We start from the raw sequence: 60,629 nt of genomic DNA, 5'->3' as shown, positions 1-60,629 counted from the left end.
TTGCATTGTGAACATGTACATTTGTGTATCAGGTGAACAGAAATAAATTAAATGCTATTCTGTATCTACATTGTTGTGTAGACTGGCACTTAATAGCTGCAAGAACAGTTGTAAAAATATTGAAAAATTAGATATAACTTTTTTTTTTTTTTACACAAATAATACTGTTAATATTCCACTTCAGCATTCTGAAAACACACAATAACTGTGTGCACTTGCAGATTGACTACATACAACTGTTTTGCAGTACCCTAGTGCTCTGCAATCAGAAAAGTCAACACAACTGGGATATTTGCATGAGCTGTACATGCAAGAGTGACTAAGACTGAAGCCTGTCACAAAATGGACGAGTTCTACTAAAGAATGAACAAAGTCAATATTCTTTCAAGTATCCTCTGTGAGCATTTTACAAGTTTCACAGCTATGAAAGTTTTCGCTTTAGTAATAGAACCAAGCTTCATTGCTAAACATCTTTGAGGTTTTGTGCTTCATTGGCGGGGCAATATTTGCACTAACATGAACAATAAATGGAATAACTTTGTTCACAATGTTCAGAAAGCACAGAGGTGCATGGAGAGGTCCCAGTAGAGTCATGGCCTTGTGCATGTAGCACTCTGTGGTTTATCTGAATGACTGTCTTTGAAAGGACTGTGGCTGAATGGAAATAGCTTCATTGAGAGCCTGGAAGCATGTTAAATACAAAGCTTGAACATGAACAAATATTTTGTGTGTCAGTGTAAATGGGCGAACACCAGTTAATTTCACATTTACATGGAAAACAGTATACATCCTGCTCTTTGTTTGAATGGCAACTTTTCAAAGCGCTCTTGACTTGCATCAGGTGTTTTTGGTTGGTCGGTTTGTGCGGTGAAACCGAGTTAGCACGTTTTAAAGGTGTAGACATTAACAAGGAGGCAAAAGAGCAGGAAACAAAATAAGCAGGACTTTGTAAAGAACATACTTTATGGTCTTATGTGTAATTTGTAATTAGTGTGCTTTGTTGCAAACATCACTGATGTAATGCAAGTACTGGTCCACTAAGAAAGGAAACTTAATGTGTTTAACAAAATGTGCTCAGTACAATGCAAAAAGTCTGTAAGCAGAAAAACACGCTGCAGAATAAGTCAGCAGCGCATAATGCTACATCGAGATGAGCAAACAATAGGCACGTGCTGATTTGGAGTCAACAATGCAACACTGCACCTTAATGTGTCTGGGCCAAACAATGCAAAAGCCGATTATGCAAATTGGGGTTATCGAGGGCACCACAATGTAACAATGGCACCAAGTTGATTGGGCTGTGCGCGTGCACACTACCCATTCCCCATGGGTTTATTTTTTTCCCCATAGATGCCCTTCCTAAAACCCCCTACCCTGTGGTCTCTTTTGTGAGGCCTCATTAGAGACCGCTGTCAATTGGAAGGACAAGGGTCATGGCACAGGATCAGATTGATCGATACCCCCCAGCATGATCAATCAAGTTGTCTTTTGGTTTCCACCAATAGGATACCAGCTTCTACCAAAACAAAGGGGAGAGAGGGGAAAAAGAATGCCAGAAAGAATTAGGAGCATTAAGAATAGGCAGAATGTAAACAAGCCTGCCTGGCTGAACAGAATCCAGAAGCCTCCTTTTTCCCCCCTCAATTTAGAATGACATTGTCGAGGACAATGTCATTAATGAGTGGCGCTACTCATTGATGAGTGGCCTGCGTCATCGTGATGCACCTGTAATGCCCTTGGGTCTTTCTGTGTTTGCTCTAGATTTGCAACACTTTGTTGGAGATTTAGATCAGTAACTGCACAGTGATCCATTTCCTATGAAATAACAATCGCGCGCACACAGACAATGGCTGTCTTCATCTTCTTTAGTGGTCATTTTTTGAGCTAATATTAGGTTAATAGTGGTACACATTTGTCTTTAATCATTACTATGGAAAAATTCCACTTTTTTTCTACTTCCATTTAATTATAAATCACCTCATTTCACATTTCTAAATTACAAGTCGCAAGCAAGCTTTTAGCATTTGCAGAGTTAAGAAAATTGAAATGATCCATTAGCTTTGATTATCAAACAGTCTTAACAAATGGGCCAGGTTTTTTTTAAGGATCCTTTCAAATTAAAATTGCCCAGTGTGTATTTTCAGTAGAGTGCTGCTTACGAGCCAAGGAATTATTCTCCCTAAGGAATAATTCCAGCCACCAAGGAGTTACAAATCATGGAAATGCGATGATGGAATATAGAAAGGAAAGGTGATTAGTGCCAAATCATCAAAAACATACTTTCTTTACCTCATTTCCCGAGCAACACTTTGCATGACATTAGCTGGCCAAGAGCCAGACATAAAGGGCGTGCCGTAATGGGCGATTCTGAGGTGAAAGATAATTCTTTTAAAGCTAGCAGCTATACAACACAGTCATGACATGCAGCATCAAAATGGATTTGGGTTTGCGCGAACAGACTACAGCTTAAAAACAAGAAAAACAAAAGAAGTCTTGAGTCACATGTCGTTTCTTTATATTTTACTGGGAAATGAGATTTAGGTAAGCAGATGCAGTGATTTATTGAAATGTGTTTAAACATACATGGAAATAGACTACATGGGGTAAAAACAAAGATTATACAACTCTAAAAACATTTTTTTTTTTAAAAACCCCACAATTTTCAACATAGCCTGAACTCTGTTTGGGAAGCTTTCTTCAGGAATACAGTACAGCGTTCCTGATTTTTATTTTATTTCATATATATTTTCCTTCCAGACTTAATTGTATTTTTTTTAAGTGCTCTTTAGCAATATTTCTCCGGGCTCTTTGAAGGTCCTAAAGTTTTTCTTTGTCTTTTTGCCTTTTTTCCCCACTCATTTTCAGTCCAGTCCTTGTACCTGACCATTTTTAGAGAAATATTTCTTTGTTCGTTTAATCACTTAATTCTGACCTATAAATCACTTAAACATAGAAAAGGCACTGAACTCAAGACATGAACCAGTGTTGTGTCCACACATAATGGAAATCTGAGAAAGCAACCAATTTAAATTGTATCTTTAGACCCTTTGGTACTGGTAGCCTGCCACAGAAAAACACAATGTTCCAATTTCTTTAGGTGAATCTACAAAAAACGCCCAAGATAACAGTTCACTGGGCTCAAAATAGTATTTTTGCACCAACAAGATGATTCCCAAAGAGCTATTTCCTGAAAACGTTGTCATATCTCACCATGGTATGTAGTGTGTCATTAAAAAAAGCGGAGAAAACTGGACAAGTCGAGGGCAAAAAGGGAAGGAGGACGGAAATACTATTCCATGTTTGGATATATTTTGATATTGCTAGGGATGATGCAATGATCGGGGACCATTCTTAATTTCGTTGTACCTGTGACAATGACAATAAAGTTTCTGATTCTGATAGATACATACTGAAGATATCAAATATATGAAGCAAGATATATGTAGCAAAAAAACTGATAAATAATTCTAAATGTGTCTTATATTTTAGATTCCTGGAAGTAGCCACTCTTTGCTTTGTGTACAGCACTGCAAACCCCTGACCTTCTCAATGAATTTCATGATGTGGTCACCTGAAATGGTTTTCACTTCACAGGTGAGCCTAGTCAGGGTTCATTTGCGGAATTTTTTTGCCTTCTTAATGGGGTTGGGACCATCAGTTGTGTTGTGCAGAAGTCAGGTTGACAGTCTCATTCGACAACTGTTAGAATTCATATTATGGCAAGGACCACTCAGTTAAATAAAGAGAAACGACAGTACGCCATTACTTCAAGAACTTTGAATGTGTCCCAAAGTGCAGTCACAAAACCCAAAAAGCATTACGAAGAAACTGGCTCACATGAGAACCGACCCAGGAAGAGTCATCTCTGCTGCTGAGGATAAAGTCATCTGAGTCACCAGCCTCAGAAATCGCAAAGTTAACAGTACCACAGATTAGAGCCCACATCAATGCCACACAGTTCCAGTAGCAGACACATCTCTACATCAACTGTTCAGAGGGGACTGCGCAAATCAGGCCTTTAGGTAAAGGTAAACGGATGGTCTCTACCCACCATGAAGCATGGAGGAGAACGTGTGATGGTGTGGAGGTTCTTTGCTATTGACACCGTTGGAGATTTATTCAAAACTCAAGGCACACCGAACCAGCATGGCTATCACAGCATCCTGCAGCGAGATGCCGTCCCATCTGGTTTGTGTTTCGTTGGACCAAAAATCATTTAATGAGGTGTGTCCAAACTTTTGACTGGTAGTGTAGTACACGTTTTGCCAAGAAGCTCTGCTTTTATCTCATCATTCCACTTGCTAATTTTTCACAGTGGTTATATTTGCAGTACCCTTCTTTTAGAAATATCATTCACTCTTTTTTTCTTATAGCGGACACAAAGATTTTAGCAAGTTGTTCTGCATACAATTCCTGCTGTTACCCATGATCCTCTTGTGTTGGATTACGAACATTCAGGTCTTAAAAAGTTGTTCTCCAGGCTTTACAGGCTTCATGAATTTCTCTGATGCTTTTTATGAAGTTGCTGCAATTTCGGCACACTTCACACAAACCAGTCTTTCTTGAGAGGAGCAGGTTTTACCAATAACCACCCTGTATGCATTTATTTATAGGGATGGGTACCTCTTCAGCCCACACTTCCAGTCTCATCTCATTGATTGGAGCACCTCAAGAGGTAGTTTTTAGACCACAGAGGTTCACATAGGTTTACTTCCAGCCTAGACTGTGAAAGTTTAATCAAAGTGTTCAATGAAAGGCATAGAAAGTACAATTTATTTCTCCATTATTAGTTTAGTGAGACTGTGTCTGACTGTCATTGTGATTCAGATGACGCTCACTAGTTTCACCTCACTACTGTGACAATACTGCAAATTGCAAATGGATCTGAACACCAGACAGAATGATCTTGATCAACTCCGTTTCGATTCCCATTTCCTCCTGATTCAGCTGCTGATTACTGTTTCAGCAGTTTCATTTTTAAGACGTTTAAATGGCGCAGCAGACAGAGGAATTACAAACCGAAGGTGTGAGAATAAGACATAGTAAGCCAAGGCAGAAGAGTCCATTTTTCCCCCCGACTTCTCACATTTTGTAATAACTCTCAGACGATATAATATCTTATTTCAATATACTGCTACTTGTCAAACCTGAGGAGCTCTTGGTGAAGATATACAAGATCATTAATAACAGCATGTGAAGACCAGTGTGAGAAATCCTGAATATAAAAGTTCAGCAAAAGGGTAATGATGTCTTTACTCAAGACAAATAGGGCGGATTCACTGATCCCCAAAATATATGGTCTTCATTAAAAGGGTCTAAAATTCAGATTAGATAATTGTCTGCCTCTTGTCATTGTCTACAGCTCTCTGAGCCTGCATGGAGAGGCTGGAAGTGCTCCCTGAGATCATGAAAACCATTAATAAATAATAATGGTGAGATCAGGGAGACATCACTGGAGGGCTAAATCTATTCCTTAGAGCAAATTTAACCTTGACCTTCTTATCCCAGTGACCAAGCTTCCCTTCCTTAAGCCAAAGGTCAAGAATCATATTTTCAGCCTAATGTGTCCCTTCAAAGCAGACTCGGATCTAAAATATTGAAATGCTACCATTTCTACTGTTATAGGCAGGGAAAGGCCTTATTGTCAGACTCTTTTTGTGCTCCTTCAGAAATAATATTATCTACTCCAACAACACACCGCAGACACATGCAAGGAACACAGACACTCCTTGATGTTTATCATGTGTGCCAGTAAAGGCATCTAGTTTTCAGTATTTATACCATATTATATCTCACATGGCTTTGGGGAGGGCACAGATGCTCTGAGAGCATCGTGAGAAACCACATCATCCTTTGGACAACTACAGGAAGACTGGGAGCTTGTATATGCCGTGCGTGCCTGTGTGCACATGTGTGCCTGCACAGGTGTGCAGAGGGAGTGAAGCAGGCAGGCGAGCGGACAGGCGCACTGGGTGCCTGTGAGGTCAGGGGCTAGGTGGAGTGTTAGCGGGAACGACACCTGACAGCAACTCGGTGGATGTGCCCTGGCAGTTCTGTACATTCATGTCACTACTGATAAAAGTCAGCACCCGCTGAGCAGGAGAAACTACAGTGGTGGTGCCACCGGGTCCTCCATACAGGACAAGGAGAGGAGGATGAGAACACTTCCTTCCGCCTGTCCTTCCCTGTCCCTCCAGCGCTCACTGAGCAGACGAGTTGCGACAGCTGTGATAGGTATTGGTTGGGCAGGGGTGAAGATGCCAACCTTGTCAGTGCCAGAGGTTGGGAGCAAAGCTACATGCACCACCTGATTCGGACTGGGAAAATGAAACCTGGATGCTTCTCTTGTTGTTGTGTAACAGCCAAGGGCAAAAGGAAGTCTACAGAACTTTCTCTGTTACTAGAAATGTTGCTGGATGGCTGCGTGTGTGTTACCGCCTAAAGTACAGTTATCAACTTAATGAGCTCGTTTTTTTTAAGGGTCTGTGAGAAGAAGTTCAAATAAAAACGGGCCCAAAAAAGTCAAAGCAGTGAAGGTGGTAAACGTAAGTGGGATATAATGATGTTAATTGTTTTCCTGGAGTCAGGGAATTTTTTTAAGGTTCTCTGGAATCCTCTCACTGTCCAAAATTGCTCACATAGAAGGTTCCAAATTGCCCATATTTAGCAATATAAATATCAGCTAAAACTTTATAATACCCACTGTAAATAACCAGGTAGGTGAATAGTTGATTACATTTTAATCTTTCTTATTTAACAGTGCAATAGTAATTATTCTGTAATGCACATGTGATGACCACAGTGAGACCGACTCTCAAATGGTCATATTTATGATGCCTAAACCTAACTGCTAGAAAAAGCAATCAAAGTAAACAAAGGGAACAGGGCACAAACCACAGTCTCTAGGTTCACAGTCTTTAGTGACACCTGCCAGCAATCAGAACTTTATAGGAGCCTGCTACATCTAATATCCAAAGAATGTTTACAGATGCACTACCCAGCATTAAGCAGCATTATGCAGTCATACAGCACTTTCATTCCACTTTGGGTGGAAAAAAGTAGTTAATTTAACAAAAAGTGCATGTCTTTGGGAGGAATTAGGGTAGGTGGAGGAAACTGCCACAGACGCGGCGAGCATTCACACACTCCAACAACAGACAGGCCTTAGCTGACCAACCAGGTGTTTTGAATCAGGAACCTTTTCGCTGTGAGGTGACAGTGCTAACCGCTGCACCACTGTGCTCTCAGTCGGTTATTTAGTGCTTGTTAACAGTGCTGGGAAAACTCACAGTTTAATGCAAAGTCAGTTAAACTTCAAGGGATACCAGTGGGCCAAGTTAGGATAATCTACACCTATGACAATCCTGCCTTAGTGCAAATCAAATCGACAACAGGTGCACAAAAGAGGTGACAAGAAGACCATCCTCAACAGGGAATGGTTTTGCCCATGGTGGCCACTGCGCTCTCCTTATCACTCCACTACTGATTTTTCTCTACTTTTGCTTTTTTGTCAGTGTCCTTGTCACTGCTGGTAGCTTGAGATGGTACATTAAGCCTATTGAGGTTTCAGAGGTAAACGAGTTTCTCCACAATGGCACATCTGTGCGTGCTGTCACAGGAATGTTTGCTGTATCTTCCAGCAGTATCACAACTATGGAAGAAAACACCAGGAGATGAGCCATTATATAGGAGAGACTACTTAAGTTTACCTAGTTCTCCATTAATTAATGGTTATTACCATTCCAGTTTTAACATGACAACCTGCAACATAGATGCAATATAACAAATGCTAACCTTAACCTTTGAAGGAAATAATGGTTGCTGCAACAGAGCAGTAAGTGAGTGGCTCAAGAGTGCGTAAGTAGAGATATTGCTTACCTCTTTAAACTTGAATGAAACAAGTAAGCAAGTTTAAAAGAAACATAACTTTTTCTCTCATTATTTCAGTATGTAGAATATATACACACCTATATAAAACCAGGCAAATGGGCATTTGGGCATCGTGCGTAGAAATGTGCAGCTCTTCTGAAATCGTAGGAAATGAAATGCAGTTTTAGCAAATGTTTGACTTTTGGTTCAAATGCATGGCCATTCCTGAGCCCTGTGTTTGTAGTTCAATTCAACTGAATGTTATAGCACCAAATCACAACAGTCAGATCGAGATGCTTTATATCGTAAAGATCCTACAATAATATGCTGTGCCCAGGGCTAAGTTTTTAATGTTTGTTCATGTTTGTAACATTAAATGCTGGTTTGCACTGTATTGTTCATTATTTAATTCAAACACTCTGCAGTTGATAAAAAGCCACATTCTGCCACCTAGTGTTCACATTCAGGGGGACAGGGGGAAAGACCCCTTTACATTCATCTGCTGCCACATTTGTCATATTCACATTACAACGTTTAAATTCACAATTTTAGAACTTGGCAGCAGTGAATAAACAAGTCGTTTTCTCTCTATATGACTTTTGTGCGTGCGTGCTGACCGCAGAGCAGCCCCCACGCACTCCTCCTTACTTCAGAAAGAGCTGATCTGCAACTTCTCTGTAACCCAGAACAAAACGGAAGCAATTGTCCAGTGGGCGGGTTGTTTTCTACATTTTTCTTCTCCAAATGACTGAAAATGAGGGGCCGGCTATAGAGCAATTGGTGCCGTAAGCAAAAACAAACTTTGCAAGTCAAAGTAGTAATAGCTTGTGGAAAAATATCACCTTCAGCAGAGGGGTGTTGAAGAGAGGAGGTTAGGTTGCAGAGAGTGTGTGTGTGTGTGTGTGTGTGTGTGTGTGTGTGTGTGTGTGTGTGTGTGTGTGTGAGTGAGTGTGAGGGGGTTGGTGAGGCACTGGAGGAAGAGTGGGGGAGGCCAACTTGGATGCATGTGCTGCAAATTAGGCAGGCAGCCCCTCATGTTGGTAGCAGCGGAGGAGGCAAGAGCGCGGGAGTTTCTGCATGGCTGCAGACTGCTGCTTGCACCTTGGGGGATGACTGACCTGGGTGCGAAAAGAGGGAAGCCAACACAGAAGGCTATGACGAACACTTGCTTGCCAGTGGCCCCCCCACCCCCTCTCTCTTTAGCCCTATACGCAGCCCCTGGGGAACCCTTGCACGCAGTTAAGCAGCCTCTGCATATCCACTCCCCATGTGAGTCTTCAGTCGCTCTTTTCTTTAAACAAGACCTCCTTTCCCCTCTACATGTGTTTGAGGCCTGCCGTCCCCTCCTCCCCTCCCTCGGCCACCGGGAAAAGACTGTGCTTCATTTCGTTCTGGATGGGAGTCTACATTTGTTCTGAAAATAAGCAGGCAGCCTCATTTTGCAGGAATATGCACAAACGTCTTCAAGGTTTCACGCCTGATAAACACAGAAGCAGAGTTCTATTTCACTGCAACACTTGAATACACACTTCCACAAGAAGTACAAACAATACTATCCAGGTAATCTCTCTCCAGTCACACTCACACGCAGATAAATAAAATTTCTGCACCACGGTTTGACACAGATTTGGAGTTTATTCACACATAACATACTACAGTGGGTAATGTATTCAAGAAACATTGAACAGCGCTGTCATATGACACAGGAAAAACAAAAAACAAAAACAACGAAAAAGACACCAAACCCTTTCTTTGCCATTATATAAAAATAGTGTTGCTACAAAAGTATAAATTAGGTTTACTAATAAGACAACTCAGATCTGACTCTACACAGGAAAATGCTGCCAAAGTGCGATAAAAAGACAAAATGAAGAGAATCAAAACATACTTTTTTTGCGTTTTAGCAGAGTATAAAAAGGAAGAAATACCTGTAAAATAGGATGAAAGCAACACTAATTTCTTAACCTGAATTGATAATACAGACTATAATCCATAGTTAAAACAGAACAGATCTCCATGTTAGCATTCTTATACCACATTTTAACAACCAAACTTTTATTATCTGAATAAGTTAAAATCCTGAAACAAAATAAAACTTACAGCTGATTTCAGTTTTCTAGTAACAGTATCTAAGTTGAGTTTTCTATTATATCAAAACCTTCTGAAATGCTACTGTAGAAAAAGAGGTATAATGTTATTGGTGCTCCCTACTTTATCTCTGAAATGAAGGTGCCCCCTTGTGGCATAAAAACAGCAGTTCTCTTGTATTTACAGAATACATCCTCTGAAAATGGATGATGTCAACCCATTAACACCAGTCCACAATCAGCACAGCTACTCCCACCTTGAAAGGTTAGAATTCAGTCCGGGGTGTCTTAAACATCAACTGAGAGCCAATATGATTCATTTCCATCTGATGACAGACACTGGCTTATAATGTTATATATCAGAACTCTTATTAAAAGCATGCATATCTTAGATATACTCGTTTAATCAACAAAAGAACGCTATTTCTACAGAAAATTAAGTTGACATCATTACGTCAACAATGGCATTTTGTCCCAGAGCATATCCTATTGAAAATACTTATTTAAAAACTCTAAGAAAAAAATCCCTTCATCATTCAGTTGAGGATAACTTGAAACCACAAATCATTGTACAGTATTTTGACTATGTCTTTGACGAGCCTAAATTTTTGTATGAACATCTGATTCCCAATCTTTAAATTACAACACTACCTTCTGAGTACTGAGGTAAAACATTGGATTGGTAATTAAAAAATTAAATACAATTTACAGCAATTTTTCTTCTTCTTCCTCTTCTTTTTTTGATTTTTTTTTTACCAAAATATATAAATATATATATTTAAAAAAACACATTAGATATATTAAGAAAACCATTATGGGGAAAAAAAGCATTTATGAAATACTAAATCAAAGCTTGGAGGTAAGGAGGGCTACAGTCTATTAAAAAACATCTTGTGTAGTTATGAACAGTTTGTAATGCAGAGCCTTTGACCTTTAATTGACATAAGGGTTTTAAAGTTTTAATGCCACTAAAACAAAGATGACAAATGTTATGACATAAGTAAAAAGGGCATTCTGGTGTAATAAAAGAATCCGATGTCCAACCATAATCTGATAATTGCTCCCTCTCTTTTCTTGCGTGTCGTTTTCTGTCATTCTTCACAAACTAAAAGGTTACAGTCACATTAACCTTATATTTAACTGTAAACTGTCCTTCACCAACCCTCGAAAAAAGGACGTGATCTTTAGGTTCAAATGCGGATGATTAGCATCGATCGCTACGAGGATGACGGGGCAGCCTTTCAGTCAATAAGCACGATATGCAGAAGCATCAGAGTAGTGACATCAGTTCCAAATACAGTGTGTCAGTGTTTCTATTGGCCGGAAAAATGAACCGATTCAAGGTCAAAAGTGACACTGAAACAGGAAATGAATGTTTGAATGGACCTGTCGTACACAAGCAGCAGCTGAAATGAACGAGACAATACTGAGAGGGAACACATGTATGTCTGTACCTGAAGTTGCCCGAGGGCTTAAAGTTGGGCAAAGTTTGTTTTTTACTCTTAATCGTGTAATAAAGTGATATTTAGGTTGGCTGTTAGCATTTAAGGGGCAGGTGATGTAGCCCGAGGCCCTAAAACAATATAAAATCAGCCAAATGACAATTTTCAAAACGAGTCTCTGATATCTACCACTGAGTCATTTCAGTGTACGTTTATACAGTGGATACTTGTTACATGTGGATACTGTGCTACTGTAAAGATTATTACTGACCTCGTGGGAATGAAAAAGATGAAAGCATACATGCTCAGTTAATCTGACATTTTGACAACAAGCACTTTAAAAGTACAGTGGTTGTCCATGAGTCGTCTGAGCACTGGGACACTGCTTTGTTTCCCTTTCTATGCAAATAAAAGAAAAAGTAAATACAATGTCTACAAGCCATTGAAAGGATGAGTGAAAAGAAGGCCATTAAACAGTAATATAAAGGCATGATGTTGGCTCTGACTGTAGGGTTTAAGGTGATTGCATGAAAGAGACTTAAGGCCCAAAAAACAGAGATAACAAACCAGTACTCGACTAATTAGTACCAGAAGCAACAAACAAGATTTACAGTATAGCTTCCATTCATCCAAGTCATTTTAGGAGGTAAAAGCTCAAGTGTATGTATACTAGGATCCATAAAAAAATAAATAACTTGACATATGCATGCGTTGACTTTAGTAAATGCACAAGCAGAATGTGTCCTGTAAAAAATAAACCCTCAGTGTTTCTTCTCTTGTTTGTTGCGATTGGCACTAACTGTATTTGGGGTGGAACGTTTCACAAAAGTCACGGTTCAGTACATACCTCGGCATTGAGGTCACAGTTTGGTTTCTTTTCGGTACAGTGAGGAAAAGTGGCGGTGCCTTCTTGGATATGGTCATTCCTGAGAAAATCCCATTGATTTTACAAACAAATAACTAAAAGAGTTTATCCTTGATAATTAACTGTAGGAGTGTGATGAGAACAGTCGGAAAAACTATGGCCTGTGGATAAAGCTTATTGCCTTAAAACGGGAAACGTGTAGCTCACAAAAGGAAGACAGCATGTATATACGAAATTATAAATGCGAAGCGCATAAGTCCCTACTGACAAGTCTTTTCAGACTGAGCTTAAAAAAAATAGATTTATAGGCGCAAACAAAGATTTATGCAAGTATCAATTAGCATTTTGCCTCCAAGCGACAGCCTTTCATCTGAGGGAAATGCAAAGGTAAAATGTCTTCAGTGTAAAAACAACTTACGCAATTCTTAATCGGCTACAGAGCTGAGTGATGTAGCCGTACTGGAAACTAACAATGAGATAGTCAAAAGGGTCACATAATGCTGTCACTGCTCGATATAATGTACGGATTAATCACGTTTTTGTAACTGCCTGTTAGGATATGGTACAGCTGATTGAAATCGAACCACAAACAGATTCTAATGTGATGTTTTCCTCTGTGTAGATGTATGAAAATCACTTGTAAAGAAATGTCCACCAAAGATAACGTTTATCATTTCGTCTCTTCTGTGCAAGTCAGTGAGTTTGACTTTTATATCTAGCAGCATAAGACTTGTATCTAGAATGAAAACGTTGGATCACTTTTCTTTACCATTGGTAACATAAAAAAAGAAAAGCATCACACTTGTTTTGTCTGTGTTTTTCTGCTACTTTTTACTTTTTTAAATGAAAAAGTTGCATGCACTGCATGCGAATCATCTGCAGCTACATTTTAGGACACTGATGCAACCATCAAAGTCAACTGCAATGATTAAGCTCTCAGTTACCTGCCCGTGGCTGAATGTGCTGAAAAATAAACATTTCTATGACTTGTGATAATAAATGATAAACCTAGTACACCTATTTGTCAGAGGTGCAATGGCAGTGAAGATCCACCGCTTGATTTTTTTTGTCATACACCAATGAATATTACTTTAGAGATTGTAAATACCTGGTCAACTTTGACAGTCAATTTTCAGAGGTCTATGACAAGAGCTTCAAGCAATGAATTCTTTACCTGAAAATGTTGTCATCCAGTGAGAATAACAGCATTGTAGCCTTGTAGTAGTTTAGTTAATAGGCTGGAGTAAATCAAATCACTGGCTGTGACAAGACTAAACTCATCCTGCTTATGTGTGCATCCCAAACCGAGGGCAGAGTACCAAACAGGACAATCTTTTGAGAGTTACTGTTCCACCCCTACATTTTGGCCACAGTACTTAACAACTCCATAAAAAATATGTAATACACCGTATTGTTTTATGGGTGTTTGCAACCTTAACAATGTGACTTTATCTTTAAATATTTGTCTCGAGAAGTATTTAATGTCCATACACATTTATGTTTACAGTTAGGCTAAACCTAAAATATATAAATAATAGTCTTGAGTCATTGGTTGGAGGTGAAGGTTTGGTTGATTAGGTTAGTTAGGTTTTCTTCTAGCCCATGTTAGAGTGAAGGAAAATTAGTTTGTTCATTTCCTCAGCAGTTACCTGCTGCCTCCTCTTCATAGCCAAGCTCTGCTCACACACAGTCACGCACTCTCTGCGTATGCCCACAGCAGGCACTGCAAGTAGCCACAGTGCCAGGCGAGCGAGCCTGGGGAACTTCTCGCCCACTGTTGAGCTCCAATACTGGAAGAGATCAGGTGCACCTTGGAGGAGAGGCTCAGCCAGGTATTGAAAAATCTCTTGTCTAACTTGGCTTTGGCTGTCATCGTTACCAGACACGGTGCAAGATGAGGAGGACCCGCGTGAGGGACCACCATTGTTTCCACTTCCCTCTACTCGGCTTATTTTAGGAGTGGGGGGGCCATCGGCGTCCCGCTCGTCACCACCTGAACCTCCACCACCAGTGATACCACCATCCCTAGTTTCAGCAGCCATTTCGCACGCACGAGAGATTATGTCTTCATGCTGGTAGGCTGGCACTGAACGCAGCTTGAGCTGTGGGTCCAGGACCATAGCAACCTGGTGAGCTCGTTCAACCTGGCAAAAAGGTAAAATGATACTGTCAGTACTTACTCATAGAAAATACTCCCTTTATCTTGTTGTTGTTAAACACTGTGTATTGTACAACCGTGGTCCCCAACCCCCGGGCCTCGGACCAGTACCGGTCCGTGAGAGTTGAGGTTGTGGCGCAAAAAAGGTTGGGGACCGCTGTTGTACAATCGAGATGCAAATATCAGGTGAAATGAATTTTATAAAATAAAAACTTGAATTGCTACACAGAACAAGCCAGTTCTAATGTAACTTATTTAAATTAAGATAAAAGAAACATTCATTTAGCAATACAGAAGTTATTAAGTGTAAGGAATACCAGTTTAATACCTTGAAGTTTTCCTTGAGTGCTTCTAGGAAATAGTGGCAGAGTTTGCTAGCTGTGCCGGTTCCAGCCTCTCCAGCTTTGGATGTGAAGAACTTCTCCAAGCGCAGGTAGACGGGCAGCACCTGCTGTAAAGTTGGTCTCCTCTGGCTGCTCAGCTCCAGAGCTGCCAGGCGCAGAGGTGCCAGCAGACAAGCCAGGGTGCCTAGCAGATGCTTGTTGAGACCTTGGAGGAGCGGGGCTGTGGCCTTACTGCGGCCATAAGCCTCACAAATCTGTTCAAAGTGGGCATGGACCTGCAGGAGAGCTTCGGCCATACGATCCCAACAAGGAGGGGTGGGGCATTGTGCAGGGTTGCCCTGTGGACCTTCCTCAGTTGTGCTTGTGGATGTGTTGGTACACTGTTCATCACGGAGAATGAGTGTGGTAGAGGAGGAGATATCTCTGCATGTGGAGAGAAGCTCAGCCAGCTCATGAAGCCCTCGAGCCTGGAGGCTTCGCTTCCCAAGAACGGCCTGAACAACCGCACCGAGTGAGCATCCTGCGCAGCGCAAACATATCCGCCCCCGGCCCCCGCCTCCCAGTGGTGACCCTCCAAATCCTGCCGCCCACACTCTGGGCTCAGAGACATACACAGTGCGGATGTCTGACATCACAAACTCAGAAAGCACGTTCTGCACCCAGTGATGAACCTGTTCTGGCCCTTCCCTCAGCTCAGCCTCCCTTACACCAAGCACGTAACGCTTTAGTCTCGAGCCCTCCACCTGGTAGGCTGTTAGAACGTAGCAAGCGTCTGGGCCAGATGTCTGGGAGTGGCAGGTGACGGCGATGCCAAGCGAAGCATTTGAGCCTAGAGCACACGTGACCTTGACTTTTACTTGGTTGTACATGCGGGGCAGCTGCCGCAGTGCCAAGGCACTCATGTTGCCAAGAGCATCACGGGTTGAGTAGGCACCATGACGAGCACCCGTATCCACTAGGGTCTGTGCCAACTTCAGGAAGTCCTTGCTGTTGAGCACATTTAGCATGCTCAGATCTGAACACATTACCCGTAATAGGCGTTCAGCCACCTGCTGGCGCTCCTTCTCAGGTAGTCCATTATTCTCTGCCAGGACAGACAGCAGATGGATGGTTAGGAAAGCAGAACAAATGATAAGAAAGACAATTAGTGTTTATGTTTCTTTGGATATTCTGGCAGAAACATTAAAATAAGAAAAAGGATATAAAAACAATCAGAGAGGGATTATGACATAGTGTGAAGTCATTGCAATCAAAGGGGAAAGCTACACAGAGCAGACACCACTGCTGCCTTTATTAATCAGAGACATAGATGGCTTCTATGTTAATGTTCCTAGTAGGCTTATTTAATAAACCAATGACATGATGAGAGCTACAGCACGAATGCAACATTACTGTACTTTCAAAGAGCTGTTGGCATAGTGCTTTAGTGCTACACAGAAAACAATCCAAATGTCCAAAATGTTTTATTTCTGTTTATTTTTACTTATTCAGTAGCGATAAAGGCAGAAAATGTTGTGAAAGAGACAGGTATGCAAGAAAACTGCCCAGTGGGATATTACATATGGGAAGCCTCTTAACCACCAGGCTTAATGAAGGTGCGGTACTTACGGGTGAGAGCATGGTTTCTCTGGGAGATACTTTGAGGCTGGATTTGTAGTTTAACTGAGGAATGGGCCTGAGCCTGAGAGCCTCTCCACAGCTGCTCCTGAGGACCCGATACTGAAGAGGTTTTGGGAGAGTCCCCTTTGGTGTGGTTCTCATTATCAGCTGTTGACAGAGAGATGGAAGAGCTGGCTGAGTTGTTAATGGAAAAAAGCACAAGTTAATTGTATTGAGTGGAAGAAAATGTAAAGATTAAAACCATGACACAAAACAATTGTCTTTAAAAGAACCAATAACTTGGCCTCCCTGTGGTTGACAAATTGCACCTTAAAAATAAATACCACAAGTTAAAGAATTATTTTCCTAGTTGTTTCTCATTATAAGATCACACAGCGTTCCATCTATGGTAATTAATTTGCCAAAGTCAATCTCGGCAATATTAAAAAAAAAAACCTCAAATCCAACTGATATATAATTTGTTTCACAGCTGAATCTGACTAATAATCATACAATTCCAGCTGAAGACAGGGAACATGATTCATACTTAACAGGATAACTACTTACAGTTGAACACTTTCAACATTAAATATTAAATAAAAAGGCTCAAAGACAGATACTTTCTTGCTTTCCTGGTGTGCATCTTTATTTATTTTTGTGTTAGTAAGTTTTGCAAGAATATTTGGCTTAATTGCTTAAAAACTGATTTTCTTCAGAACTGGAAAAAAAAAAAAAAAAATCAGCATTGACATTTTATGATTAAATGACAACATAAAAGCAGAGCAGAGAATGCAACTTTATTCTGTGCAGTCCTGGGACACGAAGCACACCCCATGATTCAGTAGCTTACAGAACCACTTTTAGCAGAAAGAACTTGAAGTCATCCTTTTCTGCATGACTTTATGTCTCTCACATCGCTGTGAAGAACCTCTGGCCCACTCTTTTTTGCAATATTGCTTTACTTCATTGAGGTTTGCAGGCATTTATCTTAAGGTCCCCCTACAACATTTCAGTTGGGTTAAGGTCTGGACTTTTTTTCAGCCGATCTGTTGCTGCTCTGATTGGTCTGTCAGTATATTGTTCTGCTGCATCATGTTGCAGTTCACAGTTAACTTTATCACACCACAAGCACACGCACAAGTCCTGTAGCTGCAAAACAAGCCAAAATGATACAGGTATATCTGTATCTACCACAGTGTTCGATTGAGGTGTTTGTGCAGATAAAGCGTGTCTGTTTTTTTTGCCAAATGTGGTTCACTTGTGCATTACGGCCAAACATCTCCTCTTTCTTCTCATCTGTCCCAAGGACATTGTGTTTTTGTGGCTTGTTTAGATGCAAATGTCTCGACCTAAGCTGTGCTGTCATGCTCTTCTAAGAGAGAAGAGGCTGTTTTCTGGCAAACCTTCCAAACAAGCCCTACTTATTCAGTCCTTTTCGAATTGTCCTGTCATAAACTTTAACATTTAACATGATAACTGAGGCCTTTATGTAAAGTCTGAGATGTAGCTTTTGGGTTAAACCTTTTCGGATTTACCCCTGGAAAGTTTGTAGATGCAGTAAAGGTGTTTCTTGCAGGACTGCACAGAGTCTAGAGAAAACTCTCTTTTCACATGGACAGACAGACAGACAGACAGACAGACAGACAGACACACACACACACACAGTGACAAATGATGCATCAAATCTTTGCAACACTATTTCCAGCAAACTCAGATCCAGATCTGCAACAACCCTCATTATTGGCAGATATAGAAATATTATGTACAGTAACACGGAATACTAATTAAACAGTGGTGATATGTGATGAATGGCAGTTTTGAATGTATTGCAGCCACTGACACTGCGTTCACGTTACGTACTTTTTCTGCTGTCGTGCTTTACATGCATTTGTAGTCGTGGACTCACCAGCATGGGACTGCATGTGCTCCAGCAGGTTGTTGTAGAACTGGAACTGGATGCCACAGGCACCACAAGTGTACGGTTCTAAAAAAATCACAAGGCCCAGAAGAGTGTTGACTCTTTGTCAGAGGCAAAAATTAAAATATGGTCTGTCCCTGACGTGCACTGGATTTCTGCAAAATACAGCAGCTCCGAAACTCAGGCACGCCAGTATGTGGTAAAAGTGACTCCTTTTGAAAAAGCATTTATGAAATCTATGATTTTTTTATAGAGATATTTAATACTTAACAATAACAGTGAGCCTAATACGGTAAAATGTTGCTGCCCATAGGAGGCAATGCTAAGTTGTCAGATGTCAGTAAGACTAACAATGGGCATCTTGGTCAGACACTTTCTTGTTATAGTCAAGCCAAAAGAAGAAAAATATATCACCACAATTACATAAAGAAAGATTTTCACTAAATAACAACAGATTTTTAAAAAAAAATCAAGGAAAACAGAGAAAATGGCAAAATAAGCAAGGTGCGTGCTTACATGCATATATTTGTTTAAGGCAGAGAGGTGTGGTTAGACTTACTCTGTGCTGTAGAGAAAGAGGTGGCCACCAGAGGGCTTGGCGTTCCTGTTAACAGGAGGACAGGAGGGGGAGGAATTTAAAACTACAGAGACAGTGGACCACCATCACTCATTTCCCTTCCTCATTTTATCACCGCATTAATATAACTTCATTTATTGTTTATTTTATTTTTATGCATTCATATTGTGTTTACTTTGAATATAATGGAACACAACAGAAAAATAAAGCAATTTACTAAACCTTGGAAAGATAGATAATATTGTATTGATTCTTTAAAAAGCAACTAAAGTGCTCCATGTCCACACCTAAACATTAAAAACATACCAGATTTACATATAGCCCTTATGTTCTTTGACATAATCTTCTTGTTTATGGATATACCACTCAAAATGCTCCTCCCACACTTATGGTACATGTCAACTGAGTGTTTTTATAAGTGAGGAATTGCTTTGCAAGCCACCAGACTGAGACAAAATAGAATAGACTGACAGGTGCCGTCCCTCTTTTCCAGCCTCGTCCAGCTGTGCAAACACTGAGCAAACGCCTGATTGGATGAAACTAACATGGCAGCTTGTTTGCCATGAAGTATTCTCTTCATAAATAAAAACAGTCCAACATATAGGAAAAAGATGTAAGGTGAGAAAGAAACTGATTGCTTAAACTGATTTTAGATTGACAATGGCTACTTTAATGCTTCTCAAGAGTTTTTAGAGCTGCTGTCTCTCACTGGAACGCTTGTATTTGCATAAAGTAGCTTAATTTAACTTAAGCAAATCATGAGTAAGCAACTCAATTTCCTGTCACTCAACACGCAACTCTGCACTGTCAGACAGCACTGCTTTCCTGTGGACATTAAGAGCATCAAGCACCACTTTTGATAACCACTGAAACTCATCCACAGTATCAAAATAACAGCCCTTCTTTTTATCTTAGAGAAGAAAAAGAAGTTTAAGGGTCCCAAATCTGAAACAGGATCAGTGAAGGATAACAATTACATTGGTAAATAATGAAAAATGTCTGCATTTTCACTGAGTTGGTACATGTTGACATGTGCCACGGTTCAGGTCATTTGTGCTTTATGTTCTTCTGACTTCTCAAGATTTTACAGGGTTATTCCATCTCAAATTAAGGTGGGCCTACTGCTCAACCATCCCCAATTTGCAGTGATTGCTGTGAAATTTTAGCTATACTTTTCAAGATCCATCTGCCTACCTATCTATCTTTTCTATCTGTCAACCACTTTCAGGCGATTTTTTCACAAATTGAAATCTGAGGCAATGTTTGAACATGATTAACTCAAAAACTATTACAGATAAAAGCCCAAAATCTGTCCCAAATTATAAATCTTGATTCATTTCTTTGGTGAGAAGTATCAGGGAAAATTTCTCCTTTTATCTTCAAGAGTTTTTGACGTGTACATATTCAAGCATTGCCTCAGATTTCAACGTGTGAAAAAAAAAAAAAAAAAAAAAAAAAAGTCAAAAAATATGTTGAGGGACCATTTTGCAAAAAGAAGAAGAAAAAAAATCTTGGGAGATTATTTGTTATATGAATCTATATGTGTTTATGTGTTACATAAAATATGTGTTTCCAAACTTTGGACCATAAAGTTTGTAGGAAAACAGAAGGTCGAGCAGAAAATGTTTTAAAACTTAGCTGCTCTGAGTTGGAACGACCCTTCAGTCTGCCCCTGGGGGATGAATTCACAGTGCACAATTCAGTGAATGTTGTAGGAAACAACAGGCTGTTTCTTGGAGGCACAGTTGACGTGATGCATCTTATTTGTGCTTGAATCATAAAGGCTCATTCACTAAAGATTTCTGTTACGGCTCTAGTCCAAATATAAAGTTAACACAGTTTAACACAAAAACCTGTATTTCTTTTTCTTCACAAGACCTTGATGTGGTCACCAATATAAGTGTAATCCAGGACCCAGTGTTGATAACAGGGCAGGGCAATATGGCCAAAAATATTTATCATGATATTTTTGAAAATTTGCAATAATGATGTAACCGACAATATAATTGACAAAATACTTTACAACTCCACAACTTTATTAGTGCAAAAAACCCCATCAATGTATTTTCACTTAAACAAGCAGCTTTTTTTAAGTGCATTAAAGTTATATAAAAATTTAACAGTGTAAATACAAATTCCTTGCTGACAGTTTAACTAAAAGGCATTTCCAGTGGAAATTGGCCGACATATCCTCAGCATAACCATGTATAATATCCACAAAACTTAAAAAGAGGTTATACATACGCATACGCTAATATTACGTTGAAGCACAGTACGTATCACTCCGCGAAGCTCCTGACTACGGTAGCTAAAATGCTCCGACACTCCATCAAGTGGTGCGGCTTCGTAGCTTAGCAAAGTCGTACTAAAACATTTTTGAGCGGTTTGGTAATAACAACGGCTCGCTTGCATGCTCTACCAAAAAATGTGCTTTGGTGTGTATCTGATGGACGAAAGCCAAACCAGTTCCACACCACTGATGTTGCACCATTTTTACAAACCAGTTCTGGTTCATCTGTTTCATTCAACGACCCGCCTTCTCATTCTCCGTCGCCACCGTGCTTTTTCCGCCAAGTGCGTATGTAAACAAAGGCACTACGCATGCGCGTTTTACCCATATTCTATCGTGATATTTCATTTTCTTATCATTGCCTAACATTATAACGGTATTACCGTGAAGGGTATGATATGGCCCAGCCCTAGTTGATAAACATGACATCACATGGAATTTTGTGTCAGGAATGTGACCACTTGTACTTTTTGTATTCGCATTACCATGCATTGCTCCTTTTGTGCACAACAAAACAGTGTAAGAACATTTTGATAACACCTCATATGAACCCAAACACAACAGGATGAAGTTAATGCTCTACAATTTAAGCTAGTATATGCAGTTAGATGAAACAAACCTCTCCATCTACATCTTCAGCCCAGGCATGGGTAGCAAAGCAATGTTTGCAGAAATGGTTTCTATTCTTCCATTAATTCATATACCTGAACTGTAGCATTACTAAAAATATTGTTTTTATTGTTTGAACAAAAATAATACATTTCCACCCCCCAAAAAAACCCACCAACAACAACAAAAAAAACCCAGTGACTTGTGCTCACCGCTCGAGTTCTGTGAACTGTTTGTGTCAACCAGACTGGACTGAATTGCACTTTCCAATTTCCGCCTGAATGGGCTGTCTGTATGTGAGAAAACAGGAAAAACGATGAGTGACATGGTCAGGCCAACGACTGTGGATAACATTTTTAATTTAAACTGAATCCGCACAACAGTTAGAGAGGGGAAGCAAAGTTAATGACGTGCAATTTACACTTGATTTTAGTTTGCAGCATGCAAATCAATCACGCTAACAGCCTTGAAAATGATCCAAACGTTCAAATGATATTTAAATATGGGTTTAATTCCTCCTCTTCATTCCATCTTTTTGACCCACTTTTAAGCTCTGTGTGTGTGTGTGTGCCATGCTTTAAATAGTTCTTTATGGCACACTGCTTCTTAGCAGAATTACTTTTTTTTTGTTAGGGGAGGAGATTTGGGGGGGCCTTTAGAAAATAAAAATTAATGTGTAATTTCTTGTGGTCAGCAGCTAATATTTAGGTGCTTTAGGCAATTAAAAAAAAAAGATGACATCAAATTTATTATTTAAATTGTTCACCCAACCATTCAGCAAAGATTCATTTCCTGCAAAGATATCACATATGCAACAGTAACCTTACACACAATTAGCAGAAACTAACAATTCCAACAATAGTGCAGTTTTTTTTTAAATCCTCAGCCAATCACAGAGCACTTAGGTTCTACATTGCCAAATCTAGAAATTATGTGTAAATGTGAATGTCCACTGGTGAACAAAAACATTATTACTTCCCAGCCTAATATGCTCCTTGTGTTTTTTGTGCAGTCAACATAGCATCAAGCACCCAGAGCATGACCTCCTCAAGCTCTGAAGGTTCCCTGTGGTATCTGGCACTGATTTGTCAGCAGCAGTCTTTTAATTGAAAGTTGTAAACCAGAGATGCCAAGCATCACACCCAAACAGCCTCTTCATGGTTTCTTCCTCCTCAGTGATCAGTGACTAGGTTCTTATCACTGCTGACATGAGACGTATTTTTTCAGAGGCAATTTAGACGAGTCTTTGGGTCATCAAAATTATGGAGGACCACAAGAGCCACACGCATCAAAATAAAGAATTCTGTGCTTAAATAATGAATTGTAGAATAAATTCAGCATTTGTAAATTCATTTTTGCATTCCACATTAAAAAAACCTGTTTTTCAAAATGTTTTTTAAAAACCTCATTTCAAAATAATTTTTTAAAATTCCACATTAAATTAGCATGAGTACTGCAAAGTTTTGTAGTACTAAAAAATAAATTAATTAATTAAAAAAAAAAAAAAAAAAAAAAAAAAAAATCACACAAGCATCACACATCTGACATATTCCAGTTCCATTTTGTGCAGTACACTGTTGAAATTATAAACTATACATTCTAGTTATTCACTTATCAGTGATTCTTGAGTAAATGGATGTCACTGATAAATCTGTGGTGATTCACCTGCAAGTGTTTTTAACAAACTTTGTTTTTTGTAGAATTCATCAGCAGCTGTGGAGAGATGCATTCAAATATCTTCTGGTTCCACTTTTCCTAACCTGGAAGCTGAGGATGGCTTAATCCTGACAAGGACACAAACCTCAGCGCTTATCATAGATGTTCCTCCGTGCAGCCATTCCGGAGAGAGAGCAACGACCACTGATTAAGATCAGCAAGAAATCTGTTCCTTTCTGGCAACTTGGGAAACTTCTAATAAGAAAGTTTGCATTCTTAGAACAATGCTGGGTCATGTGTGATGTGTTATCATATGAGGACATTACATTTGTCTTAATTCTGCTCTATTAAGTGTTTTGATCATTGATCAAATATGGCAGCTTTGTGTTGTGCTGCAAGTTAAAACCGACTGTCCTCATGAGCACAGCATCTAACAACTCTCCTTAAAGTCAATTGAATTCAACTGGGCACAATGGTTTTCAGTGGGTGAAACATTCATCACTCATCTGTTACACCGGAGAAGTCACTTGGATGAGTGATAAAACAATTTTCCACAGAAACATCCAGAGCAAGTAACCTTTTGGGCATATGCTTGCCTGTAATTCATTCATCAAGAGATTTTTTTTTAAATGTATACATTTGTTTTCAGTTGTTGTTTCTCTTGGCTTAATTTCAGCCTTAGAAGCATCTCTCAGAAGAAACCCACTGTAAACTTTTTGCCAATAATTTGACAAAAAGATTGTTGAGCCAGGTGGTGGTTTAAGACCAAAACTGAACTCAAACAGTAAATTCACACAGTGAAGTAAAGTTACTAAAGTTTTGTACCCCCCCCCCTCCATTTTATTTCTTGCAGATTTTTATTTTATTTATTAATTTTTTTTTATATTCATACAAATGTGTACAAGTTACAGACTTCCTCAGTAAATTTGCACTCTTTCAGAGTCATTTGAATTGTGTGTTAAAGGAGAAAGAGATTAGCAGGTAAAGTAGAGGATGCAGAGTCCATTTTAATTACCGTTTCAAATTATGTTTTAAAAAACATTTTGAAAATCAGCTTTTTAATGTGGAATTCGAAAATTAATTTACAAATGCAGAATTAATTCTACAATTCATTATTTAAGCACAAAAATGTTCAACATATGACCCCCATGAAAAGAATATCGAGGGAACAGTTTACCCTGCCCGGGATAGGGTTACCGGGGCCCCGCCCTGGAGCCAGGCCCGGGGAGGGTGCCCGAGGGCGAGCGTCTGGTGGCCGGGCCTTAGTCCATGGGGCCCGGCCGGGCACAGCCCGAAGAGGAGACATGGGCCCATCCTCCCGCAGGCCCACCACCCGCAGGAGGCGCCATAGGGGTCGGGTGCATTGTGAGCCGGGTGGCGGCCAGGAGCGGAGGCCCTGGCGGACCGACCCCCGGCTGCCAAGACTGGCAATAGGGACACTTTCGGACTGCCTCGAAGAGATTCTGGCAAACCGTCAGGCGTCTCAGGAGGGGAAAGCGGTGCTCTACCTGCACTGTGTATAGTGCTGGCGGAGCGCTGTTGACGTCGACTGAGAAAATTGTCGGGCGGTGGAAGGAATACTTCGAGGACCTCCTTAATCCCACTGACACGTCTTCCGGGGAGGAAGTCTGGGGATGAGGGGTGTGACCCACCGATTTCCGGGGGCGAGGTCACTGAGGCAGTTAAACAACTCCTTGGTGGCAGAGCCCCTGGTGTCGATGAGGTCCGCCCCGAGTTCCTGAAGGCTCTGGACGTTGTAGGGCTGTCTTGGTTGACACGTCTCTGCAATGTTGCGTGGAGATCAGGGGCAGTACCTGTGGACTGGCAGACCGGGGTGGTGGTCCCCATCTTCAAGAAGGGGGACCGGAGGGTGTGTTCCAACTACAGGGGGATCACACTCCTCAGCCTCCCCGGGAAAGTCTATGCCAGGGTGCTGGAGAGGAGGGTTCGTCCGCTAGTCGAACCTCGGATACAGGAGGAACAATGCGGTTTTCGTCCTGGTCGCGGAACACTGGACCAGCTCTTTGTCCTCTCGAGGATACTTGAGGGTGCATGGGAGTTTGCCCAACCAGTCTACATGTGTTTTGTGGACCTGGAGAAGGCATTCGACCGTGTCCCTCGGGGTGTCCTGTGGGAGGTGTTGCGCGAGTATGGGGTGTCTGGCCCATTGCTACGGGCCATTCAATCCCTATACAACCGTTGCAAGAGCTTGGTTCGCATTGCCGGCAATAAGTCGGACTCGTTCCCGGTGGGTGATGGGCTCCGCCAAGGCTGCCCTTTGTCTCCGGTTCTGTTCATAATTTTTATGGACAGGATTTCTAGGCGCAGCCAAGTGGCGGAGGGCTTTCGCTTTGGTGGCCTCAGAATCTCATCTCTGATTTTTGCGGATGATGTGGTTCTGTTGGCTTCATCGGGTGAGGGCCTCCAGCTCGCACTGGAGCGGTTCGCAGCCGAGTGTAACGCAGCGGGAATGAGGATCAGCACCTCCAAATCTGAGGCCATGGTTCTCAGCCGGAAAAGGGTGGAGTGCCCACTCCGGGTCGGGGATGAGTTCCTGCCCCAAGTGGAGGAGTTCAAGTATCTCGGGGTCTTGTTCGCGAGTGATGGGAGAAGGGAGCTGGAGATCGACAGACGGATTGGGGCTGCGGCTGCAGTAATGCGGACGCTGCACCGGTCAGTCGTGGTGAAGAGGGAGCTGAGTGTAAAAGCGAAGCTCTCAATTTACCGGTCGATCTACGTCCCTACCCTCACCTATGGCCACGAGCTGTGGGTAGTGACCGAAAGAACGAGATCGCGGATACAAGCGGCGGAAATGAGCTTCCTCCGAAGGGTGGCTGGCCTCTCCCTTAGAGATAGGGTGAGAAGTTCGGCCATCCGGGAGGGGCTTAGAGTAGAGCAGCTGCTGCTCCACATCGAAAGGAGCCAGCTGAGGTGGTTCGGGCATCTGGCAAGGATGCCCCCTGGGCGCCTCCTGGGCGAGGTGTTCCAGGCATGTCCCACCGGGAGGAGGCCCCGGGGCAGACCCAGGACACGCTGGAGAGATTATATCTCTCGGCTGGCCTGGGAACGCCTTGGTATTCCCCCGGACAAGCTGGAGGAGGTGGCTGGGGAGAGGGAGGTCTGGACCTCTTTGCTTAGGCTGCTACCCCCGCGACCCGACCTCGGATAAGCGGATGAAGATGGATGGATGGATATGACAGTTATTATGAACATTATCAGCTTCAAATGTTACAGTGTGGCCCACTAGTGTATGTGATCTGTAAATAGTACTTCGACAAAAAAGGCAGATTTGATGGTCAAATTTCAGTATGTGTGTTTGTGTCCAAGGTAAAAAAAAAAGGTTCAAGGGTTATAAGGCATGCGACTTTTCCTATATAAATGAAAAAAGTAAAAAACAAAACAAATTTATGCTTACTTTTTATCTTTCCAGTTTGGCTGTGGCCAAATTTACTCATATCCATGCTACCACATTCCTGTACCCGTGATGTCTTCAAATCAAATGAACCTACATGAAAAAGGAGCATCTTGGATTGCATTCATTGCACAACTTTAGAAACAAAATACATGACACTGTCCATACAACAAGGTTTAGAGCTGCATATGAGATTTCATACTGTACAAAAATAAAATGAAGAAATGACTCATTATCATAATAAATAAAGCACAGAAAACAAATGAACTCACCCATTGGCGTGTGAAGAGCAACATGTTCCTGGTACGGGTTGAAATACTTGTACTGCTTCCCACAGAATTCACAAACATAGCTCCCAGTTTCTGGAAACAAGAAAACACATAAACAAACCTTTGTCCTCTTCTGTATCCACGATGGTTATAATAAGAAGGAGTAAAGATTAAATCTGTTGGATTAGTTGTCTTCAGTTAAGATGAAGAATAGCGTTTTTGCACATGCCTTACTTCACTAGAGAGAAGCAGAAAACAAGAAGTCGATATCGAGTGGAAAGAGGAAGAAGCAGTGACTCTGACTGGATGTTGTTTGTTTTGTTTTTTTTACAGTTTACATTTAGCAGTACATAATAGTGATTAGAAACACAGGGGTTTCCCTGTTTTGTGCATGGAGGTTCACACTATCACCCATAAAAGTCATTAATGCAGTGATAAGTGCAGGATTCCCACCTGCAAACACTGCCAATAGTGTTTTAAGGGGCACGTGCTGCTGTCTGCTGAACCCGCTGTCTCTGTAGAGGTGGGTGAGTGCTTTTTCCCCTGCGAAAAAGGACTTATGGACTTATGTTTGGAAACCTTACCAGTCTTTACTTAACGTATATCCTTGGTGTTATTTACACTGAGTATCACAATGTCTTAACGCCTTTTCACTATACGGTGTTCAATACTTTTAACTGGACAGAAGACTGAAACTGTAAGGCCCTAAAACATCACCGAATTTTAACTTAAAAAAAACTTTCTGGAAAATCTTTCTATATACTTCTTCTGCAGGGAAACACAAAAGCCAAGCTACCTTAAAATGAATTTTGTAATCTCATTCTGCTGTGGTATGTCTTCATTTTGAAATCATACTCTGTACAGACATCTGCAGCGATATTATTGCATTTGTCCTGATGGTTCAGTACACAACCCTCAGCTCAGTATTAAAATTCCCTGGTTTAATGCGATTCCTCCGTGTTGAAGTAAACAAAGAAATAAAATATTTTTCAAAATTTTCAGATTTTGAAAAGTTAACTGTGCACAACTTCCACTTATTTTAAAATATAATTTTTATTTACTTTATGCTTGTGAACAAGGAGTTTAAAGCCTTTTTTTGACTGACTGCAGCATTTTATTATCCCAACTCTAACAATAAGAATAACTGCCTATCAGGCACTTTTTTGTCTGCTAAACTTAAATCAAACTAAACCAATCAATGAATATACCAAACTGTGAATTTTGTGTACAGATATCTGTGTACCTCAAGTACACCAAACAGTCTTACTTGGTCCAATTTTCTGATAGGGTTCAACTGGCTCCTCTTCTTTAAGGCCATCCACAGGTAGCACCACCTGTTCGTATGGATCTGAGAGAAGAAAAGGAAGATGAACAAGCCGATTATCTTCTCACAATACTCGTCACAAAACTTGAGCTCTTTCAGATATGTAATACTACAATAATCACATGAGTTCAATTCCTGCCTGCATCTCATCTTTTACCCAGTATATCCACTATCCCTCCTCGGTACATGGTCGAACCATCTCAGCCTCACCTCTCTAACTTTGTTTCAACTGCTCAACCTAAACCGTTCTTAAACTCTGCTATTTCTTGGCCTCCTCTCTTCTTGTCAGGTTCACAGTATCCGAACCATACATCATAACAGGTCTCACTACCATCTTGTAAATCATTCCTTTCACTCTTGCTGCTATCCTTCTGTCACAAATCTGACACACTGACACTCGTCTCTCACTCAGGTCCCTGAGGTCATGTGATCAGGGCTTGCTGGTTGTCCATCCAGGCTGAAAACGAAAGGTGACAGAGCTTTTGTAACTTTGGCCCCCAGACTCTGGAATTCTCCCTTTGAGCTTGAGATCCGTGGACTCCGTGGTCTCTTTTGAAAAAAACTAAAAAGTCATATTTTTAAACTTGCTTTTGGTTAATTTTTGTTTTTATGATTTAGCTTCTGTGAAGATCTTTGTGATTTTTATCTTGAAAGGTGCTATACAAGTAAAATTTTACTTAGGTAACTCTTTCCACAGAGTTCACCCAGCCTGCACTCTCCTCTTCACCTCTGCTCCTTGTATCCTCACCTTTCCTCCTGCCTTGCGCTCATTTACACACATGTATTCTGCCATGCCTCTGCTGACTTTCATTCTTCTAAAAGTTTAAGGGCCCTTAATTCCCTTGACTTGCAGACCACATTTAGACACTGGCCATCCCTTCTGTTTTTTGGAGTCCTTGAATAAAATGCTTAATTTTATTTTATTTTTTTCCTCCATATAAACAATCTAGCCCCCTTTGTTTAGATTTTGCAGTTGCTGCAGAAAGTACAGATTTTTCCACGAGGAATGATTGAAAATTGTGCAAAACTTACCATCAACTGCATGCAGATCACGATGCTCCTGAAAGCAGCTATAGTATTTATACTTCTTTCCACAGATGTCACAGGAGTAACGGAAGCTACCTGTAGATAAAAGGAACAAGCCAACAATGAACAACACTGACAGTACAAACAGTGTTTAATTTATTACCAAATTCAGGTAACGCTAGCTAGACAAAAAAAAAAAAACGCTCGGGAAAACTAAATAATATCAACACACGTATGGACTGTGTAAAGTTCTGAGATCAAGAGAGAGAAATGGCTTAAACTGAACATTGGACCAAGCACGTACACGGCATATATTTTAGCCAACTGAAATGCACCGCACAGCGATTTAACACACATGTAATTCCAAAGTGTGTTGTTGCTTTCAACTGAAGGTCAGGGGTCCTATTTTTCTGTTTTCTTTCTTTTTTTTTGTCTATTTGCACCACAAACAAGGTTAAATTAACAAAAATGTTTAAAGTACAAAGGATAAGATAGGACTCCAGTGCATCCAAACAGGGAGGGAAGAATTCCAGGTATAAAGCTCTGAGAAAAGGGGTCATCCCATGCCCACAACAATTCACAAGTTTTCTCAGTTCATGTCATTGATAACCTTAGAAAAATGTTATTTCATTGAGGCTTTAAAAAACAAACAAACAAAAAAAACAACCTTGACCTTTAAGTGGAACGATCAGAGGTTAATAATGAGCTTAATATTTTTATGACAACATTAATATCAAAAGCTAAAAATAAAAGCAAAATAACCCCACAAAGAAAATAGAAAGCTGCATTTAAATTAAATTAACATATATATTGTTAGTTAACAGCAAGTTCACACAATTAAAAGAAGATCTCTTTTTAATTGAAATGTACGCGTCTGTGACTATGTACATACTATTATGTATTGTTCAAAAGTGTTTAAATGTGCAATATAATGTTACTTTAGTCTTACTTTGTTATTTTTACTTTTGTTGATGTAGGATTCACTGACATTTCTTTCCAAGTGTATAAAGGGCGTGAAAGGGCATCAGAGATGAAGATTGCTTCTTCTGCTCTTGTTAATTTTGTTGTGGGGTAAAACATTGTTCAGCCAGGTGGCTGTTGACAAGTGAGAACTGAAGTGCCTCTACACACTGCAGTCAACTGCTGTCTGAAGGCAATCTGTTGCATAAAAAGCACAGCACAAAGACTTGTAAGACAAAAATCAATTTTCCAGTTCTTTCAGGTTTAGTCTCTCTCTGTAATAACATGTCTGACGTTGTCCCTGCAAAAGGCCCCTCATCACACACCCATGTGAAATGTTTTATTATTTAGCAGCAGAGTGACAACTTCTAAATTTTCTCCAGCCTGTTCTCAAGGGGCACTTAATCCAATCAGCTGCATTCTTAGCTGAATTCCTGAGGCACTTCAAGGATGTAATAGACAGAAGGGCTGTTAATAAATTCTGAATTTCACTATATAATCAAGTTTAAAAAGAAAAAAAGGGGGGGGAACCACATTCAAATGTGGAAAAAAATAAAGCTGCAGTACTGGCAGGTGTCTCACAAACTACATAAAACACAAAGTTGAATTTCCGAAAAGGTGTGCAGCGTCTGCGACTCTTAATATAGCACTATGGCACATAGTGAGTGTTTGTGGGGGTACAAAATGAGAAAAGTAGACCGGTGTAGGACCTTCTGCTTCCGATTTCAGACACATAGCTGGCAGTGCAAGTAGAGAGAAGATTTAACCTACATAAATTAGTGAATATACATGGATGAATAATCGGCTGAACTGAAGGTAAACCGCAAGGCGTACCATTTACCTTTTGCATTTTGCTTGTTCTTTTCTTTAAGCTAAAGTAAGTAAGCTAAATAAAAGCAGGCTGATTCATGTTTGATGTCACACCTACACCTTAAAAAAAAAAAAAAAAAAAAAAAAAAAAAAATTCCAAAGGTTGAGGCTCAGCACGCACTATACCCTGAAGGAAACCCTGAAAGCATCACGGATCAATTTTCATTGATTAAATTCAATTAAAACTACTACTAATACTAATGATAATAAGAATATTAGTGACAATAATAAAAACCACAGGCTCAAACCATTTTAAGTAAAACCTGAAAATGACTTTTGGCATTGTTTGACAGCTCAGGTACATACTGTGCAAAATATGTTAAAAGTAAGCGTTATGTAAGCAAAGCAAATGGCCATTTAAAAGTGGACAAAGAATAGCTAACAGGTGATTAAAAAGATTTTTTTATTTTACAGTAATAACAGTAATTATTAGTATGAGTAATTGCATTTATAATACTGCCTGGCTGCAGTGCTGTGTATATTACATCAATTCTCCCACTAATTAAAATAAATTTTCATAAATCAGTGAATTCCTGGTGTTTGTCAGTATAATCAAAGCTTCTGTTAAATCAGTGGTCCATGCACACTGGACTGAATCAACAACATTATGGACACAAGTCTCAGTAAGGATAGTTAGAAAACAACCCCAAAATAAGACTAGACTTTACTAAAAATGTCAAACCAAATGTTTAGCTTTTTAAATCTACCAAAACTTTGCAGTGCAAGGCCCATTTTACATATCAAGCAAAAACAAACAAACAAACAAACAAGCATTCTAAATATACTGTAAAAAATAAAATTACAATTTTCACAGTGGTATAACATGGTTAGAAGTTTGTGTACTGCTTACTGTATTTTAGTCTTTTAGCTTTTGGACCAATTGAAATTATAAATAGAATCTAAAATGTTTGAAAAACATGAATCTTAATGCACCAATTAATGTGCAAAATGTTTAATTCTATGTTATATTTCACAGGACCTTTGGTGATTTAGCTATGACCCTTCGTGGATTAGCATACTCTTAAATAAACTACATCAGTCTGTTGATGCAGTGGTGATGCTTTAAAAAAAAAAAAAAAAAAAAAAAAAAAAAAAAATAATAATAATAATAATAATAATAATAATCTGGCTCAACTTTTTCCATATCCTAAATGAATTGTAAACTCTTAAGACACTGTACTGACAAAATAAATGCATACAAGCAAACATTTAGAGGTAATTAAGTGGAAATATTTACAAACAAACTGCTTTGCAAAAGTCTTGAGCCACCACTCACTCCTTAATATATTGCTTGGAAAATAATAGAAATAGGTGTAGCAGGTTACTGAAACATGTAAAAATACATGGAAATACAGGAGGGCAAAAATAGAGTTTGTAGTCTATTCGTTTTCCTCTATAAACACGCTTGAAAGTCTCTATATGGTATTATTCCCCAACACAATCTGAACTTCACTTAGGGAAACCTTGTCATTTCTTTAAGTAGTCTCAAGGAATATATCTTCAGGCTTCGTGAAAGACATTGAAAGCTTTTCTTTGGACATTGGCTGCTTTTTGTTCCATTCTCTGTCAAGATGATCCCAAATTGCTTCAATAATGTTGTGTTCTGGGCACTGAGGAGGCCAATCTATGACTGATAGAGTTCTTCTGTGTGTTTTTCCATCTAGGTATGCTTTTATTGCACTGGCATTATTGTGAGGTGATGAATGAAACCACGGCCAATCAGATGCTTTCCAGATCGTATTGCATGGTGGATCAAAATCTGATGCTGTGTACAAAATCCTATTAATTGACAAGAGCCCAACACCACTGGCTGAAATGGCCCTCCTTTATATAATTAGTGGAGCATTTATAGCCTTTGTTTTTCATAGGACAGTACACCGTGACAGGAAGATAAGAGAGACTGAAGGGGAATGATAGGAAAGGGTATGGGCCAGACCTGAACCTGGACCCCTGCCACCGATTTTCAGTTCTGATTTCCAGTTCTTGTGTAATTTGGCAAACTTCAGCCTTTTCTTGCTATTTCCCATCCTTAGGACTGACCTCTTGATTTTGTGAACAAAGATTATAAGATTTTTAACATACATCATGGCCAAAAGAACCAAAAATCTCCTTTCTCAAATAATAAGTTTCTTGCAGAACGGCTTTATCTGGCAAAGGCAGAAGCAGGATAACGTCCACCATACTCTGCATGAGCACAACAAACTGCAAGCAGTACGAGAGAGCATTTAAGTGAACTGGAAATTTTTATAGAAAGCAATACAAAAATACCTTCACTAAAAAGTATCCATCTCTGCTAAACAATCCAAAGGCAAAATTAATAATAAATGGAGACATAACAAAAGTTTTCAGCTTTCAGTTTTCAGCCTGCAGAGGGACTAGACAAAGTTGTGCAATAGGCCCTTTACAGTCTGTCTGCTGGTTTTGAAATCACTTGGAAAGATTTCAGGAAACAACTTTGGGATCATTCACAAGTCTTTAACAACATCATATCCATTTAGGAACTAAGTCAGGGATTGACCCACGATAGTAATATTCGATCCTGTAATAATAAAATTAACAGAATAATAAAGTAATACTTCAATCAAGGACACTAACTTTCTTGATTTACAGATGACATCTTAATCTTTTTGCCAAATCCAGAAATATCAACTCCAAACTTGTTGGTGTTTTTGGATACCTTTAGTTCCATCTCAGGCTACAAGCTGAATACTCCAAAAACCTATAAAACTAGCTGGAGCATAAGTTGGAGTCCACTCAAGAAACTGAATTTCATACCTCGTGACATATTTATGAGTTAATATTAACTGTAAAAGAACAATTGGTATGCCATAATGTTGAGCCTCTTGAGTAAAACAATTGGGAATGACAATAGGAGGTGGAATTTAATCCCATTATTAAGTTTTAAATCCCAAGCTGAGGCAGGAACATGAACATCTTGACCAGGTTATTCTTCCTATCACAAACACTCAAACAAATTGAAATTCAATAAATGGGACAAATTAGGATCACAGTACATCTGGCAGGGGAGGAAAAGATTTTCAACCCTTATCCTGGCAAAGAACAAGGGATGATTTACATTATCCTGCTCACGATACTATTACACTTTGATACAATTCAGGAATTTATTTTACTACAAAACGATGGAAGGAAAATGAAGAGCACGTTTCTGAGTATATTCTAATTCAATGATGACTGGATGATAAAAGATTCATCCAAAACCTAATGGACCTGGGTAATAAATGGACAAATTTATCTCTGAAAACAGCTAAATATTATCACCAAGTGTAGTTTGCTTGAAGGGATAAATATTGTGTTTAAACAATATTGATTTTGCCTATTAAGTTAGATGCACACTATTATCAGTGGGCTGTTAAGGCCCCCCTCTTCATATTACACCTTTAAAAAAATGAATTAAAAAGAGATTTGGCTCCTATAAAGCTCCTTAAAAGCAAAATATAAAGAAATGAGAGGTGATTCGAGACTTTGCACAGTATATTAGATTATAAAATCTATTTTGAAAATACAGGTGCGAGTGAACATTTGTTTGTTTGTTTTTACTGGAATTAATGGGTTGTGTCTATCTGAAAATTTGTCCCATGGCTCCAGTAAAGACAAGCAAAAAAAAAGATGCAGGATGACTGATGCTCAAAACAAATCTGTGAAACCACAGTTCTAGCATTAAAAGGTACAGAATCAGTACAGTATCACTAATAATCAGAGCTGCAACAGCCTTCCTCTATGTTAAAGACCATGAAAAAATGAGAAGCACATTGCTAGTGATCAACCATGGGCTTTTTTTCTTAGACATTAACTGCTGAGGTCATTACTTTAAAAAGATTAATCTTGCTATTTTATGACAAAGAACATGAAAAAAAGCCTGAAGAATATTTAGAGCATACTTTTCAGCTGAAACCGAGATAAATTTGTTCAGCTCAGATGGGGTCCAGCACGTCTGCTGTGAAAACAGGAGAATGCAAAGTCTCAACAGTGAAGCACAGTGCTGGAAGTGTGAAGGCGTTGGGCACATGACATTTATAAATGGCAACATCAGTGCTTATAGACATATTAAAATACTGACTGACTAACTGACTCCTGGCCAGAGGTTACATCAGCGGAATATTTTCTATCACTGACCGTGACATTCGCCTTAGAAGCAAAAGATCACCGGTTCGATCTCATGAGGAGACACAAATTCCTTTGAGATTGCATCAGGAAAGGCAACCAGTGTAAATTGTTAAATGAAACATGCAGAGCTACCTGTTGTAGCAATCCCTTGCTACAACAGGTATAGCCATAGGGGATAACTGAAAGTAAACTTGTTAATTGGCACTATATTAATAAAACTGAACTGAGTTTTAATGATGACAAAGATGAAAATATCTGATGGCTGTATGTCCTTTTGATAAATTAGAACACTGATAGTGGATCCACCACAAAATAAGTAAGCAATGTTAAGAACTGGTCTATTTTTTTTTCATAATATTGAATACACAGAATCCCCCATCAACATGTTGGACTGCATCTGCAACCATTAGAGAATTACAGCTGCTCCATGTTGCACAGTGTCCATGCTACTGGTTTTCCTCTCAATGAGGTGAGTGCTCATAGGACTTTTTATGACTTCTGGTCATTTCCCAAGAGAAAGGTTCCCCTAACTATCAAACCTTTGAGATAATAGTGGTTAATTCCAGTGTCCAGTGCAGCAGCAGAGTACAGTACAGAACACTTCTGGGGTGGGAAAAGTAGAACAGCACAAACCCTCAAGCAGCTGGATCCAAGGTCTCTGGTGGTATACCTCTCAAAAACTCTGTTCAACACTGGTATCCTTCATGCCAAGGAGGATAAAGTTTCATCAAAAATTAAAGGTTAATGAACACTCACTACTCCATTAGCTATACCTTTTCAACTGCTCATTAGCACAAAACTCTGTTCAGCTATTTAGATAGGTAAACATAGTCTGTTGAAGTTCAAACTATCAGAATGGGGAAGAAAGGTAATTTAAATCATTTTGATGTGGTACAGTTATTGGTGCTAGAATGGCTGATTTGACTTTTCAGAAACTGCTGATCTGTTAGGATTTTCCCGCTCAACCATCAAGAGTTTACAGAGGGAAACGATCCAGAAAGCAGCAGTTCTCTCAGTGAATTTGCGGGGGAAAGGTTAGAGGTCAAATGTCATGTTCATATAATATTTTCTATATGTTGACAATACACACCAAACTTGTAAGTATCATAGTTTCTAAGATAAGGCTTTTTGTCAATTTTCAATCAGTTGATGTAGAAGAACTTGGGTGAAGAAAGACAAATTTTAAAATTTAATGTTAACATGAGCCCACTCCACACTCAATTTTTATCAGAATCAATTCATGTTTACAGACAGAATCACACTCTCACTCTCACACACACACACGCTACCAATAACATATCTCATATTTCACATATCTCAAACTGGTTTCTTGAACATGAGTCCACTGTACTCAATGGCCTTCACAGTCACCAGATCTAAATCTAATAGAGGTCCTCTGATGTGGTGGAACGTTAGTTTCTTATCTTGGATCTGTAGCTCTAGAAATCTGCAGCAACTGTGTGATGCTATAATGACAATGTCGCTGAATCTGTGTCAAGAATTAAGGCACTTCTGTAAAAGGGTGTCCGAACCTGTACAAGCAATGTGTACCTAATGAAATGGCTGCGGAACGTATGAAGTATTGGGGGGAAGAAAATAACAGATGCAAATCTCGCTTGCTACTGTGGATTGCATATTTTTAATATAGTAAATCCCAGCGGTTTTTCTAACAGTAAATACATTTCTGTTGAAATTAGAAGTAATGCAGTTATGAAAAAGTGATATGGAATCATGTGGAATTTAAGACATGTTGTACAAGGAGAACTCGGTTATATTCAAGAGTATTCACACTTTGAATTTATTGCAAGCAATGTGTTGTGCAAGCAATGGCAACAAAAGATAGTTGTGTAACCATAACACGGTGAAGAATTTACTAGGAATTTATTGTTATTTGTTACATGACTGGGTATAGAAATAGCACCACACCAATATAAGCAGAAGACTCCCTTTCCTTATTTCTACTCTTTGAAATAGTGTTGTCAAACCAGCAAGTTAAGAAAGTCTCTTTATGTTAAATTGAAAATAATTTGGGAATTTCTCCAGTTATGGTACATAATGTCAATAAAATATTTAGAGAATCTTAAAAAAAAAAAAAAAAAAGGGAAAGAAATAGCAAAACACACATTCTGCAGTGCAATTTACTACATGGGTTCATGGGTTTGCACTCTAATCACTGTTGGTTTTTGCATTCACAAATCCACTGAGAAGGCAACAGTATTTCTGGATCTTGTTAATCCAGAAATACTGTTGCCTTCTCTTTTTTAGAAGTAGGCAATGCACACCAACAGCAAAAAGGCCACCCTATCATTATTTTTCACATAGTGCTTGAATCAAAATGACCCCATTTAAAAATAGAGTATATTATTATTTTTTGATTAAGATGCTAAAGTTATAGTTATTATAGTCATGTACTTATATTCATGAGCAGAAAAAAAAATTGTGGTTGAGCGTTATGCTTGATTAATTCCTGACTTCTCAGAGAATTCCAGTGTGCCAGCTTAAATTTAGGGAGTAAAAACATGAATTCAGTTTGAAATTCCTCACTGCTGCTCAAAATAGTACAAACATCAAGAATTCACTGAAAAAGGAAAGAGTCCGCATTTAAGCACTGTGATGCTGGATGGTCTTTAAGACAAACAGGGCGAGACAAAGTGTTCTCACAGTGCAGTCAAGTATTCTTTGGAGTTGATTACAGAGACTGATACTTACAAAATGTTCCAAGGAAGAGGCAGAAAATGAAAGCTGACTGAAGCAGATCTCAGGGCTCTCTAGATTTAAAGTACTACAAACAGAAGGACGGACACTGATGATCTTTAGCCAGAGATAAATGCTTCTAGACCAGAGTCTGAGAAGGTCTCAAGAATGAACACTGGTAGAGTACTGAACGAATAAGTGTTAAAGCAGGGGTGTCAAACTCGTTATACATTGCAGGCCACATACAGCCCACTTTAATCTTAAGTGGGCCAGACCAGTGAAACTCTACTTTCTGTCAGTGTAAATAAGTTAAATATGTAACTGTTTTTCTACACAACGAAAAAAAAGCTGCTGTGACAAAGAAAGAAACCTGTCAGCACAACTGTTCTACCTGTATTGTCCAGACTTTGTAGTTTTTTGTTTATTTGTTTGTTTGTTTTGTTTTGTTTTGTTTTTTTTGGGGGGGGGGGGGGGGGTGAGAGGGGGTTTAAACTGTAGTCATAAGAACAACAACAACAACAGAAAAATCTATTGAAAGTGAAAGATAGAAACTTCTGGGGGGGGGTTTCTGTGTAATAAGTAAGTGAATAAGGCAGAAAATGTAGATTTTTGATGGGAAACTGGTTTCCAAGTACACAGAGCAAGAGAACTATACAGGAAGTGTGATTTCATCATGCAAGCAAGACAGTGAAGTTAATTCTAAATGTGTTTTTGTGCTGCTGGCTCGCTGAATTTTGGTCACAGTGACAAAAGTGACTGCAGTTTTGGAATCTGTGAGACACTGTCTCCGTGTTGTCGGATGAACAGAGGGATCCGTGCTTTGTGTTAACATCTTTTTGCAGAATCTGTTTACCTGCTCTTTAATCGTTTACCGTTTTATCTGTTGGACATTGTTGAAATGGTTTTGGAGGCTTCCAGCTGAGATTTCAACGTTTCTGTGGACACCACACGTGCCTACATTTAAATAACAGATCTGACAGTAGATCCTATAAAACCAGATGTTCTTGCTTTCCTCCAGTACCAGGGGCATTGGGGTTCAACAGGTTAATTGTTTATTTCTTAATTACTTTGTCTAGTATAAATGGCCATAGGGGAGGTTTCTATCAGTAGAATAAGCTGTTAAAGTTGTGAAAATACAGTTAAAAGTCCAAAAACTATGCTTGTGCTTGTTTGTGGTAAGCAGTGAATCAAACAAGTTAATGATTATAAATGGCTTCAAGCACACATTCAGGTATCAATGGACTAAAAGTTATTTGTCATAGGTTCATTTCATTAACAAAAAAAACCTCCAGCATAGGTCAAAACTGTGCAAAGACTATCTGACCAATTAAAGGGAATTTGAAGTTCTCGACGACCAGACTAAAATCTATAGAACAGATTTGGAATTTAGTAAATTCTAAGAGATTTCACAAGCATTTCATCCAAAGCAAATATCTGGGAAAAGCTAGAAACTATTTGGAAGTCAATAAAATAAAATAAAAAAAGAGAATGAACATAAAAACAATACCAAGATGCAATGCAAGAATTCAACAAGGCCAAAGGAGGCATTATATCTTATATTAAGCATAATAAAGTTTTTTTCATTATGTGAACATGGACTGTTTAGTTGTTTTAATTTATTGTTTGTCTAATACATAAAAATATAATTTTTAGCTTAACACAATTTTTTACACTGATTTCTAAAATATTTCCGTTTTCCTGTCTGTATGATTTTTTTTTGATCACTTATCGGTCCCCAATTTTGGAAATAAAGATAATATTTTAATTATTTCCAAATCATCATCAATCTTTTTTTTTTTTTAATTTATTTACAAATTTTTGGAAATTGGATTTTATTTTTATGATTCATAGCACAAGCCTGCATTTTTGGGAATTAGAGTATTTAAAACCATCTTATTAAAACTAGACCTTGTAAGTTATTTTAGGGTCTCTTCAGTATCTGAGGCAACACCCCCCCCCCCCCCCACCACCAAACTCTGCATGTTGTTGTTTTTTAAGCACAGGGTGGCTTTTGGCTGAACACCATTTAATCAGAACTATGCAAAGTTTGTTCTAGCAATTTTCCTGAAATACTCTTAAACATCAACAACTCCTCCACAGACCTACAGCCTGTGTTGTCTTTTGCTTATTAAAATACTCTTGTGCAAACATTTGTTCAATACAGGGCATTTTTGCAAAGTACACTTACAGGAAATCCAGACTTCTAAGCTGGCCTGGTTTTGTTTTCCACAAACTGCTGTGAATTTGTTGTTAAATAGACTTTAAGTCATATTCACATAATACGTGAATCTATTTTCCTATTCTAAGGGAACCACTCTGTATGTATCATTAAACATCATTTATTTTTACCATCGGCTCCTGCCAATTTCTTTTGGGGCCACCAACACTGCTCATAGAAAGAAATCTATATTTAAAAATACACTTTTAAATTGATATGCCAGTCATTATCAAGTATAAAAGTCTAAATCTGCGGCATCAACCAAAATGCTTTACAGCATGTTTCATCCTCTTAAGAATTTAATCTAATAGCAACTCCTTTGCCTAGCAGCCTCACTGGCCTACTTATTAACAGTGTCACAGACCTTGTAGTTCCACTGTGTTCATACTCTTCATACAGCTTTAAAAAAAAAAAAAAAAAAAAACTTATGATCTATGTGCATAAAGACTGTTCTCTTTTTTCCTCTCTGCCATATTTATACCTTACCTCTAAAGTGATGTGCACGTTCATGTAATGAATGCCGAGTGTGTGTAGGAAGATTTATAAATAACTCAAGTATTACTCTGAGGTATGAGTATTTTTAGCCCTAATCAAACTTTTTCTGTGATGTTGGAACGCCTAGTAAACGCAGGTCCCGGTGGCTGTTATATACCGCCACTCGAAGAGTAAAACCATACTGCCTTCAGGCTAGTCCTCAGTTTTACATTTTCATGTTTCTCTGCTAAATGGAAGTGGTGGTGTCAGAAAATGAGGGTCAAAAACATCTTAGGCAGCCCTATCGAGAAAAAAAAAAAAAAAGTGTGGCAAGCAGGTGGTGCAGAAGTATACTCACTGTTGGGTGTTTGGGGTAGACCATCGCCAACCATGGCCTCTGATTCTACAAACAGACAAACACATCAATTAAAATAAATAAATAAAATAAAATAAATAAATAAAAAAAATAAAATTGCAGCTCTATGAAAAAAATGCTGCTAACGTGTGCTCTGTGCTTCCAACCTGGGCTCCAATTTATATATCTACAGCCTCAAAGACATGGAAATCTCAAGACTGACGCCAATATTTGGTGATTGAAAAGCTGCATATATCAGAGTTTAAAAATAATCTTGTTTTATTGTCAGAACAAGTTGTGAATTACTTGCACACCCTCTGCCCAACTCTGCTCAGATTAGCCTGGTTGTTGTGCTGATTTGTGTGCCAACAGCGTAAAATACAGAATTTTTTGAAATCGACACCAAAACCAAAAAACTTAATATATTGGAGAATTTTTTAGACAAATTTTAGACCCTTAAATTTGTTATTTGCAGTTAGTTGAGTCCTTAATAACACAAAAATGGAGTTTAAAAAAAATAATTGTAATTTAGTATCTCGCGGCTTAGATGAGCTGACTGGAACATCAGAAACAAGAACAAACACGTTTTCCCAACAAGGAAGTTGAAGAGTACCTTCTGGTGGACAAACTATGCAACATCAACAGTCATATCATAGCTGAGGGACATTTCTTCCATCTTTTCTTTACTGACTTCATTTTCATTTATTGGGCAATATAATATATCACCATATTAGCCCCGCCAATACGCTGGTCAGGCTCTAAAAATAACTGACTTGCACAATCAGATTTAAAACAATTCCCAGTCAAAGCAGGGCATGCACGCCTCTTTGAATACTTTTCAGACTATATTCTTAAAAGCAAAAGTGCAGCAATCAGTTATTTGTTTTTACATAAAGGACCAAATACATTTTTTAATAAATAGCAGCTTCTTACCTCTGTGCGCCCTGACATGTGTCTGAAAGCAGTTGTAATACTTGTACTTTTTCCCACATACCCCACATACATATGAACCTGCAGGAAAATTCAGAACAGAGTGTCAGAAAAAAATAACATGATTCCTATCAGGGTCACATATATAGGCTTACAAGAAAAAAAGGTCAGAACCACATGGGATTTCCCAGGATTTCTGAATTGAAATACAGTCTGGCCCTCATCCAAGTAATATTTATAGAATAACTAATAACACATTAACAATTGTAGTTTTCATGTCTGTATTAAAACCCATTGAAAATGACCTACAGTCCAAGTAGGACAAAATTAATCCCCCTTTCCTGTACCAATAACCTCTGTAGAAGCTACTTACAATTGGGTTTTCTACAAATGGAGGGAGTGGAGTAGAAAGAGGTTTAAAAAAAAAAAGAAAAAGAAAAGAAAAATGAGGAAGACACCTAGAGATATAGCTACACGTTACTAAAATCTTTGTTCACATGTCACTGGACTTATGAATATTACTAGTGGAAGGACAACCTCAAAGGGAAACACTGCGTCACATCTCAACCTACCAAAAGGACTCAGAAAGTCCACAACACTTTTGAGACATGTGCTGTAAACAGATGAGCCAGAAGTTTCATTTGTGTGTTTCAAGGTTTGTGGCTGCTCCAAAACCTCTAGGTCTGGAAGCCCTGAAGTCATTAGGGGAACAATAAATTTAAGATTCAAGAAAGAGAAAAGTAGTTCATAATCCCCTGTTTGAAAAGGCTGAGCAACAAAACAAGACAACGAACAGGTAAATCTAGGAGTGAATAGCCAAAAAGGACAAAAATGACTTGGCTAGTCCAAAGTCCTGACCTTGATTTATGGGATGACCTGTAGAGGACAGTTCAATTAGGGCACTTCAGAAATACCAATGTAGTGAAACCATTTTGCAAGGCAGACTGTCCAAAAACCCTCTGAACTCTGCAACTCTGATAAGCACCAGCAACTAAAGGGGGTTATACAGGGAGTGCAGAATTATTAGGCAAATGAGTATTTTGTCCACATCATCCTCTTCATGCATGTTGTCTTACTCCAAGCTGTATAGGCTCGAAAGCCTACTACCAATTAAGCATATTAGGTGATGTGCATCTCTGTAATGAGAAGGGGTGTGGTCTAATGACATCAACACCCTATATCAGGTGTGCATAATTATTAGGCAACTTCCTTTTCTTTGGCAAAATGGGTCAAAAGAAGGACTTGACAGGCTCAGAAAAGTCAAAAATAGTGAGATATCTTGCAGAGGGATGCAGCAGTCTCAAAATTGCAAAGCTTCTGAAGCGTGATCATCGAACAATCAAGCGTTTCATTCAAAATAGTCAACAGGGTCGCAAGAAGCGTGTGGAAAAACCAAGGCGCCAAATAACTGCCCATGAACTGAGAAAAGCCAAGCGTGCAGCTGCCAAGATGCCACTTGCCACCAGTTTGGCCATATTTCAGAGCTGCAACATCACTGGAGTGCCCAAAAGCACAAGGTGTGCAATACTCAGAGACATGGCCAAGGTAAGAAAGGCTGAAAGACGACCACCACTGAACAAGACACACAAGCTGAAACGTCAAGACTGGGCCAAGAAATATCTCAAGACTGGTTTTTCTAAGGTTTTATGGACTGATGAAATGAGAGTGAGTCTTGATGGGCCAGATGGATGGGCCCGTGGCTGGATTGGTAAAGGGCAGAGAGCTCCAGTCCGACTCAGACTCCAGCAAGGTGGAGGTGGAGTACTGGTTTGGGCTGGTATCATCAAAGATGAGCTTGTGGGGCCTTTTCGGGTTGAGGATGGAGTCAAGCTCAACTCCCAGTCCTACTGCCAGTTTCTGGAAGACACCTTCTTCAAGCAGTGGTACAGGAAGAAGTCTGCATCCTTCAAGAAAAACATGATTTCCATGCAGGACAATGCTCCATCACACACGTCCAAGTACTCCACAGCGTGGCTGGCAAGAAAGGGTATAAAAGAAGAGAAACTAATGACATGGCCTCCTTGTTCACCTGATCTGAACCCCATTGAGAACCTGTGGTCCATCATCAAATGTGAGATTTACAAGGAGGGAAAACAGTACACCTCTCTGAACAGTGTCTGGGAGGCTGTGGTTGCTGCTGCACGCAATGTTGATGGTGAACAGATCACAACACTGACAGAATCCATGGATGGCAGGCTTTTGAGTGTCCTTGCAAAGAAAGGTGGCTATATTGGTCGCTGATTTGTTTTTGTTTTGTTTTTGAATGTCAGAAATGTATATTTGTGAATGTGGAGATGTTATATTGGTTTCACTGGTAAAAATAAATAATTGAAATGGGTATATATTTGTTTTTTGTTAAGTTGCCTAATAATTATGCACAGTAATAGTCACCTGCACACACAGATATCCCCCTAAAATAGCTAAAAGTAAAAACAAACTAAAAACTACTTCCAGAAACATTCAGCTTTGATATTAATGAGTTTTTTGGGTTCATTGAGAACATGGTTGTTGTTCAATAATAACATTATTCCTCAAAAATACTACTTGCCTAATAATTCTGCACTCCCTGTATGAGTTACTAAATTCATTCATTTCCAGCTTGTGAATGATCACCAATGTGTTTAATAAACACATGTGAAAATACAACTGTGTGTGTTACGTGTTTAGTCAGATTGTCTTGTCTAATAACTGATTTAAATAAAGATCGGATCAAATTTTATAAGTAATCAATGTGGAAATCTTTTTCTTGTAATTCTACGTGACCCTGTAGTTACACAAACACAGTGACTAGTTCGGGACCCCTCTGCCCACCACTGGTAGACCAATCAGCAAGTGGTTGCTGTCTTTTGATGTGAAATCAACTACATAAGCCTCTAGTTCCACTGGTCTAGAAACTGGTAGGTGGTTGGGAAGTCTTAAAACACCTGGCAAGTGGTTGCTAGAGTTTTGCGGGCAGTCTCTAGATAAAATTGGCCACAGAGTAGTACATGGTGCTGCACTGAAAACCTAACAATTGGTCGCTAGCAGATTATTGGGGTTGCATGGGAGTGGCCGTGGAAAGCAATGACTTACTTGCATAAACATGCCAACTACTCGTGGACTTGTTATGAAACTGTGAAAAGCATGACGCAAACCAGAAACAGAATGTCCACCTCTCAAGTACAAATTGTGCCTTATAACTGTAACAAACTGTAACAAATACATTTCAAAAAGTACAAATATACATTTTCCCTAGCAACCACAAGTTGCCAGGGAGTTCCTGATAGGATGGCCTGTGTGACTGAGGTCTAACGTATGGTAGTCTTCTCCACCACCTAATATTTTCTTTTGCCTCCTTTTTTCCTTCTTAAATATTACCCTAAAACTCCAAACTAATTTTAACATTCTCTGAATTTAGATTTATCATACATAACATTTAGTGTGGTCTTTTACCTCTTTCTGCTGCCTATATAGGAATACAAATTTCAGCAAAGACTGATATTAGGGCTAGCCATCTTTAATTTCTACCCATTTATTTGCTTTATCAAAAATTCTCCATCATGCTCAGGTGCACCCTGAAAGTGTGATTATGTTTCAATTAAATGTTTGATAGTCACAACATCTGTACATGCCAACCAACCATGCATTTTATCCCTCGGCTAAAGGTGGAGATTTATTTTCAGTGCCATTTGTCTGTTAGCAAGAATACACAAAAACATCAGGATGAAGAGAAAAAAAAAAACTTTAACTCAAAAGTGAATTTATACATCTCTAGTTTGTTGTGTCACTGAATTCTAACGTCTTATTTTGAAATCCTTAATATTCTTCTAAAGAAGTTGCCAGTTGTTGTAATAATCACAACCATCATCATGTGATTATTTCCAGTTTACAAATGTTTACAAAAGAATGAAGGGCAAACATAAAAAAAACTCAGACTACCTCTTTTTGTTGTCTTGTAGAATTTCCCTTGTACATGTATAGCTGTTGTACTTCCCTTGTACAATAGGTATGCATTTAAAGTGGTGTTATCAGAGCAGTTATGGCACTTGCTACCTTTACCACCTCAATATATGGAGGTCAAAGAAATTTGACTTACTTATATGAACATCTACAACACCAGTCAATGTTTTCTTAGGGGCCATTCGTGAATAACCTTGACTAACCAGTAAAGGGTTTATAAAATGTCAGACAGATGTTGATTTTTTTTTTTTTAAGAATGTCATTTTTTGCTGTTTTCAACAGCCACGAAGTAACGTCAGGGTCATGAGACACCAGATATGACTGCTGTCACCAAATGCACAGACATGTCCATATGTACATTCACACACCTATGCACGAGTCTGTGCTCTTCGTTGGAGGAGGAGTACCAAGGGCAAACATACCCTCGGACTGAGCTCGACGGGATCCACCGCCACTTGCTCCCCCATTTCCTCCAATGACAACACAGATCTCAGCAGGATTGGGATCACTGACTTTCCCGTTGCTCGTCTCTGACGTCCCAGGCTCCTTCTTTACGGTGACAGGTGGTGAACTAGTAGTCTTCTTCGCTGGGGCATCTGTGGCTGCGCTCCCACCCTCTGCCTGCTCCTTTCCAGGATTGGGTGACTCTTGTGCACTCATGACTCCACCTCCTCTGAGCCTGTTTTCCTGTATGAGGAACAGAAACAGAGAGACAAAGAATTTACTGCCCCAAAGGAATATACACGCCTTATTGTGGTATGACCTTAAGCCCAATATATAGTATCAAAGCGTGGCACCAGCTCAGCCAGGTTCAGCTTAAATGTGTTGTTTTCAAGAAACCATGGCAACATACTCAATATAAAACAAAAGCTGACTGGATGTCAGATTTTATTTGATTAAGCGTAGAAGAAAAATCTGCCCAAAATAAATCACATTTGGCAAATACACAACTCAAAAAAAGACCCGAACTATGAAAACCACTCATCTTCTAAAAACAGTCAAGAGCTGCATTAACTCCAGGGTATAGGAGACATTACAGATAATATTTCAGTGGCAGTGAAATTTTAAGAATGGAAAACACAGTCCATTTTAACACAAAGTGGCTTAACTGATCATAAGTGACCTTTGAAGGCATAAATTCTGCAGCCTTGTGGCACTGAAATGCTCTAATTTCAAAAATATCTAAATTGCACAACTTGCCACTTCAGCACATCGCCATAAAAGGCCTTGTCAAGAGAATGTGCTCCAAATGCAACCAAGCAAAACAGAGTTATGCCAGGATGAGTGATATTATGGAAAGAGGGAAAATTGGTCTTCTAATAATAGCACACCGATGCAGCAACAACAAGCCTTTTCATAGATGAAATACACCTTTCTTTGGAAATGACACACTACTGACAAGCTTCAGCAAACAGACCTATGAACTGGCAAGAAAACATCTGAGGTTTGCAGTTCAGATAGTAAACCATCAACCATCATTTAATTAATAAATGAGTAAATAATCAGTCCCATTATCAAACTATAAGATTACCCTTGAGCTTACTTGTTCTATCAATATCCTACAATCCTTTTATAAAACAAGCTGTATTTGTAAATATAGCTTTTTGGTTTAACTATTTAAAGGCTTGTTAGGGGCCGATAATACAGGTCAACAACAAAGAATTTTATTATATTATGGTTAGTTTTCATTTTTGTCAGCGGTGAGGTTCTGCAACTTTCAGGAATCGTAGTAAACCCATTTTACACATTTCTTTCAGATTTTTCCAAGTCTTACTATTAAACTGGGAAGATTGCTGTCACTCAGTTGGGAATAGTTCAGTTTCTTGTAAAGTGGGGCTCTATAGGGCTCTGATCTACAGTACAGTTAATATGTTACCTACAATAGACAGCAATAGGAACGCCCCCACGACGACAGGAGCACCCACTGACACAGAAAGTAAAGCCATGTAATGCCGTGGACAAAATCAGCAGCAAAACGCACATTAGCCAAGTGTAAGCCATATATAGAGCATTTGTAGACTAAATACTGGTTAATTTACCACTTCATTAATTTATTCTGTATGTTAAAATTCAAAAGTCTACACCAAAAATACATTAATTCACAATAAGCAAGAGTTTTAAAAAAATGATATATGCCTATCGGTACAGACTAGCAGCATTGAAAAGAACAATTTCTGTCTTTGCAAGTTGTTGCCTATACTGTACACAGACTGCATATAAAACAAGGACGTGATCTAACAAGCCAGGTCATTAGAGCTGGTGACTCACAGCAAATTATTAGAACCTCTATAGGAAGCCGAAAGGCTGACCTTATGGGATCTGGTGTTATCTTTGCTACTTAAGTGTGTCGTGTCATCCCATCAAAAAATTTAAGCTTTCAAAAAACAGCTGTGGACACACTATATGAAAGGAATTTATTTGTCAACACTCCCAACTGCTAAAGGGACTGTGGCAATAAACAACAAAAACCAAGAGCCACATGAAAGTCAATGTGTAGAGGAAGTCACAATGGGACCTTCCAAAGTCTGGTGGTCCTCTTTGTTAGTGAACCGTGTGGTGTGATGTCAAGAGCTACAGAACTTTCTAAGGCATTTATACAAAGCAAATTCGTGGGTGCATTCAAATCTGCCAAAGGATTTAATTTACTAATGCCTCTGTGAGAAACTTCAAACAACTCAAATTTTTCCAAGACTGGCCAGTAAAATGTATTCAGTCCACCAGCACATATATTAATGTCTATATTAATTCTACAAGCATAAGAAACTCAGAACATTCAGAAGAGCCAAGCTGTGTGTGAATTTCTAAAGTGGCTGACCACTGTAGTTTCATTCAAAATATGAGATACAACAGCAGAAGCTGCTAAAAATATTGTTCTGACTCAAAGGTTTCAGAAGGTGTTGCATATAGGACTGCATAGCTAAAGAGCAGTCGGGAGACATCATGTGAACCACAAAAAGCACCTATAAGAGGCATGCGATTCCAAGAACTGGTCCCCATGTGATTCCCAGAACTGATCCCCAGAGCATTGAAAGAAGGTGGCCGAATCAGACGAATTACATTTTCACCATTTAGACATTTTGGTGTTTGAGTGACATTAATCTGAGGAACTACAGGAAGAAGGTAAACCAGAAGAGGTAGTGTCATGTCAATGTTACTTTGACACATACCGTCTGAATTCAGAACAGCCTAATTGCTCAGGCCTCGCTTATCATGACTATGATCATTCTCACACAGCAAAACACGTCCAGGAACTATTCTAGGATGACAAAGAGTGGTGGTTTTTGACTTTGACCCAAAGTTCCCAGATCTCAAAGGGACTGACTCTCAAAGTGAAATGTGAGGTATGCTAATTTATGGAAAACCCAACTAACAAATAGAGGAAATAAGATCTGCTGTTCTACAGAACACCTTCAGAGGTCTGGGTAAAATCTATGCATCGAAAGCACAGAAATCAGAGCAGCTTAGGTGGGAAACCTACGGATTATTAGGAAGGATGATTTGTTTAGAAGTAATGTACAGACAGACGAATCAAACACAGTTTTACAATAACACGAAACATGTTTGGGACAGACAAAAAACAGCTGGTTCTGTACAGCGACTGTACAGCATAATAGTGAAAATATTATGGTTTGGAAATGCTTTCCTGTTTTGGGACAGGGCAACATGCAGTCATTAATTCAAGTATGGACTACACCTTAAAAGAAAAGTGAGGCCATCTGTGCAAGGGTTTAAGATGAAACAGAAGTGAACCTAACAAGAGGATAATGATCCATAGCATACTAGAAAAGCACAGAGGAAGAGGTCAGAAAGAAAAAAAAAGGACATGCTATGGTATGACCAAATCAAAGCAATCGCTCTTTACATTGCATGGAAATTTGAAATGGGCAGTAACTAAAATATTTTTAGCAAGTGGATGTCAGGGACCAGTGGAAAGTCAGGACAATTACTTACATTGAGGGCACAATAGTAGCTTCTTAAGCCACAGAAGCATGACACTGACATCTATATTTTCGTTAACTATAAGTTTATTTCCCTGACATGATGTTTTGTCGGTGGGCAGATTGCAGGGATGCTAATGACAGGGCACTGGGTATTTAGCTGTCTTGTATCTTCCCTGCTGTACTGTTGGCATCACATTTGATACATGAGCTTTAGAACTTCCTACATCATCAGTACAGTGTCTTTCCCCTGGAAAAATCAAAATAAATTGCACAACGCATCTTTATGCAATAAATTGGAAAAACAAAATGCAAATATGACACTCATATATGCAAATTAATATTTAATTAATGTAACAAATATATGCCAGAAGGTTCAACAAACACTCCATTTTCAAAGAAATATAATTTTCTGGCAATTATTTAATGAATTTGTCTTTAAAGGGAAATAAGTTCTTTATTTTAAGTAATAAGAGAAAAATGTTTAGCCTTTCTTTGAAAAACTTCATTGGCTGGATAAAGTTAAAACCTACACAAATGGTGGTGACAGAATTTATTTTCTGTTCAGTTTATATTCTTCCAAGTCACAACATATGTATTTAACATCAACTGCCTTTCACCATGTGCTTGGCCACAGTGGAGAGGAAAAATACCCTTTTAACATGAAGGTCCCACATTTTACACTATCAGGACAAAAACCAAGCCTTCAAATCCACAAAGTCCAGAAAACAGTACAGTAGAGTTACAGTAGCATCTGAAATGGAAGATGTGGAGAATCACAAGGACTCCTCCTGAAGCTGAAGACCAGTCAAAGTGATAGCTAGAAAAGGTCATTTTTACACAGCTTCAAACATCATCTGCAGAGATGGGATAACCTTCAGGAAGGACGACCATGTCAGCAGCACATCAATCACAGCTATACGGTGAGGTAAAGCCACCCAGAAATAAAATGGTCTATGACAGCCCAGTTTGCCAAATGGCATTTAAAAGAAGCACGAGAGGAAGATACAATTACTGCCTGGTGGTTGTATCCCTCTGACAACAAGTCAAAGTGTGTTTTCCAACCATGTCCAGACTTGACAACTGACCTTTTAGATATAAAGATTTATCTCATTATTTTATCGCATTAGGCATTAATGTGAAATTTTGTCGGCACTAATGTATGAATTCTTCACTTCTGTTCTAAGATCAGTGATACTGATCTTTTTTGGCCATTAAATTGTAAATCAGTCATTCCTTGAGTCCAAGTAGGCATTTGGACCAGATGAAATGAAATTCCTTTTAGACATTATTTCTACTGTCTATTCACAAGAATGGAATGGATGTGACACGAAAGTAACCTTGACCTCTAGCTACCAAAATTTCATCAAGTCATCCTTTAGTTCAAGTGACTGTTTCTGCCCAGTTTGAAGAAACTGATCCTCAAGATTGTGTGTCCACAAGAATGAGACGGACAGAAAACCTAAAAACTAAATGATTCTGGTGAGCACAAAAATAAATGTTGGGAAAGAAATTCAAACTCTTGGATGAATTCAGAATAGGTCTCTTTCAAGTAACCCTATCAAAGGCCAGATTCACACAAACTTCTCTCCTCCGACTGTGTGAAAATGGAGAGACGCAGTGAAGAAAACTAAATGCTGCCAGACAGGCTACTGACATAACGCTATGATTTCTTCTCAGAAATATTTCAGTTTAGCTTCTATTAAATAAATCATTTTAACTTATTAAAATTCATTTTACAACACAATCAAATAGGCAACAGATGAAGAGGTTTGAAAACTACTAAATTCATTATATGAATGGAATTGTTGATTCGTCTATCCAAAGAGAGAGAGAGAAAAAACTCCCAAAATAGTCAAAATTAAGCACAAGTTAATGTACAAGTTCACATACTATCCAAACATTGGTTATGTATTTACAGCTGCAGGCCTTTCTAACAGTGGGTGGCCACATAAAATCATAGAGCTAATAGTTAACTGGCATTTAATAAAATCTCAATTGTTATTAGTTCAACCAGCTACTATTTCTGTTGCTTACTCGAGAGGGGAGCCATATTTATCATCTGGTAAACTAACTGGATACATCCCTAACTAATTACTTTTTAGATTGAGTTAGGCGGCTTTTAGGAACCCCATAACCCCTAAGCTTGATACCTACATAACTGTATCTAAAAACGAATGCCATTACAACCAGCTAAGAGGGCTGCATTTGTAGCTTTATTGTCAGGGACTTGTGGAAAACACACTTTCAAGGGAAGTCTGTTGGCACAGTTTGTTCAAAGTAAATAAACGGCTAACAACAACAAAAATCAAGTCTTGCTGATTGACATCATTTTTAATTTTATAACAAAAGTGTATTTTTTTTCTTTATTGAGTTGAATACTGACTGATAATGACTGCCTCTTGACTGAGATTGGTTTACCTTGCTGTGGTGGAAATTAAGATGTGATCAGCTAAAATAAAGATTGTGAAATTAAATGTAACCGACTTTTGTCATCTGCAATCAAATGAATCGATGGCAAGTACACATCTATTATTAGATCAATCCCTCAGTCATGCATGTAATATTTATGTGCAGCATTTTTAATGCAAACCCTGAATATATAAAATGCCTGTTGTGGCATGTTTTCTTCTAATTAAAAGTCAATATGCAAAATTAGCCATCTGGCCTTATGTTTCTGAGTTTCATCGTCTGAGGCTTCTGATATACTGTAACCTACATGGGCAGGACAAAATCTAAACCAGATGCACATCTCGTTGATGTTTCACACAGACAAAGCACCAACTAAACCAACTGAACTGAAAGGCAAATAGATCAGTTGCAGAAATGATCAAAATGCCATCTGGATGTCAAAAAATATAAAATAAAACTAAAGCACTGGTCCAACAGACAGGTTAAGTAAAAATTGATGTACTGTTTTGTGATTCAGCTTTAGCATTATGATTTGCCTCAGATTTCTTTTTAAAATGTCAATGAATAGAGATTAACCATACTACATTCATCTAGGCTACAAAAAACAAGGTTAGGCACAGAAGGAAAACATCTCTAGGACATACCTCTGTTCAGAATTCACTACTTAGATGAGGTACTTAAAATAATTGGCCTATATTTGGGCAGTACAGTATCTGCCTCTGCACAGCAATGTAGCAAATCAATCACTGTGCTTGGTTAAAGCAAACAAATCTTGTGCTTCAAAACTGGGGAGATTTTCTTTGAAATATACCTTGCCTTTTTTTTTGGCAAAAATCATTCTGCTCTGCATGTTAAGCAGACTGGAAGAGAGATTCCAAATATAAAATACAAATTTGTTTAAGGCCTATGAAAATGTTTCCACTCTGCAGGGATTAAAAATAGGAATCAGCTAAAATGGGGAATGGAGGGGGGGGGGGGGGGGGGTCACTTCAATCACTGCTTTGACTGCCATGTTTGCATTATCCAGAGTAGACTCAGTGACCAAGAGCAAGGGTTGACCAAAAACCTGTTTCACACTAAAGGCTTTGCTTCCCTCGATTCTTTAATCAAAAGCAGAGTTTTCTGTCCTCTCTAATAAATGTCTTCCAAGATGGTGTATGACCAATGTTTTGAAAAAGCAATAATGCAGAGAAATGGATAACTCCCCCCCCCCCCCTTACACATACACACACAGGATGCTCTGGAAAAAGAAACTGTGTCGTCTAGTAAAATTCCATCAGCATACACTAAAGAAAGAAAAAAAACCCATAAAAACCTTTTCAATCTATATGTTAATGCCACGAATTAAAATTTAATAACATGAGATATTGAAAAGCAGACTTGAATTATACAAAAATAAATCCTGAAAGATCGGGCCCCTAAAATTAGAAATTCAGGGCTGCATCCGGACTGCTGCTAAACCCTTGTAGGCTGGCAGATTAAATTTTTGATGAAAATCAAAATTACACTGCACACTGACGCAGGCGCAGCAAACCTGGCACTATTGTGATTTATGGATTCATTAAACCCACCAGAGTTTCACCCCTCCCCTTTTCACTCAAAGAAATGAGATTTGCTGTGCTGAAAATTTGTATTTTGAGAAAAGCTACTCAGGCTCGGCTCTACCTTCAGAAATGGTCAAGGAAGGAAGAAAAAAAGAGAGCGAGAGAGAGAGAGAGAGCTTCTGTGTATATAACCACTGCACGTAAACAGGCCTAATTTTCATTGCTGCAGCAATTGAACATCCCTATGCATTATTCATGAAACCAATAAGGTTCATTTTTACAAAGGAAGAGGCAGGAAAAATATGTGCAGAATGCACAGAATTTTTTTAATGCAGCACTCCAACCCCTGAAAAGCCAATCCCTGGAGACTAATTTAACTGAAGCCATTTTCAGACATTTTCAACATGCCACTAAGAAAACAGGAGAACATAAGGTGTTCTTAAAAATAGACGTGTGGCTTTGTTTGGTTTTTTAGATGCATCTGCAAGGAAAGAAATGGACATCAAAGAGAGACTCAGAGTAGCACTGCTTGCCCTTTGAATGGATAGTGAAACCTCTGTACCAAGTTAATGACAATCAGAGCAGCAAGTATACTTCAAACCCTGTAACCCACAGGCTGCGATATGATCCCTCACCATCTTGTGTTCATCAGAGCCTGAAGAGACAAGTTTCACCCCTCCATCCAAACTATTCGGCCTCAATGAAACGAAGCTTTTGTTCATCAAAAGTACTGACAGACCTGCATTCCTCCTACCTTAAAATGAGAACACTCCTAGAATCCAATCCTCAAAACATTTTTTCCCCTTTTTTGCAACAGTGCACCATTATTCTTGAGTATTTTATAGCTTATTACTTGGTCCTTTAGGTATTCTGCAAATAAAACATTGGCATCACTGAAGAAAGACAGCGATCCAACCCTATTAAACTCATGACACTGGTTGCCCCTCTTCAATTCTGTGCCTTAACTGGAACTCCTGCATTTTGATTAGACTTTTGCAGCAAAAGGTCAGAATTTACACCCAGATTTTGCATACCACCCATACAATTTCCGCCAGCTCGCTGAATCGAATGAATGCAGATTTGAAGGTCAGCATTAAAATTACCCACAGCAAAATGGCCTCTGCAGTTTCCCTTACATTAAAAGGAAAAAAAAAAGCAAGCCACGCAGGATGGGAAACTGTTTGGCGTCTGCAGGATTAATATAAACAGTAGAGGCATTGGTTGTGATTGTTTTTCCTGCCCTCAAATTATGCTGACATGCTCTTTTCTTCTTCCAGTGCTGTTCAGTTCACTATGGATAGCTATTTTTCCCCTCACTCACACATTTCTAGTCTTTAGAAATAGTAGTACAAATTGTACCTCATTATTAAATCACACTTGCAAGGAACTAAAAAACACAAATAAAAATAAACCAAAGGAAATAGCAGAAGTAGAGTTGGTGGGTACTTGTGTGCAAAATTTCTTAAATGGCAACTTGAATGCAAGAAAAGACAGCACAGCAGGAAAAAAAGTATTTAAAAAGGACTGTTTTGCAGAAATTAAACACTAAACGCGTTGCCCGTTTCATCTTAATGTGACTCAATCACACACTAATCCCTTCTGTTGATTTCAAGAGCATGTAATCGCTCGCCTCCGTTTGGATAAACTAACACACAATTCAATAAACAACACTCACATCTAGTCTCGTTACAATTTCTAATTTCCCAAAATGACTGCCTACAGGTGGCGCCAACAGCACCCGGTTTCCAACCCCCCTCCTCCTCCCATCTTCCAAAAAAATAGGGATAAAAAAAAAGTCGAAATGTATTTTGACATGACGACACTTTGGCGTTTTATCTTCATTATCTAACGGCGAACAGCGAGACGTCAAATGCGACACAAAAGTAACGCCGGCGTTAAGCAGTGCCAGGGAAGCAACTCTGAAGCTCTGCTCAAATTTGCAGGAAAAAATTCACAAAACATGGCTGCAGGAGGTTTTTGTGTTTCAGATTGTTCCTCCCCTCATCGTCCTTCATGTTGCCACTATCGCCCGGTTCCCCCCCTTCGCTCTACCCGAATAAACTGTGTTTTAAACATGGGTGGCGTACACATATATGCGAGCGAACTGGGTGTACACACGGCTAAGCAGCAGTTCAACAGAAACTTCATTGCTAAAATTTAGTCCTCCCCCCCAAAAAGGGGGAAAAAAAGAAAAAAAAACCATCAACAGATTAGGTCTATTTCTGATGGCTTCACAGCTTGCACCCGGTTTAATGCCAGGCAGCTATCGTTTGCTAATGTGGAGGGAGCCGAAACTTAACACTCGCTACTGAAATTTCTAAAAAAAAAAAAAAAGAAAAAAAATTACATTTCTGAATTAACTGAGGATTTAAAAAAAATAGAAAACAGCGGTTTGACATACCTCCAAAAACGATGTAGCTCATGCGAAACAGGCTGGCGCTCCAGAAATCTTCCCTCCCCGACCAGAGGTGACTGCACAACTGCTTCCTCAAAAAAAAAAAATTGTGAATTAGTTATGAGAAATTCAAAATGATAAAAAAAAAATCACCTCCGTGTTTTTCTCCCCCCTCCGCGATTCGCTGCGTTACATTTTAGTAAAGTGTAATGGCGTAATGAGTCGTGAATTTGCCGAGCTTTGGTCGGTCCGTGCAAGCTCTCGGTTTCTGCCTTGCACAGGGGGGTTTGTGTTGCGGTTCCTCCTGTGGAAATTTTCGTCCGCCATATACAAGGGCAGATTCCGAAATTGCAGTACCGGCCTGTATATTAGCCCACATGAAAAAAAAGTGAAAAAAAAGAAAAGAAAAAAAAGTCTGGGAAGAAGACAGAAAAAAAATGTTGGTCGACTGTGAAGTTACACGGGGAAAAGCGACTGGAAATTACGCAGAGGAAAATATTCTCACTTCAGAATAAGTTTTATAACAGCAGACGCCTTGTGATGTTGAACTGTGTAATAATTGCTTTATTTGCAGAATTATCTTACAATTATTTATGTGTCTATAACCTAACTTAACTTAACTATAACTCACATAAATGATCCAATTTCCAGATGCTTGAATTAATATTAATCGATAGAAAAGTTGGAGCTATTCATTGCACGTCTTTCCCCCTCCCTTTTCTTAAAGCTATAAAGATGCTGATTGTTTAACGCACGCAGTTAAGCAAAAATATAAATAAAAAATCAAAGTCAGTATTGACAAACAATCACAGCAAGGGTCAGTAATTTTCACCAAATCCTCCACGTTTGCTGCAGTGTCTCAGCAAGGTTTGTTTAGAGTATTTGTAAAGAGAAAGCTTTTGGTTGGCCAACATTTTTTTGTTCTCAAAACCTTGCTCTGAGAATTATTCTTTTTTTTTTCCTTTTTAAATTGTTTAGTTTTGTTTCCAGAAACAAAGTATTTGGCCCAAGAACCGGTCTATGCTGTCAACTCATGGTAGTTTAATACATTTGTCATGTAGATATGTGCTGTAAACGTGGGGTTGAGTTTTTAGAACTAGATAAGAATTCAAAATACACAGTACTAGCCTCGGTGTTATACTACTGCTACTACTACTACTACAACAACAACTAATAATAATAATAATAATAATAATAATAACACGTTCAAACCATTTTAAGGAATAACTGAATGTTTCTTTTTGGTCAAGTTTGACAGAAGATAAATACTATACAAAATATGTTATCTATTATTATCCATTATTAATGAATCTGCCTATGTGGGGTTGTTTGTTTTCTACAGTGATATAATTGATCAAGAAGGTGACTTATTATTTAAATGTAAACCCAAAAGTCAGATTCTAAAAGAGATAATTAAACATATGATGAAAAAAGTTGTTGTTGTTTTTTAAAGAAAATAAACCTGCTGATATTACAAATCCACTTGCAAAGAAGGAGATGAAAAACATCTCCCAGACAACAGTGAGGGATCAACCAGAAATATAAAGTTACTGCATTTATGTTATAAAAATCTGAAAATCTGTGTAAAAGGGGTGCAGAACTTTGCAGGAGGTTTGCAGGTGTCTGAACACCTGCCCAGGCATTCTCTTTTACAGCAATGTGGCAAACAAAAAGCAAGAGTGCTTCGGAAGTTCCAAAAGATTCATGATGGATGGATTGAAAGTGGGTTGCTGGGGCTGTGGGGGGGTGTTAAATTCTAACCATTTTGCATGTCAGCAGAAAAATCGTTTCCCTATGACTCTTGATGCAAGCGGCATCATGCTGATGCTTCTCTGCTGCAGCAGGATGCAGAAGATCAAGTGAATACACAACACAGAAAAATCCTGCAGGATGCTGGGGTCTGCAAAAGAGTTGCAACCTGAGAGAAGCTAACAGCCCTAAACATGGAGTTGCATGGTAACAGCCTCATTCAAACAAGAAATGGAGGGAAATAAATGTCAGCTTATGCCCCATGTGCAAGGTGGTGGAAGATGTGAAAAGCAGATATACAACAAAGGCTGTCAGCGCTCTCCAAAAGAGACGCCTTTCCTAAGCATCGACTTGAAGTATGTGAGTGATTATGCACCACTTACTTTGTGTTGTGTTACTGTGGTACATTTGTACTAAATCAATTTGTAGAGCCTTTTCCCTAATTACCCTAACTCTAATTATGTTCACTGATTTTATGATTTATTACTGTAAAACAACACAAGAAACTGTGAGAGTGGGTGGGGTGAGCGGGGTCCAATATGACAATTCATTTTCCTGTCCTCATGGGTGTATAGCATAATGTAATATCAATTAAAATCAGATTTGTTTTTTCAGCATGAAGATTAGACTATGTTTTCATTGCTCAACAGAGAAATTAATACCCCTTTGTATTCACAAAGTAATTACATGATGTAAGTTCATGAATCCTTCCCGGTATTTTGCTTTTCTGTCATTATTGAGATGCTGTTTTCATCATGTGCCGAGGTGTTTTGGATGCTTATTTTCTCCAGCATGTACATGGGAATGAGGGGTGTATGTGTGTGCGTGTTTTCACCAGTGATATTATTAATTATTTACAATCTACATTAAAAGCTTTGAATTTTGCCTTTCAAGAACGTTTCCCCGCTTTCTTGCAATTACTGCATTTATCATCTCTGTCCAGCAGAGGGCACCAGCATACCGACAATAGCCCCTTCCACTGCTACAATGCAGTGCCCTGTGAGTACAACATGTATGTGCACACAGTACCTGCTCACACTTTTTTTGCTCACTGTCTCCATCTGCTGATGACAGATGTTTGCTCTTTAGCATTCTGAGGATGGACATGTTTTTGTGGGCTTTCAGTCACATTTAAAGCTCATCCAAATGTAATGCATTCACATGTATATTGTGTTTTTCTTCTTAGACTACAAGCCACATTTTAAACATAAAATGCAGCGCTTTATTGTTCGAGCACAAATTTAAAATCACCACTTTAACTAACATGCTTGTCTTGCCACAGCAATGCAAAGCCTCCACAGAACAGTCTCAGAGAGGGTTTGAACTCAGTACTGTGTTACTGTGAGGCAACAGCAATAACCAAACAACCACAGTGCCACCCATAAATGTGGTGCCTAGTGCACTAATTCTTGTCTGTCATTGGTCTGAAGATATTTACACTCAGCGATGCTGAAACTTCAAATATAGCAAATATCAATTTTTGTGAGTTTTCAGTTTATTTAAGAAGAAAATCTCATACCAAAAAAAATCAAAACAACAATGTGCTTCACTTTTGAAAACAATTGTGCACTGTACAGTGAATCAAAAGCTACCTGATGTTGTCACAAGAGGTTTCTCTGTTTCTAATGCTACGATGACATCATGGGCACTTGGTGAGGTCAAATGTGCAAGTCTGCCAAGACCGAGTGGTGTTTCGAGAAATGGAAAACGAATGAGAGAGTTGTTCATGGAAGGAGAGGGGGGAAAAACTCTTCTATTTGCTGAAAAAACATTACAGCTCAGAAATGTGGGATAAAACCTACTATAGCAACCACTGTGTCCCAAATATTACAACACACGCTGCCATTTTTTGAGCACTCAAGGTTGGCCTGACCTCCTCCCAACCTAGTTTTTAAGGAAAAACATTCTTTGAAGTTACAGAGGAACCAACAGGTGAGAGGAGCCGACAACAACGATGCTATTTTTTCCCAGTGACCTACTTGGGTTTGAGAGCCACCAGACCTTTTGCTGCATGCTCAGGAGCTTTGCATAAATTAAGAGACAGTTCCCACAACTCTGGATACAACAATCTAGGCCTTACAAAAATTTGACAAAAATAACATGCACAGGGAGAACAACTTAGAGAAAATGTGCTTTGGTGCCACAGAAAGGACCGGAGAGATACGCAGAAGCTCAGAAAACTGCTGCTGTTTTGGTGCAGAACACAAACAGAATTTAAGAAAATACCTTTTAATTAACGGTTCCCTACCACAGCCATGGTCACTTTTCTCTTATGATTGATTATATTTACATACACAATATACCAAACCTAAGAAGCAAACATTTAATTTGTAAAAATCAGTTGCCCAAACAACATCATCCATATATCTTCATGACTGCTTACCCATTCAGAGGTAAAGAGATGCTGGAGCCTCTCCCAGCTGTAACCAGGTGAAAGGTGTGGTATACCCTAGACATGTGTCTATTACAAACACATACCTGTCTAGACATTTAACTTTCCTATTCATTTCTCCAACTTGAACAGTCAGTAGCACCTTAAGTTGGACTGAAAAACGCCCAAATTGATGAAAAAACTGGAAAA

The 60,629-nt window shown here is 39.0% G+C and overlaps 1 protein-coding gene across 8 annotated transcripts; it reads right to left on the bottom strand.

The window, feature by feature from the left end:
• Positions 1–9,484: 9,484 nt before the first annotated feature.
• On the bottom strand, positions 9,485–56,692 carry znf618 (zinc finger protein 618). Of its 8 annotated transcripts, none has more exons than XM_076886537.1 (16): positions 56,493–56,692; positions 56,306–56,391; positions 46,379–46,697; positions 42,075–42,152; positions 41,145–41,189; positions 29,452–29,541; positions 28,363–28,443; positions 27,549–27,638; positions 27,099–27,188; positions 26,830–26,919; positions 21,971–22,048; positions 18,842–18,886; positions 18,271–18,348; positions 16,374–16,532; positions 14,750–15,849; positions 9,485–14,407 (listed from the first exon to the last, which is right to left on the bottom strand). In XM_076886537.1, the coding sequence occupies exons 3-16, from the start codon at positions 46,668–46,670 to the stop codon at positions 13,859–13,861; spliced, it is 2,865 nt and encodes a 954-aa protein (XP_076742652.1). In that variant the 5' UTR covers positions 46,671–46,697; positions 56,306–56,391; positions 56,493–56,692; the 3' UTR covers positions 9,485–13,858. The 8 variants fall into 8 exon arrangements, with proteins under 8 accessions (XP_076742652.1, XP_076742651.1, XP_076742653.1 ...); XM_076886536.1 differs by having other exon boundaries at positions 56,306–56,387; XM_076886538.1 differs by having other exon boundaries at positions 56,306–56,384.
• Positions 56,693–60,629: the final 3,937 nt, after the last annotated feature.

This window comes from Maylandia zebra, linkage group LG7 (genome assembly GCF_041146795.1).
Source record: "Maylandia zebra isolate NMK-2024a linkage group LG7, Mzebra_GT3a, whole genome shotgun sequence".
NCBI classification, from domain to species: Eukaryota; Metazoa; Chordata; class Actinopteri; order Cichliformes; family Cichlidae; genus Maylandia; species Maylandia zebra.
The sequence above is the reverse complement of the archived record's forward strand: the minus strand, read 5'-3'. Positions and strand labels throughout refer to the sequence as shown.

Coding starts and splice junctions, on each gene's coding strand:
- znf618 (XM_012917178.5), bottom strand. CDS start 46,670: ATGAGTGCACAAGAGTCACCCAATCCTGGAAAGGAGCAGGCAGAGGGT. Junction 41,190..42,074: donor ACATGTCAGGGCGCACAGAG/GTAAGAAGCTGC, acceptor GTCTGTTTGTAG/AATCAGAGGCCATGGTTGGC. Junction 27,639..28,362: donor CTATCAGAAAATTGGACCAA/GTAAGACTGTTT, acceptor CCTTTTTCGCAG/GGGAAAAAGCACTCACCCAC.